General features: G+C 39.7%; 1 protein-coding gene across 1 annotated transcript; it reads left to right on the top strand.

The window, feature by feature from the left end:
- The first annotated feature begins 4,974 nt into the window (after positions 1–4,974).
- On the top strand, positions 4,975–37,696 carry LOC143731258 (uncharacterized). Its single transcript, XM_077221990.1, has 13 exons — positions 4,975–5,156; positions 5,569–5,627; positions 6,109–6,318; positions 7,854–7,940; positions 8,095–8,265; positions 9,406–9,498; positions 9,704–9,784; positions 9,875–9,973; positions 26,981–27,073; positions 27,312–27,371; positions 35,643–35,794; positions 35,878–35,987; positions 37,486–37,696. Exons 1-13 carry the CDS (start codon positions 4,975–4,977, stop codon positions 37,625–37,627), a joined length of 1,539 nt encoding a protein of 512 aa, XP_077078105.1. The 3' UTR covers positions 37,628–37,696.
- Positions 37,697–52,760: the final 15,064 nt, after the last annotated feature.

Below are 52,760 nucleotides of genomic sequence, written 5' to 3'. Positions count from 1 at the left end.
GAAAAGACACCAAACATGTTCCAACCGAATCAAAAATTTATTTCAAAATATGGGGAGAAAGTGTCATGGTGTATTGAGGAACGACTGGAAGCAAATGCAAGTAACAGTTTTAATGATGATAAGGATTCAGTACAAGCAGATGTGAACAGGTGACGCAGGGACTTCGGTGGTCAGGATCCGTGATGAAGTGCTGAAGTGAGGTGACGGTGGACAACAGATGAAACCAAGCTACAAAGACGAAGAACAGGAACACAAGGCAGGAACTGGACGCCGGAACACCAACACGGACGACATCAAACAACAATCTGACAAGGATTTGAGAACAGCGGTAAGTATAAGTAGAGTGGTGAGATTGATTGCAGCTGGTGAAGTGGATGAGGATCAGCTGAAGTGGATCAGGTGATGTCATACACTCACGCCCACTACACACGTGCATTCATACCACAACATAAACACGAGACGAGAAGGAACAGAGAATGTGTCAACCGTGACAGTACCCCTCCTCCTAAGAACGCCTCCTGGCGTTCCCAGACTCCTTACCCTGTCGATTGTAATCATCGATGAGGGAGTGATCCAGTATGTCTCTAGCAGGCACCCAACTTCTCTCTTCCGGACCGTAACCCTCCCAGTCCACCAGGTACTGAAATCCGCGTCCCCTTCGCCTAGAGTCCAGAATACGATTAACCGAATACGTGGTCTCCCCATCTACGAGTCGCGGTGGGGGAGGAACCGGGACAGGCGGATTAATGTGAGAATGAAACACGGGCTTGATCTTTGACACATGAAAGGCGGAATGGATCCTCCTGTACGCGGGAGGTAATTTGAGGCGGACTGCCACCGGACTAATGATCTTGGTGACAGTAAACGGGCCAATAAATTTGGGAGCAAGTTTATTCAGAGACGGTGCGAAGAGGAATGTTCTTGGTTGAAAGCCACACTTTTTGACCAACGACGTATACGGGAGGCTTCGACCTGTGGCGATCGGCCTTAGCCTTAGTGCGCGCTCTCACCTGGAGTAGAGTCTCACGGGCTCTCGTCCAGGTGCGGTGACACCTCTGAACAAAGGCGTGAGCTGAGGGGACCGCGACCTCGGATTCCAGACTGGTAAAAATTGGTGGCTGGTAACCTACGCTACACTCAAACGGAGATAGGCCCATAGCCGACACTGGCAACGTGTTGTGAGCGTTCTCCACCATGGAGAGTTGTTGACTCCAAGAGGAAGGATTCTTGGAAACCAAACATCGCAACACTCTCTCCAAATCCTGGTTGGCTCTCTCGGTCTGGCCATTGCTCTGGGGATGAAACCCAGAGGACAAACTAACAGTCGCCCCCAGTAATTTGCAAAACTCTCGCAAAAAATTTGGACACGAACTGGGGTCCCCTGTCGGAAACCACGTCATTCGGAAGGCCATGTAAACGAAAAACGTGATCTACGACCGTAACCGCTGTCTCCTTAGCTGAGGGTAATTTGGGTAAGGGAACAAAATGGACTGCCTTCGAGAACCAGTCCACTACAGTCAAAACGACTGTGTATCCCTGAGAGGGCGGGAGGGCGGTGATAAAATCTAAAGCGATGTGGGACCAGGGTCTCGAAGGAACCGACAGCGGCTGAAGTAACCCGTCTGGGGGTCGATTGGAAGTCTTACCAGTGGCACAAACCGAGCAAGCCAAAACAAAATCGTGAATGTCGCGAGCCATAAGTGGCCACCAGAATCGTTGGTTGACTAAAAAGCTAGTACGATTAACTCCTGGATGGCAAGCCACGTTGGAGTTATGACTCCACTGAATAACGTCGGACCGTAATCCCTCCGGCACAAACAAGCGGTTCGGTGGGCAACCGGGCGGAGGCGTTACCCCTTCTAAGGCCTTCTTGACCCTCGATTCGACCTCCCATGTGAGTGTGGAAACGAATAGAGTTTCGGGCAAAATACACTCGGGAGTAAACGGGTGTTCGGAAAAATAAAATATGCGGGATAATGAATCGGGGTTTGACGTTCTTGGAACCCGGACGGTATGAAAGAGAAAAATCGAAGCGGCCGAAAAATAATGCCCACCGAGCCTGCCTGGAGTTCAATCTTTTGGCGGTTCTAATGTATTCTAGGTTCTTGTGATCAGTCCAGACAATAAAAGGTACCCCCGACCCTTCTAACCAGTGGCGCCATTCCTCCAACGCTAACTTAACTGCCAACAACTCTCTGTTACCAATGTCGTAATTGCGTTCGGCTGGGGATAAGCTTTGAGATAAAAACGCGCAGGGATGCATCCTGTCGTCTGTGGAAGAGCGTTGGGACAACACTGCGCCTACTCCCACCTCTGACGCGTCGACCTCCACCACGAACTGACGTGAAGAATCAGGGGCGACAAGGATGGGGGCTGAAACAAAGCGGCCTTTCAGTTTGGAGAACACAGCTTCCGCTGTGTCTGACCACCTGAATGTCGTTCTGGGGGAGGTCAAGGCAGTCAGAGGCGCGACTAGTTGGCTGAAATTGCGAATAAAACGCCGGTAGAAATAGGCGAATCCCAGAAACCTCTGCAGGGCCTTGCGGGAATCTGGGCTTGGGCAATCTACAACAGCCTTGATCTTCTCAGGGGTCCATCCCCACTCCCTCAGACGAAACGATGTACGCTAGGAAAGGGACCGACTGTGCATGAAAATCGCATTTCTCCGCCTTGACAAAAAGCCCATTCTCTAGCAACCTCTGAAGCACTCGTCTGACGTGTTGCACGTGTTCCTGGAGAGAAGAAGAAAAAATCAATATGTCATCCAGGTAGACATATATGAACTGATCAATCTTATCTCGCAACACGTCATTGACCAGTGCCTGGAAAACTGCCGGGGAGTTGGACAGCCCGAAAGGCATGACCAAATATTCAAAATGCCCCCTGGGGGTGTTAAACAATGTTTTCCATTCATCCTCCTCCCTAATGCGAACCATATGATAAGCGTTACGTAAATCCAATTTTGTGAAAATGGATGCTCCCTGCAACCTCTCGAAGGCTGAAGACATCAACGGCAAAGGATAAGTATTCTTTACCGTGATGTTATTCAGCCCTCGGTAATCAATACAAGGTCGCAGAGACCCGTCCTTCTTCCCCACAAAAAAGAACCCCGCCCCCGCTGGAGAAGAGGAAGGGCGAATGAACTTGGTTGCTAGAGAATCAGAAATATATTTCTCCATAGCCTCCCTTTCTGGAATAGAAAGTGAATATAACTTGCCCTTAGGCGGAGACTTACCTGGCATTAAATCTATAGCACAGTCATAGGGACGATGCGGAGGGAGAGAAGCAGCACGAGACTTACTGAACACCTCCTTCAGGTCCAGGTACTCCGCGGGCACGTTAGACAAATCCCCTGCTTCCTCCTGAAACACAGAAACAGGCACAGACGAACAGGCAGACACGAGAAAAGACTTATGACATTCCTTGCTCCACTCCAGCACTGATCTATGGTGCCAGTCCACTCGGGGGTTGCGAAGGATGAGCCAGGGATGTCCGAGAACAACGGGTGCAAGAGGTGAATCTATGATGTAGAATCAAATAGTCTCAGAATGGTTGCCGGAGGTGGTGAGGGTAATGTCTTCAGTACAAAGGGAAATGGTGGGAAGTTCTTGTCCATTAAGTGCGTGAGCTGCAATTCTGTGAGTGAGGGGTCTGAGGGGAATTTGAAATTTTGGTGAAAAAGTGTGGTCCATAAAATTACCTTCATCCCCAGAGTCCAGAAGTGCATGGCAGTCGTGCTGTTGGACTGGACACCTTAGTCTTACCGGAAGGAGTGTGGAGGTAGATGTAATCGATGATGAGGTCTTCCTAGCGGAGATCCCACCCGATAGTAGCCTCAAGTTTACTATCGGGCTTGGCCTTTTACCGGGCAGTTGTATGCGTGATGTCCCGTTCCTCCACAATACAGGCAAAGGCCCTGGGATCTCCGCCTCTCCTTCTCCTCCCGGGAAAGCCGAGCTCGACCCACCTGCATGGGCTCGGGATCGTAGACGGGGCTGACCACGTCCCTGCTGCTGGATCGTGGAACGTCGGTCCCTCCGAAGGTACGGGTGGACGGGACTCGGCGCTCGACCCTAGACAGCCGAGCGTCCACCCGCAGAGCTAAGTCGACCAACCCGTTCAGAGTGGTGGGTAGATCCAGGGCGTAGATCTCCTTCTGGACGTGGTCAGCCAGCCCATGCAGGAACATATCCCACTGCACCTCCTCGTTCCAGCCGCACTCCGCCGCCAAGGTCCGAAACTCAATTGAATAGTCGGAGACCGATCTCTCTCCTTGCTACAGTTCCGCAAGTCTTCTGGCTGCCTCTCTTCCAGAGACAGCCCTGTCAAAGACCTTCTTCATCTCGGCGGCGAGGGTCTGCAACGAGGCGCAGCATGGGTTCTGATTCTCCCACACCGCCGTTCCCCAAAGCGCCGCCTTCCCAGTCAGCAAGGTGAGGACGAAAGCCACTTTTGCCTGTTCCGTGTCGAATGTGCGAGGCTGCAAAGCGAAATGCATCGAGCAGCGGGTCAGAAACGCTCTGCAAAAAGCTGGCTCACCGGAGTAATGCTCAGGAACCGGAAGACGAGGCTCTGACTGGGGGGGGTCTCTCTGGAAGTGTGGGAGGAACAGCCGGTGTGGGCGGCGCAGTGGGACACTGTAGGTGTTGGATCTGCTGGGTGAGCTCGGACACCTGCGTCACTAAAGCTTGTACTGCGCGACCCGTGTCGCCGATTTCTCTCTGCTGAGAATCCATTCTCCTGATGCTGTGATGAATAAATTCCTCTATGGATCTCGGAGACGCGATCGCTGCTTTCATTTCTCGGTCAGAACGTTCTGTCATGGTGTATTGAGGAACGACTGGAAGCAAATGCAATTAACAGTTTTAATGATGATAAGGATTCAGTACAAGCAGATGTGAACAGGTGCCGCAGGGACTTTGGAGGTCAGGATCCGTGATGAAGTGCTGAAGTGAGGTGACGGTGAGACGACAGATGAAACCAAGCTACGAAGACGAAGAACAGGAACACAAGGCAGGAACTGGACGCCGGAACACCAACACGGACGACATCAAACAACGATCTGACAAGGATTGGAGAACAGCGGTAAGTATAAGTAGACTGGTGAGATTGATTGCAGATGGCGAAGTGGATGAGGATCAGCTGAAGTGGATCAGGTGATGTCATACACTCACGCCCACTACACACGTGCATTCATACCACAACATAAACACGAGACGAGAAGGAACAGAGAATGTGTCAACCGTGACAGATAGAACATCATGAGAGCCGAATGAAGGTTTCAAATGGTCAATAATTTCTCTGAGAGACAGAAGAGAAACTGGGTCAAAGACACCCAATATGGTTGAAGAACAACACGACATTAGATGATTTTTTTTTCATCTTTAAAACGTGATTGTTTTTTTGCAGAGGACAGACAGCCTATCAGTAATCACTCTAGGGTCGCGTGTCGTGAAGTTCAGCGATTTCCCATCATTTTCTTTGAACACTAATCAACTGGCAAAATGGATGAAGACAGATCCTCAGCACATGCGCGCATCCATGTCTTTCTGTGTTGCTGTTTGTTAGAGCAGTATTGCTGTTGGGCAGTTATACAGCTATGGTTGTGTATCTGGGTTTTAAAGCAGGTTGGATTTTTACAGACCACTTGATTCAAACGTACATGAATGGATACACATAGATGTGTACTTTTATTGGGGTGGTAGCGTTAAATAAAGAAATGAAGATGATTATGGCTGTCTTTTTTTGTCATTTGGTTGTTTAATTTACGGGTTTTATAACATAAAAGCTCTTAATTCCACAGATACTACAAACTGGTAGGTGTATTCACTAGGTTACTTCAGAGGTATAAGGTACTGTAAGTATTACATACAACAATGCAACAATAATAAAACAATGCATTGACTTTTTCTTTTGTTACTTTAGTACTTTTAAAAACGAGTACTTCTGTACTTTTACTTAAACAAAAATCGGTCTTTAGAACTTTTACTTGTAACCGAGTAATATTTGACCAGTAGTATCTGAACTTTCACTGAAGTAAGGAAGTTGTGTACTTTGTCCAACTCTGCGTTTAGCTGATGTGTTTCTGCAGAATAACTTATTGTACAGTTGTAATATTCTTTGGAAAGAGGAAGGGAAAGTGCTGTTATTACACTAATGCCCTGTTTACTGTCATTGCAGGAGCTGTTGTGAATGTGTTTGGATTCTCTAGGAAGCAAGTAGCTGCAAAAGTTATGATGGTCTATCAGAAAACTGATGATTGTGAAGAAATCATGAAAATGGACATGGAATATGAACGAAAGACGACATTTAGCAAAGGTTTGCTATGATACTAAATTGTATTTGATACAGAAAGATGTCTCTGTGTTGTATGAGAAAGAGTTTTAGTTAGTTGTACAATACCTTCAACTTCTGGTGACACTTTATAATCACTTTCATTTATTTTTTACATTTTGATGCTTAAAGAAATCAAACTTCAGAAAGATTATAGCATTTGATTCATTATTCAAATTTGAATGTATATGAACTACTGATCTGAACGTTGTGGCTAATATTTGTTAATGACTACTGTAAACATTTTGAACAAAGATACGGATATCCTAATGGGACATGGTGATTTAAAAAATATGAGATGTGAGGGGAAAAAAATTGCGTTTGTTCACAAAACCTTTGCATTCTTTCGCAAAAAACTTTTGTGTTCCCCCGAGAAACTCAAAAGAACACAAGGTTTGCAAAGTTTCTCAGGGGAGCGCAAAACATTTGCAAGAAAACATAAAAGCATTGACATTATTTTTTTGTACAAAACTTAGATAGATGAGAATGGTTCCTCAAAGATTCTGACTCCTCAGGCTTAAAGGGGTGGTTGATTATGATTTCACTTTTTTTAACTTTAGTTAGTGTGTAATGTTGCTGTTTGAGCATAAACAACATCTGGAAAGTTACAACGCTCAAAATTCAAAGCAAAGGGAGATTTTTTCTTTTACAGAAATGGCTTTTTAAGGACTACAACAAACAACTAGAGACTACACGACTTTCCTCCCGAGTTAGTGACATCATTAACCATCAAATTTACATAAACCCTGCCCCTGGGAACGAGATCTATAGATTATATGGACAGAATATGGTAATCAATGACTAGAAGATAATTAACTCCACATCAGCTATAAATTCATCAACTAAATATTCAGAAATGCCCTGTTGCATTCAACATGGTTTCACTTCTTCTTGAGTCTCTCCATCTTTGTCCAACTCCAGTTTGAGCATAAAAGGCTAAAAGTTTTCGAAATTTTCAGTGTGTGTCTATGTGAGGGCTGCTAACACATGAGCTCATTTGCATTTAAAGGGACACACACAAAAACGGACACCCTCAAAAGTGACAATTTTAACATGTTACTAAAAATATCTGTGGGTTTTTTTGAGCTAAAACTTCACATACTAGGGACATCAGAGATTTATTTTACATCTTGTGAAAATGGCATTAAACCACCCCTTTAAGCCTTGTCTGTGAAAGCGGAGGATAATATATTATTTATTAAGGTAGTGATTAATTGTAAAACTACTAATTCAATTTTAAGCTTTGGAGTTCATCCTACAACAACATAATGGATGCAGACGTGAAGTGTTTAGTAAAATACCTGATATTTCCTGATCATATTGCACATCACATTCACATTTATGCATTTTATCCACATTGCATTCAAGATACACATTTTTGTCAATCAGTTTCCCTTGGAATTGAACCCATGATGTTAATTTTGCTATGGCTGCGCTACTGTTTGAGCTACATCAAGGCTGTATTGCTTTAAAGAAATTAAAGAAAGTAAATGTTTCTCATGGCGTGTTGTTTTCTGCAGGTCGTCCTTGTAACAGAAAAACTGGCATCTTTGTGCTTCTAGGAACAGTCTGCATGATTATTTTCCTCATCATGACTTCTGTCATCTGTGAGTGGTTAACATCATACTTTGAAAGTGTTGCGTTGTAAAATATTTTCATTTTAAAAAGCGAGTAATGCAAAAAAATTATACATAATAGTGGAATGCATGTTTACAGCCTTTACATTATGCTGATTACAAAAAAGTTTGTTTTTGTTCACAGTTTTTCATCAACAAAGAACATTCTCAGTGCTGGAGAGTTGGATGAATATTCATAGTTCCAATCAAACTTCATTCAAATCTCAAGAAAAGAATATTGAGACCTTGATGACCAATCTTGCCTCTTCATTGAGTTCAATAACATCCAAACAAGAGGAAAACCAACAAAAGCTGGGTGGGATTTCAATTTCTTATTATGTACTGTACATTTAAATACTCCGAAACCAACACGTGTCAGGATTATGTTGTGTTTTGATTTAGCTTCGTGTTAGTTTCATTCCTGTGTGTTCGTTTCATGTGATTCAGCTCAGTTTAGTCTTAAGGTCCTTGCACACTGATTTCAATGATAATAATACCTAGATGACACAGAGAATGATCACATAAACTACTCACACTAAAGACAAGAACCGACAATGAACTAAATGAGACATGGAGTATAAATACAAAGGGAAACTTAATGACAGACAGCTGAACGCAATCAGTAACCAAGGAGACGAACTGGGAGGTAATTGATCGTTCCCAAAGACCCGCCCCCTTTAGAGAGAGCAAGAGGGGGATTTGAAGAAAGACTGTAGACAGAGAGATGGCTGAGAGACATTAAAAAGAGAAAAACTGGAATATCACTGGAAAAAGAAGGGTTATGATCAGGCAAGAGCTTTAGGACCTGCGTTAATATTAGAGATGTTAGAGAGCAGGAAGGCTTGAAAATGGATGCCGAGGCTGCGTTGTTTCGGCTCCATCTGCAATAATGCTTCGCTTCAGCTATGATAAAGAGAAACCCACTCTTGCATTGCGTGCTGCTCGTGCACTTTGGGGGCAGAGCAATGAAGGGAAGGGTGTGTTTGTTTGGCTTGATTTCAAATATCAACAGTTTCTCAAAAATTGCTTACTGCACCTTTTTGCAAAGCTGAAATACTATAAAAGCAAAAAATATATTTACTCATGCATTAACTGTGTTAACACATGAGATGTTTAATGAACACAGTATGCTATGGAAGCTTGTTTACGCCACAGAATAAAACATTTTAAAGAAAAATGCATCTTTTTATCTCACAATTCTGACCTTATAACATGTAGTGAGATATAAACTCACAATTGCGAGAAATAAAGTCGCAATTATCTTTTAAAATGTTTTATTCTGTGGCGGAAACAAGCTTCCATAGTATGCCAAGTTATTGTCTAAGACAAAACTGATATGAGCAGATGTTGATTATGTATTTTTAAATTTTCTCATTCACTAAGCAATTATTGCTATGCACCCAGTGAACTTGCTGATCCAGTATATTGTATTTATGGCTTTTGTCTCATGTTTAAGAGTCACTGTCGAGCTCAATGAGTATCCTGAAGAGTTCAGTGTCAGATCTCACTTCATCTGTCGCATCGCTTTCTTCACAACTATCAGTCACCAGTGAGTACATCCTACATTACATGTGCAATACGGCACTCCATTACACTACAAACAGGGAGTGAATTATGCAGTGGGGTGTTTGAAACCCCCAAAGGATACCAAAACCAAAGTATTTAGCTGTAGTTTTAACAGGTTATGCTACTATTACATAAATCTACTATATTCAACATCTTTATGCAACATATAGCCTACTTCTTTTCCACAGTGCGGCAGCAGGATATGAAGAGTTTGACTGACAGCTTGAATTCTGCAGTATCAACGTTGACATCCAAACTGACTGATGCAGGTGTTGAACTCATTTAATAATCTTGCATATTTCTTATTATCTGTGTATTGAGGAAGAAAATTATTTTAACTGCAACCTTTTTTCTCCCAGTTAAAACGCAGGACCAGAAACAGACTGACACAGAACGATCGCTGGACAGTTTGAAGTCCTCCATACAGTCTGATCAACAGAACAAACAACGTGACTTCGGTGAGTCAGAAACATTAAAAAAATAAATATAAAAGATTGTATGACGTTATAGGCTTGCATAATATAGGCTAATTCAAGCCCGTCTCAATAAAAACATCACTGAAACGACATTGCTGATATATCATATTTATGGCTTTTTTCTCATGTTTAAGAGTCTCTGTCGAGTTCAATGAGTATTCTGAAGAGTTCATTGTCAGATCTCACTTCATCGGTCGCATCGCTTTCTTCTCAACAATCAGACACCAGTGAGTAGACCCTACATTACATGTGTGTAATAAACCTCATGAACAGCCCTACGGTGATCAAAAACTCTCAATAGCCAGTCAGTTGATTTAGAAAGGGTTTACACTTTATTTCAAATAGATAAGACTCTTGATCACGGATACCAGTAGAGAGACGAATGAGAGAACAGACACACAAAAAGACCCGCAAGGCACAAGTCCTCTACACACAGTAATTTTCACGCTTAACACGTCACACAGTGCTTTAAACTCAACGGGACACCCCAATCCATAGGCACACGGTGAACACAAGTATAGGGCGGAACTCTTCGGTCTCAATTCCCCGACCTCCCTCCCTGGCCCGCTATTCGTTACCAGGGGTGTTAAAAGTAGTCAAAAATTATACTCGAGTAAAAGTATATATACCTAAATAAAAAATGACTCCAGTAAAAGTAGAAAGTCCTCCATTCAAACATCACTTGAGTAAAAGTACAAAAGTATCCGATTCAAAACGTACTTAAGTACCGATAGTAAAAAGTAAATATTCAAACTGTAAATATAAATAATTAAACAGATCAATTGTTTTGGGAGTGATATGCAATGTTTTAATTGAACAAATTATTAGATACTGCAATTAAGAATTTGTTAGATTTGCAATCATAAGAGACAATGAAGCACCTTGCATCAATTCTAAACAATTTCATTAACTTTAGTGACAGCATATTATGCTTAATTTTTAAATTAAGAAAATCTCACCTAATTCTGTAAACATGGGCTACAGAGACCCATGTCAGCTGGTATTATTACATGTTAAAAATACATGTGATTTTTATTATAATAACAACTTTATAATATCTTAATGTTATAATTAAAAATATAATAAATATATAGTGCAAATTTAACAAAATACTAATTTATACTAATATTAAATATATTATAAAATACTAATTTTTCCAGCCAACTAACATGCTATGGTCATTAAATGTTTTGGGGTTTTTTTCCTGAGGTAAATGTAACGTTATATGACATACTGTTCTCCAGCTGTTTTATTGACCTCTTTCCGTGGTTGAAAAACACTGATTTATTGATATTATGTATAAGGTATATACATTTCGGTTAGTTGTACTGTATCTTTCAACATAGGCTACCTATTATTGTTCATTTGTGTTTATTTACAATTAACTAGTAGTAAAGAGATTAACGGCACCCCATATAGCAGGCGCTAGCTATCTGTCACGTCACATTTAAAAGCTCCAAAACGGTATTTATTGTTTAAATTTCGTAATTAAATTGACAGAATCTGAGAGCTGAGAATTTGTTTCATATCAAAAGTAACCTAATCTGTCTTGTCAATGTCCTCTTTGCTTCGCGATTTTTCTCTGCGTGAGAAAGTGGATGTGTGTCGTGAGAGTGTGTGGAAAGTGTCAATTGCGTGAGTCTCACACTGAATGAGTGAGAGTTGGCAGCCATGCAATAGACATGTTCCATAACTGTTAGAAATGGAAATGAAATGGTCCAAACGAAAAGTGCCCCAATTCTTGGTCTTTATTATGAACAGATAATACAATACACCAGCGCTGGTTGGAGTAGAAGCTCAACCCAATATCCTTTGTCTAGGGTTTATATAGTGAAAGTCTTAAACAAAAGAATACAAGTCTAACCAATAAAATCAAACATTACATCATAGATATCATATAGACGTTATATAACAGCTTCTTAATATGGGCAATATCCTGTTAGATTTCCACAGGATCCTTAGGATCCTAGGAGCTTTTCAAACACACAATGTATAGAAGTGGAACGAACATAGAGAGAGAAAAAGAGAGAGAAAGAGAAAGGAGGGGTGAGCAATCTTCTATTAATGAATACCAGATGTTTAACATACACACAAAAGGAAAGATGTACAGACGTGGCAGTTTTGCTGCCTAGTATAAAAATCATACATAGACTATTGTTTTGTATGCTGAAGGAGAAAGATATTTCTAACAATGGCCACTTTGATAAGATGATTATAATAGAATTATCGTATCACATACTTTTCAGCATACTCATTCTAGTACAATAATACATGAGATATTCTTCATCATCATCAGTACTTGACAGTTCTGTTCATCAAAGCATATTTGCGAAAATACAACAGTATTCATAGCATGATGAATCTTAATGGATTCAGTTATAATTATTGCTAATCTCAATCAGCAATCTCGTTCTTCGTCTACTTCTCTTCCTCGTTCTCGTTTCGATCACTGCTTCCGCATAGGCTTATGCGTTCCCGTGGGATGGAGCTGCTTTCACTCGGCTAGCATGGATCCACTGGGGCTGGAGATCAGTCAGAACACCTGTCCTCGTCACAGCGATAACAGTGGATGGTCCTAAGTAGTTCGGCTCACCGAGTTTCGTGGGCTTCAAACACCTTATGAGCACCTGCTGTCCTGGAACAAAAGGGTGAGTCGGCTTTTCTGAAGGAAGAGGGAGAGAGAGAGAGACATCACCATTTATGCCATTCAACGTTCTAACTAGGGAATCCACGTAATCTGCAATGATCACCTCCGTGTCACCTGTGGAGAGATTGCCAGCGCGACCTCTGACCCAAGGGGTCGGGAAAGGTCTACCCATCAGAATTTCAAATGGAGACATTTTTGTGGTTGCCGATGGAGACATTCTCATTTCCGTCAATACGGCAGGCAGCAAATCAACCCAGTTTCTGCCTGTATCTAGACACGCCTTATTCAGACGTTCTTTTATCGTCTTATTGGTCCGTTCCACATTCCCTGAGGATTGCGGAGAATAGGGAATATGGAAGTGCCAATTAATATTAAGTTCTTTGGCTAATAATTGTGTGACTTTTGAAGCAAACGGAGTTCCATTATCACTTGCTATTACGGTTGGAATACCGAAACGCGGTATAATTTCTTTTGCAAGAACCTTTACTACCGTCTGCGCGTTTTCTTTACCACACGGAAAAGCTTCTGGCCACTTCGAAAATCGATCAACAATCACGAGCAAATATTTGTTATTTCCACATGGAGGCATATGTGTAAAATCGATCTGTAAATATTGAAAAGGAAGCTCAGGATGCGGTAAAGCGTCATGGCGAGTTGCCTTGTGTCTGTTTGTTTGTGCACACACCAAGCAAGCATCCAATATCAACAAAGTATTCTTTCGAACATTTGCTATGCAGAATGATTGATTCAAATTTTGGATCACTTTTTCTTTTGACACGTGTGATACCCCGTGATAATGCCTGCACAGCATTACAACGGTGGATGCTGGTAGAGCGATTCTACCCTGCTTGTCTCTTAAAATACCAGCTTGATCTGGTTTTACTTCGTTCGCGGCCCAATGAATCAGGTCGGCTTGCGTAGGGTTAGCTTGTAGTACTTTAATGTCCAAATCATTGATTAGCGACGAATTCATCATAGGCACCTCGGTGCTCTGTTCATTTACATATGGACTAAGTATTACTTCTTTAGCAGCCCATTTCGCAACTTCATCTGCAAACCTGTTTCCCTTAGCCTCATCTGAGTCACCTGTTTTATGACCAGGTACTTTAATAACAGCAAGTTTCGATGGTTGCTGTGCTGCACTGATGAGCTCGGCCACGATGTTATGATGGGAAATTGGTTTTCCGTCGGAGGTTTTGAAATTTCTTTCTTCCCACAATTTAGCAAAATCATGGACAACGCCGTACGCATATTTGGAGTCAGTGTATATATTGATGCACTGACCTTTTGCCAATTTACAAGCTCTCGTTAGAGCAATTAATTCTGCTACTTGCGCTGATTTATATGGCAACGAATATGCCTCAATTACACGATCAGGTAATTCAACAATAGCATATCCACACAAGTATAAATTGTCATTTGGCTTGAAACAGGATCCGTCTATATACCAATTATCTCCCTCCTCCAGGACAGATGTAGACACATCTGGCCTGCAGGCAGTCGAAGTTTGGAGTCTGGTCAGGCAGTCGTGGTCATCACTCTCAAATTCACCATCCGTCAACAACCTGTGCAGATGTACAGTAGGGCCATGAATAACAGAAGTTACTTTCAATGTTAAATTATCAGTTGCTAATAATATAGCCTCATAGCCAGAACGGCGTTGAGCAGACATGTGTTGAGTAGAAATATTTCGCATAATTGTTCCCACTTGGTGTGATGTGTGAACTGTGAGTGGATGTGATAAAACAACCCTTTCAGCATCCTGTACCATGATCGCTGCAGCAGCCACTGCACGTAAACAGGCCGGGAGTCCCCGAGCCACTGGATCAAGAGTTTTAGACAAATAAGCTACTGGACGAAAGGTACCCCCATGCTCTTGGGCCAGGATTCCCGCGGCCGTGCCCCCACCTTCGTGCACGTACAGGTGAAAATCTTCGGTATAGGACGGAAGGCCGAGGGCAGGAGGCCTTAACAGGGAGGACTTTAAATGTCTGAACGCTTGGTCCATTTCACTTGTCCATGTAATGTCCTCTTTGTCATCCAGCGTAGCATCTCGCAGGATTTTGTCATACATGGAACAGTTCGGCACCCATGATCGACAGTAATTGACCAGTCCCAGAAAGCTTTGCATTTGCTTTCGTGTTGATGGGTGCTTGAACGAAGCGATAGCTTTGACTCTGTCCGCCGACAGGCGAACTTGGCCTTGTGACAGTTCATGGCCGAGGTAAGTGACTTTCCTCTGCACCCACTGAAGTTTCTCTTTAGATGCCTTGAAACCAGCCTCTGCTAAAACGTTGCAGACAATAGTAGTGGCAGCAGCACACAGGTCCGCAGAAGCACCAGTGACGAGAATGTCATCAGCGTATTGGAGCAGACAGGTGTCAGGAGGGAGTCTGACATCCTTCAGCGTTGCGTGCACTACAGCGGAGAAAACGGCCGGGGAGTCCTTAAATCCCTGGGGTAATCTAGTCCAGCTGTATTGGCAATTCTGAAAACAGAAAGCAAAAAGTGGCTGTGTTCGTTGGTCAACAGGAATGCTGAAAAAGGCGGAGCATAAATCAATAACAGAAAAAAATGTATGTTCCAAAGGAATAGAATTAATAATAGTCTGTACATCTGGCACAATGGGAGCAAGTGGTTTTATCAATTCATTAATTTTTCTCAAATCTTGCGTTAAGCGCCAAGAACCATTTGCTTTCCTGATTGGATTAATTGGTGTGTTGTAAGGTGAATGAGTGGGGACCAGAATGCCTTGAGCCAGAAACTGATCAATGAGAAGTCGAATTCCCTCCTCTTTTTCCTTTGAAAGCGGGTATTGTTTTTTGAAACACAGGCCTATTCGTTGTCAAATTGGCCACATAAGGTTGAATGTCGAGTAGGCCTACGTCATCCTTATGCGCCGCCCACAGTTTCGGGTTTACCCCAGCAACTTCCTGTCCGAGCTCAGTTGCAGACACATCCTCGAAGGGAGCACTTCCTGTGTCGGTCGTAAGAGAAAAGGCTGCTGGAAACATGAGTTGCAAAGAGTCAGAGTCAAATTCCAATTTAACACCCATCTTGTGCATTAAATCTCTTCCTAACAAGCAGAATGGAGAATCGGGAATTATTGCAAACTCATGCATTTTGAATAATGATGGTACATCATTAGAGGTAACTGGTAAAATTGGTGTCAAATTACAAACCACAGGAACATTGTCTATTCCTATAGAATTTAGTTTTTTTCCTGTAATTGGTCCCTCATACACAGTAGAAGACAGCGATGAGATGGAGGCGCCGCTGTCAATTAAAAAAACATATGGCTTGTGGTCAACATTCAATTCAATAAAGGGCAAAACATTTGACTTGTTTGCATAACTCATTGAAATCTGTGAAAAGTTATCAGAAAAATGCAGCACCTTTTCTTGGCACAGTCATTGCTTTTGCCATGCGTTTGGATAAACAGGTCTCTGTCTTTCAGAGGGAGGAATGAAGGGAGGGGGTTTTGGCATCGGGCCATCAGAGCGCCTGAACATCTGTTTATCATTATTTCGCTGAAATCTCTCAGCTCTTTTCTTACAAAAGCGTTGCGTGTGTCCGCGACACCCACAGAAAAAACACTTTATGTCCCTTCTGTCATTGGGTGGCGGGCGATTTTGGACAGCGGAACTAACTTGAAACATTGCGGGAACTTTTCCTCTGGAGTGGTCAAATGCCCCAGCAGACGAAAGTTCACGCAAGCGTCTTCCCAATTCATCAACAGAAATGTTACTAATGTTGGTGGTAGTGATTCGAATCATTTGTGCAGTCTCGTTGTGCATGTTATTCAAAAACGTGTTCACAAACAACAAACAATTATCCTCATCAATAGGAATCGCAGATTCGTGAATCCAAGCATTTCGAAATCGATTAAAAAATGCAAGTGGACTTTCTCCCACCTTTTGCTTTGTGTTCGCTGCGTGAGAAATGTCCTGTTTAGCAGAAGACAACTTCACTAAAAAGGCAGTCAGTTGTAATTATTAATTATTATTAAAAATAGTTTCAGTTTACCAGGACTGGCCCAAATCCAGTCGGGATTATAGTCCCCGTAATCAGCGATCCTAAATGCGCTTGTGGGGTCGGACAAATCAACAGGATCCGAATCTTTAAACACAATACTCCGGACGGGTGGTGAGTCGTTCACTGGGTCTAACAAATCAACCTCAGCAATTAATTCTTCCTCTGTAATGTCGGCAGGCAATGTTTTAGTCAAAATAAAACGATAGTCACGACCAGTAAGTTGGCTGTACGCTGTTAAGCGTTTAAGCATCGAAACAAATTGATGTGGCGACCGTGCTGGGTCTGGCAATTCCTTAGAAATTGCCATCACTTCAGAAATTTGCAACGGATGAACTTTGAATCCTTCTGAAGTTTCAACAAAAGGACACAAAGTCGCAGTCGTCAGATCGGGGTACAATCTATTTTTTGTTGGTTCAGAAAGAGTTGGAATACACTCATATTTTGGAGGTAGGGTTTTGTTCTCTGCAACAAACGGCGGAATAACTTTCTGTTCCACAGACTGTGAGAACCGCCCCCCCTCCAACAGAGAATTTCTGTCTGTCTCGGCCGGAGAAGAAAGGACGGCAGAAACTACACTCTCTCTCACAGCCAATTCAGTTTGTGGAATCATATTATTGCCTGTATTGTCAACTCTTTGTGGACCTTTGTTCCAATAACATTGCATGTCCTTCCAAATTTTATAAGACTGTTTCATGTAAGAATAGTCCCAATCAGGGTCGCCCCAATTTCCAAAAATCATGCCCTTTGCAGCGAGCATGTCATTTTCTTTGAATGAGCCGTCTCGCGGAAACGGATCTAATTGTGTTTTGCCAGTTGACCAGCCAGCTAAATTTGACAAATATGGCTCCGTAAAAAATGCTTGATTATTTCTAATCATAAAGTCTTTCGGAGATTCATCTTTTAACGGTGGACTAATTTTATTCCCCATTATCAACACAAAAATTTCTCCGTAATGCAACTTAAACAAATAAGAGTATGGCCAAATAGAAAACAAAGAAAAACATGCAGTTTAAAATTAATTGTGTTAGTAAATTGGCCAATAAAGAGAAAAAGAAATATATAAAAAAAAACGAAAAGAAGAAAAAAGAAAAATAAAAATAAAAAGAGAAAAAATTAAAAATTAAAGTATGTATTATCTATCCATAACCAAGACCAAAGGTAAATCGAAATATAATTTGCAAGAGAAAAAGCGAATATCTCTTGTCAAATCTATATTTCCAAACGGAGGAAAGTGATCAGTTTTCCTTCCGGTCTTCCCGCGTTCGATCACAAACACGAGGATATAACGTCCCGTATTTTTTATACGACGGACAAACGTCCCGCATTTATTTATGCGACGGACAAACGTCCCGCATATACGACGGACAAATCGTCCCGCATATACGACGGACAAACAAACAAATTTCACCAAATATGGTGAAAATCACGGCACTATAGGTAAAATTTTCTCAGCAGACAGGAAGAATCAACCTTTTCTTTTGTAAAAAAAAATGTAATTCTTACCTGTCTGGAGAAATCCCGGACGAGCCCCCAAATTGTTAGAAATGGAAATGAAATGGTCCAAACGAAAAGTGCCCCAATTCTTGGTCTTTATTATGAACAGATAATACAATACACCAGCGCTGGTTGGAGTAGAAGCTCAACCCAATATCCTTTGTCTAGGGTTTATATAGTGAAAGTCTTAAACAAAAGAATACAAGTCTAACCAATAAAATCAAACATTACATCATAGATATCATATAGACGTTATATAACAGCTTCTTAATATGGGCAATATCCTGTTAGATTTCCACAGGATCCTTAGGATCCTAGGAGCTTTTCAAACACACAATGTATAGAAGTGGAACGAACATAGAGAGAGAAAAAGAGAGAGAAAGAGAAAGGAGGGGTGAGCAATCTTCTATTAATGAATACCAGATGTTTAACATACACACAAAAGGAAAGATGTACAGACGTGGCAGTTTTGCTGCCTAGTATAAAAATCATACATAGACTATTGTTTTGTATGCTGAAGGAGAAAGATATTTCTAACAATAACATTAGCTGTATCAAATAGAAGATGTGCAAGACTCAAGGTTAGCGGAAATCTCGGGATCATTGCTGGGCAAAGCTGCACCTTCACCTGTTTCTGCGGTCATCTTCCACAATGGCGAACTGACTGCTATGTGAGCTTATGCTGGCAAAGAGCTTGCGCATTCTTTTTTTCAAAATAATACCAAGTTTTTCATTGGTTTGGAAAGCCAGTGTAATAAATACTTGGAGCAGGCATGGGGAAATGTAACGGAGTAAAAAGTAAACTTTGTCTTTAATATTGTAGTGGAGTAAGAGTAAAAGTAGATGCAAATGAAACATACTCAAGTAAAGTACAGATCCCCGAAAAAAATACTTAAGTAAAGTAACGAAGTATTTCTACTTCGTTACTTACCACCACTGTTCGTTACACACTCACAACAGTTCATTCATACAGGAATAAATTAAAAGCACTTCCCTCCCTCAGGGTGAAGAAGACCCATCCATATAGGGTAGTTAGTGCAGGCAACCTCAGTATTCACAGCCGCCACCAAACTGCACGCCGGGCGGGGTTTACAGCTCAAGTTCCTTCGGGTCCGTTTGATGTTCGCATCATAGCAGGCTACTTTGCTGAGTCACAGTGGAATGTGGGTGACAGTCAAGTAATCTTCCGAGGTAATTGGTGACACTCTAATAATTTCCCCCCCTCTAACTATCTTCTCTCGCCCCCAAGGCAGCTACCTAACTATCTTCATCTCCGGAGGACCTATTGTCCCCGAGAGACAGCCAAGACGCTCTCCACAGGTCACCACCCCAGAGAGTCTCTCGCTTGCCCCACACCTCTCTTTTAAAGTCCCCTTTGTGTCCGTCCACAGGTGAATGCCATCACACCAGTCACGTGATCGCCCAATGACGACACACTACATGTGCAATACGGCACTCTAGTACAAAGAGGGAGTGAATTATGGAGGGGGGTGTTTCAAACCCCCAAAGGACACCAAAACTAAAGTATTTAGAAGTCATTCAACAGGTCATGCTACTATTTAGGCCGATAAATGGTCTTTTTTTATGTTATCATTATCAATCCGATAAGAAAATTAGGTTGATATATCAAAGCCGAAAGATAATAGAGATAATCTAGATAAGATAATCTTTATCTTTAGTGTGCCAAGCTCAAACAGCAATGCACATTTATAACTATAATTGGGATTGTAATTTACATGCAATTATAATGAGAACTCAATTGTAATAAAACGTTGTGAATTATCTGGGTTTAGTTGCCATTTCAGTAGGTTTTTGTGGCAATAGCGCGTCCAGAACGGGTTACACATTCTGACCAGCACAGTCAAGTTCACTTGTGCATTCACGTCATTTTGTGCAGATATTCGTCGTTGTTACAATCCGTTTCAGGTCTAGAAGCAGGAAAGGAAGGTAACAAAAGTTGCGGGGAGAGAGAAATCCCTTCTCCAGGTCCCAGGAAAAGCACAAGTTACAAGGACACCAGTTTGTAAAGTAAAAAGATTTCACAAGGTTTATTTTTACATAATCAGTGGGATATAAAGATAGGACTTCGGGAGGGGAAACAGCCAAAATAACAAACAAAAGAAATTCTTACTAAAGGTTTTTAGAAATAACTTAAAAAAGTAAAATAAATCAAAATGCAAACACTTCCCTTACTTCCTCTCTATATAACACAGGAGAAAACTAATTCTCAAGTAAAATGGCATCCTCCTCCCTAAAATTATCCCAATAAAGAAACAACCAAACAGTATATTAACTTGAAAGAAAAACAATCCAGTAAGATGATGTTAACTATAAACACAAGGTTACCATAAAGTCACATAGAAGTTAGCACACAGCATACCATATTTTAACGTTCACTTAACCACTATAACTGACACCACAAACACAATGAAACCAACAAGTGCTGGGATCGGAAGATGACAGTCTCTCAGAGGAAAGCCTCAGCCTCTCTCTTGGGTTGAACTCTCTGGGTTCTTATATACACTGTTCCACTTACACCTTAACCAGCTGGAACACTGATCAGGTGGCACTCCCAAAAAGTGGAGAGTGGGAGGAGCAACCAGGAAAGACAGAGAATACACAGAGACAAGCACTACAACAGCAATGAAACACACATACGTCCCTTGGCACGTAACAGTCATAAATAATATTACGTTTATGTAATATAAATATCTGATTAATCTCACATAGGATGCGTTTCGTTGAGTTCACCCGCTTGAATTTTTTATTTTATTTTTATTTTATTTTATTTTTTTGTTAGGCAATAGATGTTTTGGTAACACTTTACAATAAGGTCTCATTTGTTAATGCAGTAACTAACAGAGAGCAATAGCCTTTGTTAATGTTAGTTAATAAAATGACCTATTTGTGTTCATGTTAGTTCACAGTGCATTAATTAATGTTAACAGATACAACTTTGGATTCAAGTCAAGTCAAGTCATCTTCATTTATATAGCGCTTTTAACAATGTAGATTGTTTCAAAGCAGCTTTACAGAGATAAACATATAATTTAAGGTAACAGAGATTGGTTTGGTTTTATAGTGGTTCTGGAAAAAATGTTTTTTCCAGGTAAAGTTAGTTTTGATTGATTCACTTCCGTCTAAATGATCATTTGTTATTAAATTAGTGGCCGCTAAGACGACACCGTTCTCTCTAAACAGACTTTAAACGTGAACCTGTGATAGACGCTGATGGCGTTCACATGCGCATTAAGAATTGATTCTATAGTTATGTGCGTTTGATTATATGTGCGCAGGTTTGTAACTCCTTACAAACCATGCCTAAACAAACTACTTGTCTTGTCTATAAATTTTGATGCAGAATTTGATTTTATCTTATCACTTTGGGTAGGTACGCGAACCGAAAAATTCCACAAGGCTTTATCTGCAGAGTGGTATAGGGATCCTCCATAGGGAGAGGCTAGTTGGCACTTCAGCACTGCATTGTCATCAGGTCCAGGCGAAAGTCCTTCGTCAGATCTGGAAACGGCCTGGATCCGGCAGGCTGCGGGAAAACCTCGGGATAAACAAAGACACTAAAATTAGCGTAGATGCCATTCTTCTTATGATGTAACGAGTACATCAGAATTTAAGGGAAGTGTTCCCAGTTCCGGCTGACCTAATCTAAGCAGCCTAATATTGAATTATAGAAGTCTATAGAGTGTTATGTGAATGCTAGGTCAAAGAGATGTGTTTTTAGTCTAGCTTTGAACTGACAGACTGTGTCTGCTTCCCGGACAATGTTAGGAAGATTGTTCCAAAGTTTTGGTGCTAAATAGGAAAAGGATCTACCGCCAGCAGTTGATTTATATATTCTAGGTATTATCAACTGGCCAGAACTTTGAGATCGCAATAGACGTGAAGGAGTATAATGCGTTAAGAGCTCGCTCAAGTACTGGGGAGCTAAACCATTTAGTGCTTTGTAAGTAATCAGCAATATTTTAAAATTTATACGATGTTTAATAGGGAGCCAATGCAGTGTTGACAGAACCGGGCTAATATGGTCGTACTTCCTGGTTCTGGTAAGAACTCTAGCGGCTGCGTTTTGAACTAGCTGTACTGCCCTACAAAGCCAAAAGGCAGTAACTGCATTTTTGGTCAAAAATGAGTTAATGTCATTTTTGGGATATTAAAGACCTCCTTTATCATGTGGATAAATATCTATACTCAATTTGACTGTTTTTTTTTTTTTTCGAAAAAATAGAGGGTTGTGTTCACAGTAACTCCCAAAACCAAACAAGCAACCATGGCAGAAAGCGGTAACTGCAGTTACCATTCTTTGGCTTTGATCTTCAATGCAAAAGTCCAGTTACGTACTCGTAACAGCGTAACATAAGTTTTACCAAGCTTGGTAAAGAGGCGTGTGAGGAGTGCCTCCTTTATGATCAGCATAAAAACACTCACGAAGAAAGTGCGCAGATGGACTGCTTGCAGTGCCAGAAATGGCTACAACACAGGGAGTCTGCTGTGCAAAGCAGAGCAGCATATCAGGCTGATGCTGAGAGGACCTGGCCAGAGGACATATCTGTGAGAAGTGTGGACCTCCAAAAGGTTATAATGTTGCCCCGCATGCCTGGTGTCAAAACGGCAGTCTTCACCAGACGAATTGTGGCGTTTCACGAGACCTTTGCCTCTGTGGGCAAAAAAAAGAATAAAAAAACCAACATCTCTGTGGTCTGGCATGAGGGCGTGGCGGGTCGCAGTGCTGGAGAGATTGCTTCAGCCTATGTTGTGGCAGTTGAGAAGGAGAGAGACCTTCTCCACAGTGTGTTTTGGGTGGACAACTGCTCTGCCCAAAATAAAAATTGGTGCCTTCTGTCCACACTGGTCAGCCTTGTGAACGGGTCTATCAACTCAAGGGAGGACATCACCTTGAAATTTTTTGAGAAGGGCCACACTTTTATGAGTGCCGATAGTGTGCATCATGGTGTTGAGCAAGAAATGAGGAAATGTCCTGGAGGCTATGTCTTTGACTTTGAAGACTTTGTCAGTGTGGTGGCAAGCTCAAATTCAAAAAAGATGGAGGTGATTGAGATGGAAAATGCAAATGTGTTGAAATGGAAAGATGGCCATTCCGCTGCAAAGACGAAGAAGGCACCGAAGTTGAGCCAGATGGCTGAATTTCAGCTACGGCGTAGGTCCAGGAGCCTCTTCTTTAAGCACAGCCACAGAGACTGTGACTTCACTGAACTGGACTTCCTCCTGGCCAAGTTTGATCTCAAGATGCCCCCTCCCCTGAGGCCACATGACCGGGGCATTGAGGAGACAAAGAAAGAAGACATTTTAAAAAAAATTTGTCCTCTTATGCCCCCCAACAGAAGGGCTTTCTGGCTCTCACTTCTTGTGGAGGAGTGATGTTTATGGAGGAGGTAGTTATGCAGGTTGTTGCCCACCGTTGTTTGCAGGTTGTTGCCCACCGTTGTTTTTATCTCTATACATGAATTTCAAACCATCCATTAATAAATTGATATATTTGCGTTCTCTTTCAAATAAATGATTGTTTTTAATTATCAGAGATAGTTGTTGTATTTATTCACACTGTACACTCTTGTGTCACCTATCTGTTGGTTTTGCTGCACACAAGATTGAAGTTTTTTAGTTTACGCATTGACTCCAACTGAATGCACTCCCAGCACTGGATAGCAACAACGACATGTCTAAGTATTTGTGTGTCATCTAAAACAAATGCCATGATCATTAGACTTTAATGAAGGTGATCAGTTAATTATCTTCTAAATGGTGGTAAGCAAATATTGATTATATGTCAGTTACTGCCTTTTGCCTTTGCACGACTCTTTATTTTTTAGTAAATAATACAAAGGCAGAGTACAGTATCTGACAAATAAGGGTCAAAGGTCAACTTTGAGCACAAGATTTTTTATATACACACATTTCTTCATCTGGGCAACAAGTGACCAGATTTTCATTGCTCTACCTATAATACATTTGTGTGGACAAAACAAAAAACTTTAAAGTCATTTTTCTCAGTTTGACACTCTGGTCAGTTACTGCTTTTTGCCTTTGTAGGGCAGTGTAGTTTGTTTATTAAGCGTGCAGGGCAACCACCCAGTAGAGCATTACAATAATCTAGCCTTGATGTCATGAACGCATGAACTAGTTGTTCCGCATTTGTCAATGTGAGCATATGACGTAATTTAGATATATTTTTAAGATGGAAAAATACGGTTTTACAGACACTAGACACGTGACTTTCAAATGAAAGATTGGTATCAAAGAGCACACCCAGGTTCCTAACTGGATCTTAAAAATGTCTTAGAAAATGTTGAGCTTAACATTAACTAAGATTAAGAAATGCTATAGAAGTATTGTTCATTAATTGTTGGTTCATGTTAACTAATGCTAACAAAATGAAACCTTACCATAAATAAAGTAAGTTGGCCATAGGTGTGTTTTAATTTGAAAAGTTCAGGAATCTTATGCTGGGTACACACCAAAAGATTTTTTACATCTTATAAGATTTTCCAAATGTGATAGCCCACAAACATGAGGACAAAAAATCCTAGATTTAACCGTTTTGCTCCTACAGTGTGTGGTGTGCCATGATGTGACAAAGACAGCACACCACACACGAACAGATTTTCAACCACAGTCTCGACTGTGAACACAGGAAATCTCGCAAAATCTCGCGAGACTTCAGAATAAGCGTAGCAGACGATATGCGGGAAGAAATTGACTTTCACAGAAAATTCACGAAAAAAAAAAGAAAAGGGTTTGGGCGAAGTCTCTCTCTCTATCACACACACACATCATGTGTACTGGTACACCTATCCTTATATGGAATGGTTTTTATACTGAGCTAATTACATTTTATAAAAGAGTCATTTAAAATTGCTCACAGAATATATCCTGTGAAAGACACATTAGAGCGTTTTCATCTGGATATTGATTACAATTGCTCCTTTTGTAATTGTGAAAGAGTCTATTGTGCACTTATTTTTTTAATGTCTCATCAATCTGTTTTGGTATGAGATGTCTCAATTTCTAGGTGTTAAAATGAACTGCAACCTAGTCTTAAATTTGTCATCTGTCTTACTTCATACAAATGAATATAACTTTTCCAAAAGAAAATATATGTTTTCGATGTGTTTTTGTTATTAGAAAATTTTTACATTCATCAAACTAAATGGAGTAACTCAAAACCCAAGTTTGCACATTTTAAAACAGCCTATTAAAATGTATTTAGAGGGCGTAAAGTTTTTTTTTAAATCGAAAAGCCCAAAGATCTGTATCTCTGCTAAATGAATTTAACATATGTTTGTGATGCCTTTTATTTTTAAGTTTCTTTTTTTTCTTTGTTTCTTTTATTTAAATTATTGTTTCAAGTTATACTTACCAAATGTGTAAAAGAAATGTGTTCTCGGGGTTCCCCCCACACATCAGGATTTCTGATCGTAAATATTCAACATGTTGAATATTTTCGATTCTCGATCGGGGCGGCTCCGACGTTCTTCCGAGCAGGTTCGGACACTCTTAACACACCTCACACCACAGGAATATCTGATAAGATAATCTGTAGAACCATCAAGATAATCAGGGCATAGCTAGGATTGTCGGAAGGGGGGAAATCGGCCCAAAATCAGCCCGATTATCTTTTGGTGTGTACTCAGCATTACACTGGTTGAAACTTGGCTACTGTATTGTTGTAATGAATCAGCAGACTCAAGGGGATCCATTCAGAGGTTTTATTAGAGTAGTCAAACAGGCAGGAATCAACAACAGCAAACAGGGCAACGGAGAAAAGGCAGAGACAAACCAGATAACAGGCAATGGTTTGGGTAGGCGGCGAGAAGCAAGGTCCAGTAAGCACTCCAAGTCGGGGCGGGCAGAGAACAAGCAGAAACGAGATACACAGTCCAAGGTCAAGGTAACAATGAATCCACCGGAAGAAACGCTCGGTAATGACAGCCATGAAAGTCAAGACTTTGCACCGATGTGGTGCGTGGAAGTGGTTTATGTGTGTGTGTGTGTGAATGAGATGCAGGTGTGTGTGTGTAATCAGCGCAGTGCAGGTGTATGGTGTAATCAGTTCAGGGAGGTGCATGAAGGAAAATGTAGTCCGTGATTACCCAGGGAGTGAGTGGCTAATCGTGACAATTGTATAAGTTTGATTTATGTTGAAGTGTTTGTAAAATGGCTTTTAATGGTGAGCCTTTTGTATTCAGGCTATCAAAGTATTTAGTTTCATCAGCCAACATTGGCTATTGGCTTTCAAATGTAAAGAATTATCGGTTATCGCTATCAGCCAAAATGTTCAAATTGATGCATCCCTACTACTATTACATAAGTCTACTATATTCAACATCTAAATGCAAAATCTACTTCTTTTCCACAGTGCGGCAGCAGGATATGAAGAGTTTTACTGACAGTTTGAATTCTGCAGTATCAACGTTGACATCCAAACTGAATGATGCAGGTGTTGAAATCGTTTAATAATCTCGCATATTTATTGTTATCTGTGTATTGAGGAAGAGTATTCTTTCAACTGCAACCTTTTTTTCTTCCAGTTAAAACGCAGGACCAGAACCAGAATGAAACAGAACGATCGCTGGACAGTTTGAAGTCCTCCATACATTCTGATCAACAGAACAAACAACGTGACTTCGGTGAGTCAGAAACATTAAAAAGAAGTTTGTATGAAGTAATAGGCTTCCATAATATAATTCAAGCCCATCTGTATAAAAACATCACTGAAACTACATAGTAGGCTAATCTTGCTGATATATCATATTTATGTATTTCATCTCGTATTAAAGAGTCTCTGTCGAGCTCATTGAGTGTCCTGAAGAGTTCAGTGTCAGATCTCACTTCATCTGTCGCATCTCTGTCCTCTAAACAACAGATCTCTGGTGAGTTGAGTACAATATTGCAATAACTGCACTATGAATGTATAACTGAATCTATTAAATTGATCTCTTTTGTTAGGCATGATTTCAGAAATATATAATCATAATTGTTGATTTCATAGACCTGCATGCTGATACTGACATTATTCATTACATTGGAAATACTTGGATTGAAATGAAATTCACAGGACACTGACTGCAGAAAGTCTAACCAGGTTTGATGTGTTTTCTTGTGTTCTAGAGGAGAGAGTCATGAACGCTCTGAAGGATCTGCAATCTAACATGAGAAACAAAACAGCAGGTACTGCATCTACACTCTTAAAGCCCCCTTTCACAAGATGAAATATAAATCTATGGTGTCCGCAGAATGTGTCTTTGAAATTTCAGCTCAAAATACCCCCAGATCATTTATTATAGCTTGTCAAATGTGCACCTTTTTAGGTGTGAGCAAAAACATGCGTTCCTTTAAATGCAAATGAGCTGCTGCTCCCCGCCTCCGTTCAGAAGAGGCCGATCCTTTATACGAGCTTCGGATACTCCGGAAATAACAAAACGCAATCTCACTCATCTAAAATCTCAGAAATAACTCAGAAGTCCAGCCTTATGGAGAGACTCAGCAAGAGGTTGCAACTTTTAGATGCACGTTTCTGAATGGTTAGTGGATACATGTATGTAGTTGTTGAGGAGTTACACTGATTCATATCATCGACTTGCATACACTGTCATGTTTAACTTTTACACAAGTTGACAGTTCCCTGAGGTAAATGGTAAATGGACTGCATTTATATAGCGCTTTCAACAGACCCATGGCCACCAAAGCGCTTTACATATTGCCTCACATTCACCCATTCATTCACTCATTCATACACCGATTCCGCTTTGTAGACAACCTACATGAACCACTGAGCCACTGCCGCCCCATAAGACATTATATTTTTGGTCAAATTTTGTTCAGTGCTCGTCTTAACAGTGACGACAGAACAGTTTGCATGCTTTGCTTGAACTTTTGCCATTGCGTGAGACTGGTTACTCTGTTGTCGCTTGTGAAAAACTAAATGGCGGCGCCGTGGGTGGAAACGTGCAGATTAAGGGGTGGTAATATTATTTTTTTTTAAATTAAATCCTGTCATTAATTAACCTCATGTCCTTCCAAACCTGTAACACTTTCATTCTTCTTCGGAGCGCATGAGAGCACCACTATACACAGATCGGAAAATTGTAAATTGGAAAACTCAGCTGTTAGATTGAACCTTCTATTGTTTGGTTTTTTTCTCGTTTTGCAGAACTAGAAGCATCATAAAATGGACTGTAGTGAAAAGGCAAAGGATTACACCTGAAGATTCGTTTTACAATTATACAACCACAAAAGAAAAAACAAGAATAAAATAGCAGCTTTTTTTCAGCACAGACATATAAATGATCAATCCAAACTGTAAAAAGGTACAAAAGTGACCGGCAAACGACGCACACGCTCTGTGTTCCGAAGTACGACTGAACGACCAAACGAGAGAATTGTTGTGAAGATTTCAAATGCCACAATTTGAAGTTGTTGACGAGAGAGCAGACGTTTTTTGTGAAGGTGAAAGAGTAGCAAAACTCGAGAGCAAATAGATGTGAATTTGAGAACTTGTACAATAAATATTCGTACTTGTACGCTAAAATGTACACTCACAGCTCCAATGTGAAAACCTGTAAACTTACAATCTGAAGTTGAATGTTGAAATTTGCACTCGGGAGACAATAGTTACAAACGTAAAACGTTAGCTAACGTAACCTTGGTTCTTTCTAGAAGAGGGAATGAGTATTGCGTAAGTTAGCTTACGCTACGGGAAAGATTAATCTTTTCGAGATATTGAAGCCAAAAAATTATCCTTAATTTTTTTATCCATTGTCAACGCAGTGCAGCAGCTAGCAGACCTAGGGCAGGCTGTCTAGCGTGCTCATAGGCTGCCCTGCGGGAACGGCAGCAGCCTACCACTGAGCCCGACGTGACGTCACGTCCAATGAAGGGCGCTCGCGCCTTCACAGTGTCAAAGCCCGCCAGTATGGGCGTGGCTTAGCGTATATATAAGCAGGGCTCGAAGGCTGTATTCTCTGGTTTTCATCGACTGAAGCGAAAGACGCTCGTGGCGCGAGCACGGCAGGTTACGCAATACTCGTTCCCTCTTCTGGAGAGAACCGAGGTTACGTTAGGTAACCGATACGTTCTCTTACGAGAGGTTCTCTCGTATTACCCTTTGTCAACGCCGTGCGCGCCAAGCATCCACAATGAGTCCCAGGGCTTTCCGGGGAACCCAAATAAGTGGGAAATAAGGTGGCCAGCAACGCGGGCCAGCACTTGTACATAAGCAGGGAATACAGAGCGGCGTCGCCGGTCTGTATAAGCATATAGCACATACCCAATAGTGCAGCTCGACCAGAAGAGCTAGTATACGTGAGAGTAGCCTGCGCACGAACATCTCTGGGCAGAACGTACATCTCACTTAAACTGACAGAAGTTTTGCCTGCAGAGCGGGAACTTCTAGGTTATAAAACCTGACAAAGGTGGACGGGGAGGCCCAGCCGGCCGCCACACATATGTCGTGAATAGAAATTCCGTTGGACCATGCCCACGAAGAGGCCATGCCTCTGGTGCAATGAGCCCTGATGCCCAGGGGGCATTGCAGACCTGTCGACGCGTAAGCGGCTGCTATAGCGTCCACAATCCATCTGGATAGGCTTTGTTTCAAGGCGGCGAGACCCTTGGTGCGCCCACCAAACGAAACGAAAAGCTGCTCCGAGCGCCTGAAAGGGGCGGAGCGCGCAGTGTAAATCCTCAGCGCCCTGAATGGGCAGAGGAGATTAACGTCGCTCTCATTATCGGATGAAGGCAGAGCCGATAGAGAAATGACCTGCGCTCTGAATGGAGTGCCAATCACTTTAGGAACATAACCGTGTCTAGGTTTGAGGATGACTTTTGAGTCATTTGGCCCGAACTCGAGACACGCGGCGCTGACAGACAGAGTGTGTAAGTCCCCCACACGTTTCACTGATGACAGTGCTGTCAGGAAAACGGTTTTGAGTGATAGGTACTTTAACTCCACGGAGTCTAGTGGTTCAAAGGGAAAAGCTTTCAGGGCCTCGAGGACCAATGAAAGATCCCACATAGGAACCGACGGGGGGCGTGGAGGGTTCATCCTTCTGGCTCCTCTAAGGAAGCGGGTGACAAGCTCATTTTTCCTTAGCGACCGGCCGCACGTCGATTCAGCAAACGCTGCAACGGCCGCCACATAGACTTTAAGCGTGGATGGGGACCTCCCCTTATCCAACAGCTCTTGTAGGAAACTGAGCAGCCGCGAGACCCCACACGTCCATGGGTCCAGGTTTTTGTTGGTGCACCATTTGGAGAACACTGACCATTTAGACGCGTAAAGCTTTCTAGTAGAGGGAGCTCTAGAATGCGTGATCGTGTTCATCACTCCTTCTGGCAGGGCAACGGGTACCCGTTGATTACCCATGCGTGCAGAGACCAGCGCTCTGGATGGGGATGCCAGATCGAGCCGCAAGCTTGCGAGAGGAGATCCGTTCTCACCGGAATCGGCCACGGGGCTGTCAGTGACAGCTGCGTCAGCTCCGGGAACCAAATCTGATGCTCCCAACGCAGGGCTATGAGGAGCACCGAGTGGCGCGTTTCCCTGATCCTCTTGATTACCTGCGGTAGCAGAGCGATCGGAGGGAAGGCATTCAGAGGGCGGCTGGGCCAGACTTGGGATAGACACTCGATGGAGTCATTCCGGCGAGCGTTTGGATCAGAAAACGACGGCAGTGCGGCTCGTGAGCAGCAGCTGCGCGTCTGTGAGGGGAGGCGGGTAAGGCGAGAGCGAGGCTCGAGGGAGGGAGTCCGACGAGCGCGTCGCTGTGGCCACCGGCTCCGGCGGTCTTTGAGATCGGCGCTTCTTTGCGCGGTCCTGCAAAGGGCGGAGTGACAGCTTGAGGGTTGAACACTTCGAGCCGAGCCCGCAGGGTCGACATCGGAAGTGCGTCGCTGAGCTCACAAACCCCCGAGAGGGCAAGAGCTGCGTGTTCCTGGCCCAGGCAGAGAGCGCAGATCACATGGCGGTCTCCGTCACTGAGCGGGGCTCTGCACGAGCCGCAGGAAGTGCGAGGCATCTTGAAAAAGACGCTCGCTGCTCTTTTAGACAGTAAGTTTTGCAAGAAAGGATGTGTCGCCGGATAGCGTAGCTCGCACGGATGGCTGAAGGTGGAGAAGACAGCCGGCTTCTTCAGGCGCTGTCCTAACCTGGCTTGTCGCTTCCTCGACGGTGGCGGCTTCTCTCTAGATCCAGCGATGCGGAGAGCTTCGCTGATGAGATGAAAATCAGAGAATACAGCCTACGAGCCCTGCTTATATATACGCTAAGCCACGTCCATACTGGCGGGCTTTGACACTGTGAAGGCGGTTGAGCTGCACTATTGGGTATGTGCTATATGCTTATACAGACCGGCGACGCCGCTTTGTATTCCCTGCTTAAGTACAAGTGCTGGCCCGGGTTGCTGGCCACCTTATTTCCCACTTATTTGGGTTCCCCGGAAAGCCCTGGGACTCATTGTGGATGCTTGGCGCGCACGGCGTTGACAAAGGGTAATACGAGAGAACCTCTCGTAAGAGAACGTATCGGTTACCTAACGTAACCTCGGTTCTCTCTAGAAGAGGGAACGAGTATTGCGTAACCTGCCGTGCTCGCGCCACGAGCGTCTTTCGCTTCAGTCGATGAAAACCAGAGAATACAGCCTACGAGCCCTGCTTATATATACGCTAAGCCACGCCCATACTGGCGGGCTTTGACACTGTGAAGGCGTGAGCGCCCTTCATTGGACGTGACGTCATGCCGGGCTCAGTGGTAGGCTACTGCAGTTCCCGCAGGGCAGCCTATGAGCACGCTAGACAGCCTGCCCTAGGTCTGCTCATAGACAGTAAAAGAAATGGACACAGCGACCCCATTGATTTCAACGGAGAAGAGTGAAGCCCGATTATTGCACTTCCTGTCTGATGGCTGAGCGACTGCGCAGGCTCAAACTGAGCGTGACGACAGTCTGACAGTTGTACATCTTCTAGTAGCTGTGGCAACACAAATCTGAATCACCTAATTCCTCAAAAACGTTGTTGAAATATTTTGTCCCGTTGTTTTTATGGACTCTCTATCTATGGGCTTCTCCCTTGACTTTATGCCTCTATGTCCCCCCGATTGCCTCATAGACAGTAAAAGATTGCCTGCGAGCTTCTCCTCCTGTCCATACGGTAATGTCTCTATTTTGCGACATAAAGTCGCGTGGTTATGACGCAATCTTTCGCCTGTTTTTTAACAAAAACGGCTTCTACGGGGACATAACGTAAGATACAAAGTAATGGAGCCTTTTATACATTGTCGTGTTTATTTAGAAATAAATAATGGAAAAATTAAGTCTTTGGACGCCTCAGATGTAAAGTTATTCGCTGTCAAAGTGATGCCAAAATGAATGGGAGTCAATGGAATGCTAACAGAAGGTGAAGTTCTGCTACAATGGCGGCTCCCGCGAGGCTTCAACTTCCGGCTGATGGATTACCCCCTTGGGTCTGCTAGCTGCTGCACTGCGTTGACAATGGATACAAAAATTAAGGATAATTTTTTGGCTTCAATATCTCTAAAAGATGAATCTTTCCCGTAGCGTAAGCTAACTTACGCAATACGAGAGAACCTCTAAGAGAACCTGTATCTATTCTGAATTTGAAGCTGCAGACAAGCAGTCACAGATGTGTAAAATACCATTCACAAAAATACAAATAGAAAAATACAGATACAAATTTGTAACATATATTTGCACTTATTCTTACATTGACACTCGCAGTACGAATATTGATACTGATATTAAAAGAATTAAATTATACTATCAAACTCAGCTAACAAAACCATACTAATAATGCATACTATGTAAAGCAGATCAGCACAGAATATGAACGCAACGAATTTAATTAAGACAGTGGTAGCCTATGAAAAGACCAAACTCAGGAAACACCATGCCTACTAATAAAACCTATAGAAAAGCAAATGAGCAAATAATATGAACGCAAGGAGTTTAATTGTACGTTAATTCAATTCAATTCAATTAAAATTTATTTGTATAGCGCTTTTCACAATACATATTGTTTCAAAGCAGCTTTACAGAAAGTGCATTTCAGAAATGTAGCCTACATAGAAAAATACAGTCAGTTAATCATGTAGGCCTATTAATTTAGGGCATAACATATCGCTGGCGTTGAGTCGTCTCTTCACAAGCGTTTAGTCATCTCATCGCAGGTGTTGGGGCATCTGAAGTCTCCGTGAGAGGCTGGATAGAAACTGGAGCTGACGAACGCCATTTACCTCGGGACTAGCGTCCCGATATAACAGCAGAAAAGCAAATGAGAAATAATTAGGATAGCTGCTGTTCATAATATTAATGCATTCTGATTCAACAGTGGTATAAAAGGTAAGCATTATGTGAATGCTTAGCTAAAGAGATGCGTCTTTAATCTAATTTTAAAATGGGACAGCGGGTCTGAGCCGAGTCTGAAACGTTAAGCATTTCCCTCCCTTAGAAAACCAAGAAAAAGCTTCATGAGGCTTAATGGACCAACAGTAATAAAAACAAAAAATACACGATTTGTGATTATTAATAAAACTGCAGGTAGCAGGTTTATTTGCACTAAACACATATTTGCTTTCTTTCTGTCATATTCTGGGCTCATCGATTTTTCTGTACATATTACGCTATGATTAATTAGTATGGTGTTAACTGAGTTAACTGATAATTATTGGAGTCAGTTAACTGTTAACTGATAATATAATTTATTACTTTTAATATCTTTTTTATTATTACATTTTAAATTCCTTTTACGAAGAAGAACAGCACTGCATTAAATACATTAACGAGAAAAAAAAACGCAATAAAGACAAAGCAATAAAGGCATCAAATCTAGGCAAAGTCTTGAGAAATGTGTTTTTGTGAATAAAAAATTTACAATGCAACACAAAGAAATTAACAACATTACCAATAGCATAGTCACTCCCAGAAAAATGAGTTGGTTGGGTAAACATTATGAAGAATCTTAAAGTGACATACAATATTTCTCTGGGAGTAACCATGCCCTTTTCCAGTAAATATTGTCAAAAAAATTATTCCAGAAAAATTTACATCGAGGGGATGTGTAAACTGTGTAATGTAACAATAGCTTTATAAGTTTACCATTAATTTTTTATCAATAAAGCTAACTCCATCCAATAAAAGTTTGGGCAAAATTGTTTTATCTCATTAAAGAAAAGGTGTGTTTTAAATAAATGCACATAACCCGGAGAAAAAGCTTTGATGACAGAAATTACTTTTAATATCAGCTATATCTGCTCCCGCCCCCCTTCCTCTCTGGCCGCGACTGAGTTGCAAGTGCACAAATTAGTTTTGCATCTAATATATCGCGAAAAGAGTAGCAAAAGTCATGGCGCGAAATTTGAAATTGCAGTGACAGATTTGAGAAGTTGCAAGTGCTTACTTGAGGTTGTACTGCGAGTGTCAATGTAAGAATAATTGCAAATATATGTTACAAGTTTGTGTCTGTCATTGTATTTTTGTGAATGGTATTTTACACATTTGTATCTGCTTGTCTGCAGCTTCAAATTCAGAATACAGGTTTGTGACTATTGTCTGCGAGTGCAAATTTAAACATTCAACTTCAGAATTTTATTTTACAGGTTTTCACATTGGAGCTGTGAGTGTACATTTTAGCGTACAAGTACGAATATTTATTGTACAAGTTCTCAAATTCACATCTATGTGTTCTCGAGTTTTGCTACTCTTTTACCTTCATATTTTTTTGAGCAAACAAAGCACTCGTGTGACTTCATCAAATTAAGGTTAAAAATATTTCTTTATATTTGAAAGCCGATAACCGATATATTGACAGATAAATCTAAATCCAAATTTTTTTATACATTTTGAGAGCCTGAACACAAAAAAGTCTCCATGTCATTAAAATCCATGTCCCAAGCACACAATTATAATAATATTCTCATTGTAATTTTATATAGCCTATATCACAGACTTAACTGTATTTTCCTTTTTTGAAGTGATTTCAATCATATTTCAAGCAATTCAAACCCATTATGGTTAACAGTGCGCAACTGAAGTGTCTCAGCTGACGGAAATAATACACTATTTATTGGCTTTAATATATCGGCCAAATTTTGTTAACGGGACGATAGCGATAACATTATAAATGATCATATATCGGCCGATAGCGATATGGTGGCCGATATATCGTGCATCCCTAATTAATTTAATGATGTCTTTACTACCTATCTGGGCCTTGAAAGTGGTAGTTGCATAGACTGTCAATGGAGGGACAGAAAGTTTCAAATTTCATTAAAAAGATGTTCATTTGTGTTCCGATGAAGATGAATGAAAGTCTTTAGGTTTTGGAATGACATGAGTGTGAGTTTTTTAGTGACCGGACTTTCATTTTCGGTGGACTGACCCTTTAAATCTGCTCTTATTTTGCATGTTTTCTCTCTCTATCACGCAGACGTCCCTGTAACCTGTAAATCTGGCTGGATATCGTACAAAAGCAGCTGTTTCTTGTTCTCCAATAATAAACTCAGCTGGACTGAGGCACGAGATTACTGCAAAGCACAGGGCACGTTACTCCTCAAAATAGAAGAGGACGACGAGGAGTGGGTGTGTAACGTTCATGGATGCGCATAACAGCATTTTGATTCTACTTTCTTTTAAAAACAAATCTGTTTCTATCTTCCCCCTAGGCATTTCTAAACAAACATACCATACCCGAGCACTACTGGGTCGGTCTAACGGATCAGAACACAGGCCAGTGGAGATGGGCGGATGACACTCCTTACACTATGAACAAAGAGTGAGCTGATTCATGCATTATTCACTTTGATTCACAAAAACATTTCTTAGCAAGCGTTCTTAGCCAATAGCATGCATTAAAAGTTACATTTGAATCATACAGTCAAACCCAAATTTTTTCAGACACCTTCAATATTTCTCACATTATCACAGTTTATTCGCTATAGTTTAGAAAATTGTTATAAAATATGACAAGAACTCAGTTATCAATTCAGTTGATATTTCACTGGTTTTGTCCAACCTTCTGTTAGATTCTCACACATGAATTATATTGAATACTGGTTTAATATCTGTCAGCTGTTAAATTTAACTACACAATTAGATAATACCAATTTAGCTCAACAAATTATCAAGCAATGCTTCATGTTGTTCAGTCTGTGGTGTAAAAAGCTGCATTAGCAATTAAAGAAAAAACACTTCAGCAAAACATGATCAGCTCTAAGTGTCGGAATCATTTTTGGTCCCGAATTTTTTATAGATTTTACTGGTAGTCACTTTTTTGGGTATAATATGTCACAGTTTACTTTATTTTGCTATCCTTACTAGCATAAATTGACTATTCGCTAAAATGACTGCTGAGAGCAACGTTTAGATGAATATGTGAATATTCACAAAGTCAAGTGGTTTGAATAAAATCTCTCTCTCTCTCTCTCTCTCTCTCTCTCTATTTATATATATATATATATATATATATATATATATATTAACAATTTAAAATGTATTTGGAAACAATATCTAAAAGTAAGAACTTACACAATGTTTTTCTGTATATATTTTTTTCAAAGTGCAGTTAATGGTAAAACTATTTGAACTAGAAACCAGTGTGTTTATGAATATGATAATTCAAATAATGTTATAACAAATACCAGTTTGCAATATCAAGCATAACAGACTGTGTTTGTAAAGGTAAAACCGGACACCGCAAGCCTCACACAAATCAGAAATGGCCACGCTACTCTTTTCCAATTATTGCTCATTATAACCATGAGTAGGAAAGGAAGCAGCTATACTTCAAGATAATGTACTTCAAGCTTTTGCTGGTCAAGAAAATCCATCTTGCATTAAACAAAAATTTCACCTGTTTAAATATTTGTTGTTGGTAGTGGTGTTGGGATTAAATGCATATATAAAATGATCTTTAGATTGGATGGGATGCCAGAAAGTTGTTATACAGGTGAAACTCGAAAAATTAGAATATCTACAAAAGTTCATGTATTTCAGTAATTCAAATTAAAAGGTGAAACTAATATATTTAGTATATATAACTATATACATATGCATGATTATACGTTTCAGAGGACCTTCATTTCTGTATTTAAAATCTTTTTTTTTATTGATTTCATGTAAAATTCTAATTTTCTGAGATTTTGAATTTGGGGTTTTCATAAGCTATAAGCCATAATCATCAAAATTATAACTTTTGCACGATATTCTAATTTATCCACTTTCACCTGTGCAGATGCAATGGTGTGACATTTGTTGGTTGTCATTATTCACAGACGCTGGCATCCCGGGCAGCCGGATGACTGGAAAGAACACGGTCTGGGAGACGAAGGAGAGGATTGTGGGCATTTTAGAAATAATGGGAAACTAAATGACAGCCACTGCTCAAGCAAAATGAGATTCATTTGCAGAGTGTAATTCTGAATCTGAAAAGAGCTGTGGTGAAGGGCCCATGGAATGTTTTCCCAAACTCTGTTCCGTTTTATTTTTCTGGATTCAATTTTTTTACCCGTTAATTTTTTGGACTTTATTTTAATGGTTTAAATTTTAATAATCAAAAAGCATTTCTAATTAATTTAAATCATTTAACAACAATTTATTAAAAGTTTAACAAAAATTATTCTGTTTTAAGATTTCTGGATTCCATTTTAATGGTTTAATTAAATTCTAATGATCAAAAAGCATGTCTAATTGAAAATATATATATATGTATGTATTTTTTTTTCCAGAAATTTCCTGGCAATCAAGTGAAGGCATAAAACATTAATTTAATGTATATTTTAATCATATGAAATAAAACATTTTTGTCGAACAAAGTGCTGCACAACATGGAAGAGAATTTTTTGATTGATTATTCCTTAAAAATTGTTTTAATAATAATTTATTATTATTATTAGTGTTAGTATTATTACTACATTGAGAAGTACCTAAATTCTATACTGTACCGTTGGACAGGTTGCTATGAAGACTTTTATTTCTATGTTTTATGATAAGATGATATTTTTTCTCAAATGAAGTGGTAAACAGCTGATGAAGTGACTCTCAGAGTGGCTCTGGAGCTGAAGTTCATGCATTCATGTCCTCATATGAGGCGGCAGAGGGTGAAAACACTGCGAGAATCACAACAAACTCCATGAAATACAGCATTATACAGTAAATTACGTTTTTATGTCTGGGTTCCGTAAGTTTTTTTTTGCTTTGTGGAAATCATCGGGCCCTCCAAACAGGTGCCATCAAAATGACAACATTTGAAATTCTTTCTAGTTCAGTACTTTGAATAGTATTAGATGTATTAAACTGTGTAAAGACAGCGAAGGCAAACCCTTTAAATCCTCTCTTGCCTTTTTTTGTGTTTAATGGCTCGTTTCCACTGAGCAGTAGGGTACGGTACAGTACGGTTCGGTTCGGGTCAGTAAACCATGATCCGGCTAGCGTTTCCACCGCCAACAGAACCCTACTTGATAGGAGTGGTGTTTGCCGGAAAGAAGCAATCAACGTCATTTTCGCGCGAAGAAGAAAGCGACAAAGTAAACACCAATGGATGGCATACAGCAGATCTTGTCCTTGCTTCTCGGCATGTTTGTCACAAGAAGACAAGCGCCGACATTAGGCATTTCTCAATACCAAGTATGCAAAGTTCTCAGCAGAAGGACTCCCGAGGACGCGAGTCCGGTAATTCTCCAAATGGAACAGCGCGTTCTTGAAAGCGTCACTCAGCTCGCTCTGCATGTACATTTTAGGCAACAATAAAACGAAATATGTTATAAAACACCACTCTGCCTCTTTTCGTTTTCATTTAAATACATTTTAAACATTATAGGCACACAAATGTGGTTCAGGCAATGTATAGACCTGATTATGTTATTCACTGCATGTTTAACGTTAGCCTATTTATTTATAACAAAATGAAATATAAAACACAACCATGCATCTTTTCGTTTAAATTTTAAAAATATTAAACACATTCCAGGCAATATGTGCATTTGTACAAATGTTGCAATAAACAACATTAAAGTGATAATCTTGTAATAAAAAATTACAAAACTCAACCCCATCTCTTTTTGTTAAATTTCAGTTTTATCAATAATAGCCATTATAAAAGTATAAGTAGGTAACAATTCAACGCTAGTCTAGCGTTAACGTTACAACGGAAAAGTTAAATAGCCTAAATATATGAAACTTCACTTAGCCCTCAGCCAAGACGATTGGCCAGGGAACGAATTATCGATTCATGAGACCAAAGATCACCTGTTAGATACACACAAAACGAATTACCACAACAGAGTCAGCGGCAAACGTCAGAACGACTAGCCGAGGAAAGGCTGTTCCAGCCGGGGAACATGAGCGCCAAGCGCCCCCGGTGATCGCCTGGAATGGATCAAATTATCATAAATCATTATAAATAAAACCACAGATTTGAGCTTTAAACAACTACATTCTCGCCTGAAAAACTCTTAAAACTACATTTCGTGAAAGAATAACCGTAGTATTATATTCCAACTGTATATTAAAAAAAATTGCGCTTCTTATGTTGTCATTCCCCTTGTAGCACGCGCAAGTGACGATACTCTGTCAACCAATCAACGTTGTGCAGTGAGTCTAGCTCCACACTTTAGAACCGTACCACTGTGCTAGGTCTACCCCAATGGAAGGCTACCCAAAAAGTGGTACGGTACAGGTTCGGCTTTTTGGCACCATTCACAACTTTTGACAGTGGAAACGCAAATAATTGTGTACCGTACCGCTCAGTGGAAACGAGCCATAATTACCACTTTTTTAATTCAAATAAAAAATATAGTTGTTATCTGCTTTTCTGTTGTCATGTTCTTGAGGGCCCGATCCCAGGAAATCTAAATTTATTAGATTAGAAGTTTAGAAATATGAGTATTACGGCCCAGACTCAGACTTATTGTCCCATTTAGGGATTGGAGCAAGGTGCCAGAGCATTAACCACATACAGTATGTAGGCTACATATTAAATCAAATATTAAATCCATAGAATTATACATTATAAACAATAAAATTGTTACATTGAATGGGCACGAATGCAATTTAAGCCCTCTAAATCAAGGAGCATCTCGATAATTAAAGGCAAGGTGGTAGATAAAACATTCTTCATTAATGGTGAGGCAATACCAACAGTTTCCGAGAAGCCAGTGAAGAGTCTTGGGAGATGGTACGATGGGGATCTAAAGGATATATTTCGAGTGGGAGAAGTTAGACTCCAAGCAGTGGAAGGGTTGAAGAGCATAAACAGCTGTGCTCTACCAGGCAAACTAAAACTCTGGTGCTTTCAGTTTGGTCTACTGCCGAGGTTGCTGTGGCCACTGACTGTGTACGAGGTTTCTTTGACAACAGTGGATAAGCTGGAAGCGTTAATAAGTTCATATATCAGGAAATGGTTGGGAGTTCCACGCTGCCTCAGCAGAGTGGGACTTTATAGTAAAGGAGTATTGCAGCTGCCAGTCTCTGCTTTAACCGAGGAGTTTAAGTGTGCCAAGGTCAGACTGGAAATGACCTTAGTAGAGTCACGCGACAAATGTGTAAGGGAGGCAGCCCCTGTGGTAAAAACTGGTAGAAAGTGGTCAGCAAAGAAATCTGTGGAAGAGGCAAAGGCTGCCCTTCAAATTGGGGATATCGTGGGACAGGTACAGCATGGAAGAGGGGGTTTTGGGCTCAGTTTAGCTCCTCCTAAATGGCACAAGGCAGCCCCAGCTCAAAGGAGGAAGCTGGTAGTCAACGAGGTGTGAAAGCAGGAGGAGAGGATGAGATGTATAAAGGCCATTTCCCAGGCCAAGCAGGGAGAGTGGATGAGATGGGAGAGTGTGGAACAACGCAAGATGGGCTGGCAAGACCTTTGGTCAATGGAAGAGAGTAGGATCAGTTTCCTTATCAGGTCAACATATGATGTTCTCCCATCACCACAGAACCTAAACTTCTAGGTAGGAGAGGATCCCTCTTGTCCTTTGTGTTCATCACCTGCCACATTAAGCCACATTTTGACAGGATGTAAGGTGGCTCTTAGCCAAGGTCGGTTTACTTGGCGCCATGACCAAGTACTCCGATGTTTGGCTTTATCATTGGAAGACAAGCGTAACATGACCAATTATTTGCCACCTGCTCTGGCAAAACATGACACACAGAAGACAATATTCCTCCGCCCAGGTGAGCAACCACCAAGAAAAGGTGTTAAAACCAATTCTCGCCCAGGACAACTGGAAGCTGCTAGGGACTGGAAAATGCTGGCTGATCTTGATCAACGGCTTATTTTTCCACCTGAGATTGCCACCACTAACCTCTGACCAGATATTGTTTTGTGGTCTGGATCAGCACGCATTGTCAAACTGATAGAGTTAACAGTGCCATGGGAGGATGCTGTAGATGAGGCATATGAGAGAAAGAAACTGTGGTGTGCTCAGCTGGCCACTGAAGCAGAACAGCGAGGATGGAGAGTCCGGGTTTATCCAGTGGAAGTGGGTTGTCAAGGATTTGTGGCACACTCCACAAACCGGTTCCTCAGAGACGTCGGATTCAGTGGCCAAGAGCTGTGTCGCATAGTAAAGAACTTATCTGAAGCAGCAGAGAGGAGCAGCAACTGGCTGTGGTTGAGACAGAAAGATTCTGGCTGGCTGTGTACAGGCAGCCATGCTAAAAATTCTTGAAAATTTGAAGAGTCTGTTGGTTTATTTGTATAGTTTGCATAGTAATTACAGTTATTACGTTCCTGTGTATTTTGCGTGAATGAGGATTGGTGTTTGGAAAGATATTTTGCGGTAGTATGCCATACGGAACCGTTACCACGGACCGCTTTAACGTCCGCAGTAGGGCTCGACAGCCTTAGTCAAACGGGTTGGCGCGTATGGTCGGGTTGTGGAGAGGTTGAGAGATTGTGGCTAGGTCACATGTGAACTACGAGGAAGGATCAACCTCAGCAGCAGGAGGGATGTAGAGGTCAGTAAGCTGGGCTGAGTTGAGTGGGGGACGGAGGGGGGTGACTCTGGGACGCCAGAGTCACTGTCGAGCCCTCTTGAGGTGTCGTGGGCTAGTCGACGAAACACTGAGGACGGAAGGTGCCCACTTGAAGACCCTAGAGATGTCCCCTACTCCGCTCAATCCAGAGGGTTGTCATGAGGGGACCGCACTGTGGTTGCAGCCGTTGTGTGTGCTGACGCGTGTTAACACTAGACAGAAGGAGATTCACATCACTATTTGGAAAGAAGCGTAAATGGATGGAGAAGCATAGGTTACTGTAAAGCTACGTCTTAGTTGGTGCTTATCTTGGCGAAAGCCGAGTACAAATCAGCATGACGTTTTAACATCTACTCTCGTGTAATGGAAATCTTGTCCAAAACACACATTAAACTACCAGACTCTATTCTTAATTCATAGAGCAAATATATATTCCTGTAGAGATACTAGGACATTAATGCCACTAGTTTCTGATAAATCTCTTAATGGGAAAGAATGTTATTTTAATATCATTACTATATACATATAGTATTTATAAATATTTATATATTTTCCCTCCATTTTAGTTTGTGTTATTCATTTTGTTATATTTTTGTCAGTTTTAAATATATATATATATATATATATATATACTTTAAATTTTATAAATTTATATATAAATTATTCATTTATATATAAATTATTCATTTTAGTACTTAAATTTGAAATGTTGTCTTTGCTACTAACTGAAATATTTATTTTACAAAGGCTTTTTTTATATATTTATTTATTTATTTAAATTTTAGTTGGTCAAATTCATGATGTCAAACCTTTAAAACTTTTATTAAACCTTATACTGTTCAAAGATGAAATATTTTGCAAAACTAGGCCAAGTTGTCAATAAGTTTAAGTTCATTGGTGTTTTGTCATATATACCCTGAAGATGAAGCTGAAGATTAATGTGCATTAATGTAAATTTCCAATTAATTTCTGACACACTAAACAGAGTTTAATATTGAGTAGAGATTACAAAATACAGTCATGAACATTATGAATACAGAACATTATGATATTTGACAGCAAATGATAGAAGCCGTTCAGGTGAGACAGTTTAATGTTTCATTCATAAGTTAAGCATAAGCTAAAAAGTTTTGTGTAAATGGTATAGGCCTATTCATATTTCTCATCATGGACAGTGATCGCAGTGTTTGGCTTCAAAAGATTTAAATGATTTTTAATTAATCCATCAATAGCAAGAGGCAAAAAATCTGATTCACAGATTGATATGACTCTATACACGTCTCCATTTCCGATAATCCCAGACTGCTATTACACTGATTTTATCTCTCACATGAGCGATGCAATTTTTAGTTGCTGTCTCAATTGTTTTATTTTTGTTTTTGTGTTTGAAGCTCCTGAAACGGAGGATGAAGATGATATTTACCTTCAATCAGTGGAAACGAATCACACTGAAAGTGTTTTTTTGTTTGAAACGTCTTTGACGGCCGTGCCCTCCTAAAACTAGCCAGACCAGATCAAACTGGTTTTGGATCTACCAGGGTTGTGTGGGGTGACATTCTCACACACTTAATGTGGCTTAATGTTCTAAAACAACAACCAGTCAAAACTAATTTCTCATGTCAAAAACACTAGGCCTATAAGACAATGAATGGCATCATAATCCAAGTGCAGAGACATCTTTTTTTACGTTACACTCATAAAAAATAAAAATTACAAAAGGTTGTTTTTGCCGAGATACCATAGAAGAACAATTTTTGTGCAGAGAACCTTACAGTGAACTGTTCTTAAAAGAACCATTTTGCCACTATTAAAGGTGCTCTAAGCCAGGGGTTTTCAAACTTTTTGTGTGTGTGGACCACTATTTGTAATCAAGAATTTTCACGGACCACCTCATAATACACATAATAAAATATGTCTACACACAGTCTTACCTGAATTAATCCGCACCTCTAAATAGACTTACTAGCACTAAAACTATAACTGGTCATCACATCAGTACAACAGGCTATGTTAAAAGAAAGTTTACTGCACACAACGGCTGCCACATATTTCATTTATTTATTTACTCAAGCGCCAGAGGGCATAATCAGGTTCATTTGAACAACAGGCTTATTTCCATAGCAACAGAGTAAGAAATCTATACAGTAATAAGAACACTTGGATATACGGTAGGCAACATTTCAAAACCTTTGGCGATTTTAGGGGATTATTAATCTTCAGAGTTTTACAAGTCCTCAAAAAGTATACAGGCTTGAGTTCGTCAAGCCTACAGAGAACCTGTTGCTATCCACGGCACTGAACTTGAACGTCACGGGCGAGCGCCACTAGCCTATTTTAGTAATCACACAATAACTTGACAATTTAATTAAAATTGTATATCAATATAGGCCTACATATTCTTTTATTTTTTTAATGGGAATTTCCTGGTAAAATGAAGGTAAAAAAATATTATTTTATATTTTATTTTGCCTTTCTACGGACCACCTGCAGTACCATCACGGACCACAGTTTGGGAATTGATGCACTAAGCGATGTCGGGTGACGTCACTTCTTGTTAACGTTTAAAGTATTGTCAAACAAAACGGAGGCTAGCTAGACGCTCCCTCCTCCTCATCCGCGCACTAACCCCCCAAACCCCGCCCCCAAACCCTTCTTGTCAGTTATTGGCTGAACAGTTTGTTATGTTTCATGGTGCGGGTTAGCCCAGTTTGTTTTTGTTGCCGTTTGTGGAGCCTGGGGTTTCTGCAGAGACTGCGTCTCTTTACAGTGTGTTCAGGGGACAGGCAGCTAGCGGATAGTGAGGAGATGTTTGTTGTATGTGACAAAAAATGTTTTGGCCTAAAAACGTGTGACATACATCGCTTAGAGCACCTTTAAGAACCTATTGTGGATAAATGTTAAAAGTTCTTCATTGAACCATCGATGCCAATGATAGTCCAGTCATTTTATGAAAAAAGGTTGAACAAATTGCAACAGAAGCAAACTCAACTGATTTTGTATCCTCAATATGTCCTGAGTAAGGAAAAAAAAGCCTCGAAGAATCCCATTAGGGGAAAGTTTCGAAAAAGACCCAAATATAGCCTATTATTCATTCTCTTTCTCACGTGAATAGGGTAAAAATTTTAACCTTTAGATATCATCATGAAAATTACTGAGTTGATTACTTACATCAAGACAAACAAAAAATTTATTACAAGTTTTTTTTTAATTGTTTGTTAACATGGACAAATATCTAACTAGAAAAAAAAGTTTGATGAGACAAACTTTAAGTTGGCTTGAGAAAGCCGGACCAGAGAGTTTGAATAAGTTTAAAGTAGTTTGAAGTTTAAAGTAGTTTGAAGTTTGATAGATGGATTAGTTAGAAAGAAAGAATAGTTAGAAAGAAAGAAAATGATTGGTTAGAAAGATGAGGTAGAAAGATAGATAAATAATAGATAGATAGACAGATTAGTTTCAATGAAAGAAAGATTAGTTAGAAAGAAAGAAAGATTAGTTAGAAAGACAGAAAGATCGATTTGAAAGAAAGATCAGTAAGAAACAAATAAAGAAAGAAAGAAAGAGAGTAGTTAAGAAAGAAAGATAGATTAGTTAGAAAGATTAGTTTAGAAAGAAACAAGATAGATTAGTTAGAAAGGAAGAAAGAAAGAAGAAAGATTAGTAAGAAAGAAAGAAAGAAAGAAAGAAAGAAAGAAAGAAAGAAAGAAAGAAAGAAAGAAAGAAAGAAAGAAGAAAGATTAGTTAGAAAGAAAGAAAGAAAGAAAGAAAGAAAGAAAGAAAGAAAGAAAGAAAGAAAGAAAGAAGAAAGATTAGTTAGAAAGAAAGAAGAAAGATTAGTTAGAAAGAAAGAAGAAAGATTAGTTAGAAAGAAAGAAAGAAAGAAAGAAAGAAAGAAAGAAAGAAAGATTAGTTAGAAAGAAAGAAAGAAAGAAAGATTAGTTAGAAAGAAAGAAAGGAAGAAAGAAGAAAGATTAGTTAGAAAGAAAGAAAGAAAGAAAGAAGAAAGATTAGTTAGAAAGTAAGAAAGAAAAAGAAAGAAAGAAAGAAAGAAAGAAGAAAGATTAGTTAGAAAGAAAGAAAGAAAGAAGAAAGATTAGTTAGAAAGAAAGAAAGAAAGAAAGAAAGAAAGAAGAAAGATTAGTTAGAAAGAAAGAAAGATTAGTTAGAAAGAAAGAAAGATTAGTTAGAAAGAAAGAAGAAAGATTAGTTAGAAAGAAGAAATATTAGTTAGAAAGAAAGAAGAAATATTAGTTAGAAAGAAAGAAAGAAAGAAAGAAAGAAAGAAAGAAAGAAAGAAAGAAAGAAAGAAAGAAAGAAGAAATATTAGTTAGAAAGAAAGTAAGAAAGAAAAAGATAGAAAGAAAGAAAGAAAGAAAGAAAGAAAGAAGAAAGATTAGTTAGAAAGAAAGAAAGAAAGAAGAAAGATTAGTTAGAAAGAAAGAAAGATTAGTTAGAAAGAAAGAAAGATTAGTTAGAAAGAAAGAAGAAAGATTAGTTAGAAAGAAGAAATATTAGTTAGAAAGAAAGAAAGAAAGAAAGAAAGAAAGAAAGAAAGAAAGAAAGAAAGAAAGACAGAAAGAAAGAAAGAAGAAAGAAAGAAAGAAAAAAGAAAGATTAGTTAGAAAGAAAGAAAGAAAGAAAGAAGAAAGATTAGTTGGAAAGAAAGAAAGAAAGAAGAAAGATTAGTAAGAAAGAAAGAAAGAAAGAAAGAAAGAAAGAAAGAAAGAAAGAAAGAAAGAAAGAAAGAAAGAAAGAAAGAAAGAAAGAAGAAAGATTAGTTAGAAAGAAAGAAAGATTAGTTAGAAAGAAAGAAGAAAGATTAGTTAGAAAGAAGAAATATTAGTTAGAAAGAAAGAAAGAAAGAAAGAAAGAAAGAAAGAAAGAAAGAAAGAAAGAAAGAAAGAAGAAAGAAAGAAAGAAAAAAGAAAGATTAGTTAGAAAGAAAGAAAGAAAGAAGAAAGATTAGTTAGAAAGAAAGAAAGAAAGAAGAAAGATTAGTAAGAAAGAAAGAAAGAAAGAAAGAAAGAAAGAAAGAAAGAAAGAAAGAAAGAAAGAAAGAAAGAAAGAAAGAAAGAAAGAAGAAAGATTAGTTAGAAAGAAAGAAAGAAAGAAAGAAAGAAGAAAGATTAGTTAGAAAGAAAGAAGAAAGATTAGTTAGAAAGAAAGAAGAAAGATTAGTTAGAAAGAAAGAAAGAAAGAAAGAAAGAAAGAAAGATTAGTTAGAAAGAAAGAAAGAAAGAAAGATTAGTTAGAAAGAAAGAAAGGAAGAAAGAAGAAAGATTAGTTAGAAAGAAAGAAAGAAAGAAAGAAAGAAAGAAAGAAGAAAGATTAGTTAGAAAGTAAGAAAGAAAAAGAAAGAAAGAAAGAAAGAAAGAAGAAAGATTAGTTAGAAAGAAAGAAAGAAAGAAGAAAGATTAGTTAGAAAGAAAGAAAGAAAGAAAGAAAGAAAGAAAGAAAGAAGAAAGATTAGTTAGAAAGAAAGAAAGATTAGTTAGAAAGAAAGAAAGATTAGTTAGAAAGAAAGAAGAAAGATTAGTTAGAAAGAAAGAAAGAAAGAAAGAAAGAAAGAAAGAAAGAAAGAAAGAAAGAAAGAAAGAAAGAAAGAAAGAAAGAAAGAAGAAATATTAGTTAGAAAGAAAGTAAGAAAGAAAAAGAAAGAAAGAAAGAAAGAAAGAAAGAAAGAAAGAAGAAAGATTAGTTAGAAAGAAAGAAAGAAAGAAAGAAGAAAGATTAGTTAGAAAGAAAGAAAGAAAGAAAGAAAGAAGAAAGATTAGTTAGAAAGAAAGAAAGAAAGAAAGAAAGAAGAAAGATTAGTTAGAAAGAAGAAATATTAGTTAGAAAGAAAGAAAGAAAGAAAGAAAGAAAGAAAGAAAGAAAGAAAGAAAGAAAGAAAGAAAGAAAGAAGAAATATTAGTTAGAAAGAAAGTAAGAAAGAAAAAGAAAGAAAGAAAGAAAGAAAGAAGAAAGATTAGTTAGAAAGAAAGAAAGAAAGAAGAAAGATTAGTTAGAAAGAAAGAAAGAGAGAAAGAAAGAAGAAAGATTAGTTAGAAAGAAAGAAAGATTAGTTAGAAAGAAAGAAAGATTAGTTAGAAAGAAAGAAGAAAGATTAGTTAGAAAGAAGAAATATTAGTTAGAAAGAAAGAAAGAAAGAAAGAAAGAAAGAAAGAAAGAAAGAAAGAAAGAAAGAAAGAAAGAAAGAAAGAAAGAAAGAAAGAAAGAAGAAAGATTAGTTAGAAAGAAAGAAAGAAAGAAAGATTAGTTAGAAAGAAAGAAAGAAAAAGAAAGAAAGAAAGAAAGAAAGAAAGAAAGAAAGAAGAAAGATTAGTTAGAAAGAAAGAAAGAAAGAAGAAAGATTAGTTAGAAAGAAAGAAAGAAAGAAAGAAAGAAGAAAGATTAGTTAGAAAGAAAGAAAGATTAGTTAGAAAGAATAAATATTAGTTAGAAAGAAAGAAAGAAGAAATATTAGTTAGAAAGAAAGAAAGAAAGAAAGAAAGAAAGAAAGAAAGAAAGAAAGAAAGAAAGAAAGAAAGATTAGTTAGAAAGAAAGAAAGAAAGAAAGAAGAAAGATTAGTTAGAAAGAAAGAAAGAAAGAAGAAAGATTAGTAAGAAAGAAAGAAAGAAAGAAAGAAAGAAAGAAAGAAAGAAAGAAAGAAAGAAAGAAAGAAAGAAAGAAAGAAAGAAGAAAGATTAGTTAGAAAGAAAGAAAGAAAGAAAGAAAGAAAGAAAGAAAGAAAGAAAGAAAGAAAGAAAGAAAGAAAGAAGAAAGATTAGTTAGAAAGAAAGAAGAAAGATTAGTTAGAAAGAAAGAAGAAAGATTAGTTAGAAAGAAAGAAAGAAAGAAAGAAAGAAAGAAAGAAAGATTAGTTAGAAAGAAAGAAAGAAAGAAAGATTAGTTAGAAAGAAAGAAAGGAAGAAAGAAGAAAGATTAGTTAGAAAGAAAGAAAGAAAGAAAGAAGAAAGATTAGTTAGAAAGTAAGAAAGAAAAAGAAAGAAAGAAAGAAAGAAAGAAGAAAGATTAGTTAGAAAGAAAGAAAGAAAGAAGAAAGATTAGTTAGAAAGAAAGAAAGAAAGAAAGAAAGAAAGAAGAAAGATTAGTTAGAAAGAAAGAAAGATTAGTTAGAAAGAAAGAAAGATTAGTTAGAAAGAAAGAAGAAAGAAAGAAAGAAAGAAGAAAGATTAGTTAGAAAGAAAGAAAGATTAGTTAGAAAGAAAGAAAGATTAGTTAGAAAGAAGAAATATTAGTTAGAAAGAAAGAAGAAATATTAGTTAGAAAGAAAGAAAGAAAGAAAGAAAGAAAGAAAGAAAGAAAGAAAGAAAGAAAGAAGAAATATTAGTTAGAAAGAAAGAAAGAAAGAAAGAAAGAAAGAAAGAAAGAAAGAAAGAAAGAAGAAATATTAGTTAGAAAGAAAGTAAGAAAGAAAAAGATAGAAAGAAAGAAAGAAAGAAAGAAAGAAGAAAGATTAGTTAGAAAGAAAGAAAGAAAGAAGAAAGATTAGTTAGAAAGAAAGAAAGATTAGTTAGAAAGAAAGAAAGATTAGTTAGAAAGAAAGAAGAAAGATTAGTTAGAAAGAAGAAATATTAGTTAGAAAGAAAGAAAGAAAGAAAGAAAGAAAGAAAGAAAGAAAGAAAGAAAGAAAGAAAGAAAGAAGAAAGAAAGAAAGAAAAAAGAAAGATTAGTTAGAAAGAAAGAAAGAAAGAAGAAAGATTAGTTAGAAAGAAAGTGTCATGATTCTGCCCTCTTGTCATTTCCTTTCTCTAGTCTTGAGGCAGGATCATGACAGACCCATGTTTTGTGTGCAGGCACATGGCCTTGATTTTGGGTTGTGTGCTTGTGTTGTCTCGGTCTCTTTCCCCGCTCCCTTGTTATCCTCATCTTGTCTTCATTGCCTGATCAGTGTCACCTGCTGTCGTTATCTGTTCTCCCTATATTATCCCCTTGTGTTTGCTGTCCTGTGCTGGTTCATTGTGATTGATTGTGTGCGTATCCACACACGGTAATACTTGTGAGTACCTTGTCTTGAGTTCTGTCTAAACAAAGAAGTTTTCTTGTTATAGTTATTTTGTTCCTGTGAAGTTTTATGTTTAAGTCTTAGTCTATTGTTGTTAGTCTTTTGCTTTGCCTGTGCTGTTTTTCCTCCCTCGTGGGGTTTTGTTTTCCCTTTTTGTTATCAATAAACCTTGTGTGTCAGCAAACTGTCTGCAATTGGGTTCGTTCCTGAAAATCCGTGACAGAATGAACCAGCCAAAGAAGAACCCAGCAGACAGTTTGTCTTTTTCTGCCAAGCGACAATCTGATCCCCTTGAACAATGGTGGCTGTCGACTACCTCCGACATGAAGGGTGGCAAGGCACCGTTTTCCCCCCAGGGAGAGAGGTCGTTGAGAGAGTATGCCCAGGCCGTGGAAGAGAGGAGGAGGTTCTTGCCTGAGATCCTCCTCAACTCATACTTCATCGCAGGTCTCAATGGTCCTCCTCCTTTGACTGAACGGGAGGGGCTGATTCGCCGTCCGTTTTGGGAAGTGGTGGACCGTTTGTGTCAGGAGGAGCTGCAGGGCTCCTCCACGAGGTCTTCACCTTCTGCCTGTCTGCCTGTTATTCCTGAGGGTCGTTTGTTAGGCGTCGTGACGTTTGGGAACCAGGTTAGCTCCTCCACGACTCCTGAGATTCCATCTGCTTCCTTCGGTCTTCGTGGAAAACGAGGGAGGCGGACCTCGTGGGAGTCCCCTTCAGAGTCCTCAGCGACTGAGTCAACCCACCCAGAGAAACCTCCTCTTCTACCCGACACGGCACCTGCTGCGCTTCCCCAACTGGTCACAGATCCGGCTATGGTCTCTGCTTCCCGCCCTAGGAGAAAGAGGAGGAAGGGGGCTTCCCGTTCCCCGTCTCTTCCTTCCCCTGAACCTGCGACGGTTCCTGGACCAGCTGCTGAGGGCAATGCTTCGGCCAGCACTGTTCCCGAGCCAGTCTCTGCCAGCGCGGTTCCCGAGCCAGTCTCTGCCAGCGCTGTTCTCGAGCCGGTTTCAGACAACACTGTTCTAGGATCTGTTCCCGTCAACTCGTTTCCAGTGTCAGCTGCAGACATTGCAGGTTCAGAGTCTGACATGAGTAGCGCCTCTTCTGAATCTGATATGATGAGCGCTGTTTTTGGTTCTGCTACTGAGTACACTGACCCCTTTCCTGCTCTTCAGCCAGCCACAGTGTTGCCCATCTCCGCCCCACAGTCGCCTACATCTTGCCCTGTCTTTTGTCCTGTACCGTCTCCTTCCCAGTCTAGTTCTCCTAGCACTTCTCCATGTGTCACCCTGTCCCAGTCTAATTCCCCCAAGGCTTCTCCATGTGTCTCCCCGTCCAAGTCAGCTCGGATTCCTCGTCCTCAACCCTTGTCCCGTAAACCCAAGACCCCCAGTCCTCCTACCCTCCCTGGTCGACCACCTATGAACTTTCTTGTTCCCCCACCCCCCCTCCCTTGTTTGTTATTTTTATTGATGCATCCCAACCCCATTATTGTATATTCTTGTATGCCGTTGCTTTTATTTGTCATGTTTTGTTGGTTTGTGTCTGTTTCCCAGTCTGTCATGTCTCGTGTTTGATGTCCTCTTTTGGAGCGTCTGGTAGCCGCTCCTTAAGGTGGGGGTTCTGTCATGATTCTGCCCTCTTGTCATTTCCTTTCTCTAGTCTTGAGGCAGGATCATGACAGACCCATGTTTTGTGTGCAGGCACATGGCCTTGATTTTGGGTTGTGTGCTTGTGTTGTCTCGGTCTCTTTCCCCGCTCCCTTGTTATCCTCATCTTGTCTTCATTGCCTGATCAGTGTCACCTGCTGTCGTTATCTGTTCTCCCTATATTATCCCCTTGTGTTTGCTGTCCTGTGCTGGTTCATTGTGATTGATTGTGTGCGTATCCACACACGGTAATACTTGTGAGTACCTTGTCTTGAGTTCTGTCTAAACAAAGAAGTTTTCTTGTTATAGTTATTTGTTATAGTTATTTTGTTTTGTATAGAAAGAAAGAAAGAAAGAAAGAAAGAAAGAAAGAAAGAAAGAAAGAAAGAAAGAAAGAAAGAAAGAAAGAAAGAAAGAAAGAAAGAAAGAAAGAAAGAAAGAAAGAAAGAAAGAAAGAAAGAAAGAAAGAAAGAAAGAAAGAAAGAAAGAAAGAAAGAAAGAAAGAAAGAAAGAAAGAAAGAAAGAAAGAAAGAAAGAAAGAAAAGTTAGAAAGAAAGAAAGAAAGATTAGTTAGAAAGAAAGAAAGAAAGATTAGTTAGAAAGAAAGAAAGAAAGATTAGTTAGAAAGAAAGAAAGAAAGATTAGTTAGAAAGAAAGAAAGAAAGATTAGTTAGAAAGAAAGAAAGAAAGATTAGTTAGAAAGAAAGAAAGAAAGATTAGTTAGAAAGAAAGAAAGAAAGATTAGTTAGAAAGAAAGAAAGAAAGATTAGTTAGAAAGAAAGAAAGAAAGATTAGTTAGAAAGAAAGAAAGAAAGATTAGTTAGAAAGAAAGAAAGAAAGATTAGTTAGAAAGAAAGAAAGAAAGATTAGTTAGAAAGAAAGAAAGAAAGATTAGTTAGAAAGAAAGAAAGAAAGATTAGTAAG

The sequence above is a fragment of the Siphateles boraxobius genome, unplaced genomic scaffold, assembly GCF_051911475.1.
Source record: "Siphateles boraxobius isolate OS27281-9 unplaced genomic scaffold, OSU_SipBor_1 120, whole genome shotgun sequence".
NCBI classification, from domain to species: Eukaryota; Metazoa; Chordata; class Actinopteri; order Cypriniformes; family Leuciscidae; genus Siphateles; species Siphateles boraxobius.
The sequence above is the reverse complement of the archived record's forward strand: the minus strand, read 5'-3'. Positions and strand labels throughout refer to the sequence as shown.

Coding starts and splice junctions, on each gene's coding strand:
- LOC143731258 (XM_077221990.1), top strand. CDS start 4,975: ATGAAACCAAGCTACGAAGACGAAGAACAGGAACACAAGGCAGGAACT. Junction 5,628..6,108: donor GTATCTGGGTTTTAAAGCAG/GTTGGATTTTTA, acceptor CTTATTGTACAG/TTGTAATATTCTTTGGAAAG. Junction 27,372..35,642: donor CATGAGAAACAAAACAGCAG/GTACTGCATCTA, acceptor TCTATCACGCAG/ACGTCCCTGTAACCTGTAAA.